The sequence below is a fragment of the Hibiscus syriacus genome, unplaced genomic scaffold (assembly GCF_006381635.1).
Source record: "Hibiscus syriacus cultivar Baekdansim isolate YM2019G1 unplaced genomic scaffold, ASM638163v2 tig00112487_pilon, whole genome shotgun sequence".
Taxonomy (NCBI): Eukaryota; Viridiplantae; Streptophyta; class Magnoliopsida; order Malvales; family Malvaceae; genus Hibiscus; species Hibiscus syriacus.
Window position 1 is genome coordinate 378,525 of NW_024063341.1, and position 72,089 is coordinate 450,613.

At 33.5% G+C, this 72,089-nt stretch overlaps 3 protein-coding genes and 1 pseudogene across 4 annotated transcripts; 2 read left to right on the plus strand and 2 right to left on the minus strand.

The window, feature by feature from the left end:
• Positions 1-8,226: 8,226 nt before the first annotated feature.
• On the minus strand, positions 8,227-9,037 carry LOC120180008 (EG45-like domain containing protein). Its single transcript, XM_039185446.1, has 3 exons — positions 8,871-9,037; positions 8,471-8,771; positions 8,227-8,373 (listed from the first exon to the last, which is right to left on the minus strand). Exons 1-3 carry the CDS (start codon positions 8,989-8,991, stop codon positions 8,367-8,369), a joined length of 429 nt encoding a protein of 142 aa, XP_039041377.1. The 5' UTR covers positions 8,992-9,037; the 3' UTR covers positions 8,227-8,366.
• A 14,592-nt stretch (positions 9,038-23,629) lies between these two features.
• Positions 23,630-25,063, plus strand: LOC120180035 (probable histone H2A variant 3). Of its 2 annotated transcripts, XR_005521662.1 has the most exons (3): positions 23,630-23,900; positions 24,373-24,764; positions 24,974-25,063. XR_005521662.1 is itself a non-coding variant. In XM_039185466.1 (2 exons), exons 1-2 carry the CDS (start codon positions 23,793-23,795, stop codon positions 24,667-24,669), a joined length of 405 nt encoding a protein of 134 aa, XP_039041397.1. In that variant the 5' UTR covers positions 23,630-23,792; the 3' UTR covers positions 24,670-24,868. The 2 variants fall into 2 exon arrangements, 1 of the variants encoding a protein (XP_039041397.1); XM_039185466.1 differs by lacking the exon at positions 24,974-25,063 and having other exon boundaries at positions 24,373-24,868.
• A 199-nt stretch (positions 25,064-25,262) lies between these two features.
• LOC120180034 (3-ketoacyl-CoA synthase 11-like) lies at positions 25,263-27,597 on the minus strand. Its single transcript, XM_039185464.1, has 2 exons — positions 27,533-27,597; positions 25,263-26,861 (listed from the first exon to the last, which is right to left on the minus strand). Exon 2 carries the CDS (start codon positions 26,852-26,854, stop codon positions 25,325-25,327), a length of 1,530 nt encoding a protein of 509 aa, XP_039041395.1. The 5' UTR covers positions 26,855-26,861; positions 27,533-27,597; the 3' UTR covers positions 25,263-25,324.
• An 8,309-nt stretch (positions 27,598-35,906) lies between these two features.
• Positions 35,907-49,001, plus strand: LOC120180026 (annotated as a pseudogene).
• The last annotated feature ends 23,088 nt before the right edge of the window (positions 49,002-72,089 follow it).

The window sequence follows — 72,089 nt, forward strand, 5'->3', positions numbered from 1 at the left end:
AAGTCTAAGAAAGTTTTGGATTAAATTGCAAGTTTTGAATGTTAAAGTATTTATTTGAGTATTTTATTAAGGTATTGGAAATTTTGGTAATTAATATGCAATGATCATAATGATGAAGGATCATTATGAATTTAATGGAAAAGTTAAGGTGAATTTTGAAAAGAAGTCATAATTGGTGGTTTGATTGCGCAATTGGCGAAAGTTGAAGGGTTGATGATGAAAATAAATGTTTATCGGATTGATTGAGTATTTTTGAGAAGCTTGAAACTATGATGGAAGTACGATTTAGTTTTATATCGATTGCGTATCAATTTTATTTTTATAGACTTTATACATTATTTAAAGTTTGGATTATGTTAGTACAATACTAACATATAGTTCGAATATTTTATGTTATTATATGACGTCGTCAGACCACGATAAATATAGTGATCCAAGTCACTCGAAAGGAAAGGAGTGCAGGATTGAGAAGATTATCGTGGTAAGGGTTCGATAGTGAGGCAAAGGTAAGCGCATATTTAATTTGTATTTATGTTATCGAATGAACATTGGCTTGTGATAAGAAAGTGAAAAGGTTACTATGGTAAGAAGTGACTCCTAAATATTATATAATTTGTGATTCATGCATATATGTTCATTTGGTAAGCTAATAGAACTATGGAATAAGCTAAGGATGTTAATTAAGGAAAATTGCCTAGAAATTATGATTTGAACAATAAGTTTAGAAAATCACCACAAATTATACAGAAGTGTTTAGAGGATGATCTCTATACCGTTGGATTCTTACATCAGTCTAGTTTTTGTTTAAAAACAAACATCTACTGATTTCAAGGAGTATACCAAAATATATGGATTTTTAATCAATGATAGGTGAGAAAACAGGACAGCAGATTCTGCTCAGAACAGTTTCTATAAGTCAGCTTCGAAAATTCGCTATAAATTGTATAAGTTGAATTAGAAGAAATGCCTTATATGGTTAGATTTGTATTCAAGTATAGTTTTCATTGGTATAAACTGAATAATTTTTAAGTATGTATATTAATACAAAGTAATAATTCTTTGAAGCTAGTGAAAACTGCTCGAGTATGAAATTTTGATGAATTATGTAGTTGAAGCAATTGGAAGCAATTTAATCTAAAGCATAGTAAGGCTTATATTTTGACTTATAAATAAAGTGTCAAAGTGAGTGCAGTTTATTTATTTAATTATTATGATTGATGACGACTTGCGATAAGTCAACCTCGTATTATTTTAAAATAAGTTTTCTATTTTGAAAATGGATTATTTCCATTATGTATTTCATAAAGTTTTATGGATGGTTTAGGGTATGAACTGACCAAGTATGATTTTATGATTATGAATTTTCAGTGATTCCAAATTATGAAACAATTACTATTAGATGAATAATATATGATCTGAAAGCCAATTGTATGTTGCATTGAGAGTCGCAGGTACAATTGGCATGCCATGAGGTGGAGTAATTATGATTCTAATTATGATCAAGTACATTATGTGTAGCACAATTGGTGCAGATTATATGATTGCACTTGGAGTGCATAGTCTGATTTAATGATAGCACTGAAGCGCTTATTGAGCTCACTCGTCTGACTCATGTACCTTGCATTCTTTTACATATACATTGGGCTATAAAAGTAAATATGAAAGTTAAGACAATTTATATGAAATAAAAGAATATAATATGGAAATAAAATGAAAGTTTGAAAATATGAAAGAATAAAAAGAACATGAAATGTTTTGTTATATTTTATGTTGATTAACATGATTTTTGATAAAATCATGAGATAATGATTTTCAAGTTTCAAGAGGAAAACAATTTGAAATGCTCAGTTTGAAAGTTTTAATGTTTTTTAAACTAGAAATTTATGTTTATAATACTTTATGAAATTTATGTTTTATCTCACTTTATCTATATTACTACCTCATTAAGTTTTTACTTAGCGTGTGATGATTTTCATGCTTAGGTTCAAATAGAGAAAGGAACGTGAAGTGAGGATCCTCTTGAACATCTTTTCAGAAAATGATCCTAATATTAGTATTGGTAAGACATCTTATTTTTGACTTATTAGTGGCATATATATTATCTTTGTACGTTGTTTTATTGGATTTGTTTTAAAAAGGTCTATAATAGTAAACTATGACTATTTTATTTTGGTTAGTCTAGTTATGTTCATATTTATAAATAAATAGTTTATATATAATTATGTTTTAAATAGTTTTCTAATTAAGCAGTATTTAGGTAGTTTTATATAATTTATGAAATAGCATTAGACTGCCTAATTATTGCCTAAAAATTGGAATTGTTTTGAATGTTCAAATATTATTTTATGATTTTACACTAATACTGAAATAGTTTTAAAGTTAATAATGGAATGTTTTAGAATGAAATAAAATTTTAAGCATTTATGTCCAAAGAAGGTTTATAAAGTTGATGTAACATCTTTAACTCGTATTTCGATATATATACTAGTTATGGTGTTAAATCGATACTTGGGTCCCGGTTTTGAGACCCTAGGGGTTGGTATCTAAACCATTTTTCCAATGTTCAATTTTGGTACCGATACTCATGAGAGTATCGATATCAGGGGTAGAGTATCAATACTCCCCACAGAAGTATCGATACTACTCTTTTTTCCTCTAATAAAATATAGCAGTAGAGTATCGATACCCTAGGAGGAGTATCGATACTCAAGGGGTAGTATCAATACGAGAGGATTGGTATCGATACCAATGTCTATATATAGAAACTAAAATGAGATAAAATATAAAAACAACTTAATAAAGTCAAAAGGATAAAATTCATTGTATAAAACTTTTGAAATTCACAAACTGACTTTATTAAGTCCTTTCCCCATATTTAAATCCTATCAAAATCAATATTTCAAATATTCGTAAAAATCATGACAATAAAATGTCAGATCACAATAATAAATAAAACATTCATTTTCATTCAATCACACTTCTTTATAATTCAAATTCATAACTTTTTTCCAGATTTATAACTCATTTCATATTCATAGCCCAATGTATATCTATGAGAATACATGGTGAGTGAATCAGATGAGTGTACGCAATAAGCACTCCAGGTGCTATTATCAGAAACAGAAATATGCACACCAAGTGCCTCATATCATTTGCACCAACGGTGCTATACATAATATACACGAATGTACCAGATCAGAATTAGAATCATTCTACCTCATTGCATGCCAATTGTATCTACAACTCTCAATGCAACATACAATGAGTTTTTCTATAAATTCACTTCATTTATAATTCCAACATTTCTAATCAGTAGCATTTGAGAACATCATTTATCAGAACCAGTGCATTGGACAGTTCATACTCGAAATCATCCATAATTAAGATGCATATATCATATAAAATATTTTGGGCAGTTCATGCACTAAAATCATTTTAGAGAATTCATTCAAATATCTTTTCAGAAAATATCATATAAAAACTCATTGGTTAATTCATATAAAAAAATAAATCATAAATCATTTCGGTAATCATTTTAAAAATATTTCATAATTTGATTCAAACTTTTTTTTAAAAAAAAATAGATCATTGAGGTTGACGTATCACAAGTCTTCCTCAATTAGTATAAGTAAATAAATAAATGCACTCACCTTAATTCCCTCACTATTAAACCTTTTACGACGATGTTCTTTTTAAATCACGTACTTGATTCTTCTCTTTTGATTTGATTTCTATCACAAGATTTATCACAGTCTAGATAAAATCATACATAACACAATTATTCAAAACATATGTTAGTATTGTACTATCATAATCCAAATCCAATAATAAAATCCATAATTAAAATACTCGATATATATTCGATGTAATTTCACTTCACCATTTGATAACAACTTCAACATTTCCAACATGACACTTCAATACTATTGAATATTCATAAACTTTACAATTTAGTCACCATTTATGAATTCTTTTAGAATTCATACTAGTTTTTCCAATAAATTCAAAATGGCCATTCACCATTTAATTCAATCCAAACTTAATACCAAATTTTCCAGTATTAAACTAATATATTCAATCTAATACAATCAAATTTGCAACTTTTCATTTAACCCCCAAAATTTCCAATCCTTTTAAATAAAACACTACACTTAACCAAATTTGTAATTTGGTCCCAAATCATCATTCTAACTTCAAATTTCAGCACCCAAATATAAATTTCCAGCATTTTAATACTACACTTAATCTAATACTTTAACATTTAAAAACTTGCAATTACATCCCCAACTTTCTAGCATAATTCGAATTAGGCACCAACTTTTTAAAATTCTTACAATTTGATCCAAAACAGCATTCTAACTTGAAAATCAGCATTCAATTTAATAATTTCCAGCATTGTACATCCATATTTGAGCATTTATACTTCAAGTCCCATAATTTCCAAAACTTGCAAAATAGTCCCTTTACAATCATAATGTTCCAAATTGATCCAAATCAACTTCCAAAGTAAGTAGAATTCATCTAATATCAATTATATACCATAGGAAATTTTTTAATATTTTTCCCTAATTTAATAGCCTTGGTCGAATCTATCAAGTATACTAGGGCATAGTTTTTTTTATTCAATTTCAAGCATGAATTCAACCTCTTATGATTAAATTCATGCTATTTCAACCATCATAACACCAAATTCAATACAAAATCAATCAATTCTTCACAAACCCTAGCTTGGTTAAATTTAATATATACTTTTCTAGATGATTTTAATCATCACCCATGCTTGAAAATTAATCTACAACACTAATAACATAAAAATCAACCTTTAAATCACCAAAATCCAACATGTTCTTCATGAAACCTAATCATGAATGTCATCATCCAAGCATGTTTTCCATGAAATAATTATACCAAATGATAGAGAATTTCAAGTAGAGTAATTCTCTATATAATAACTTAACCCGAAAATAAACCATGAAAACTTAAAAATGAAACTAAAAAGCTTTCCTTACCTAGAAATGGTGTACAAGGCTTGGAGGATGAAGAAGAAAGTAATTTCTTGATTTTTCCACATTTAATTATCACAACATGTGGCTTTATAAAAAATTAAATGAAATTAAAATTCATTTAAATCCAATTTACCATTTTGACATTAATGAAACTTGATAATTTCAACCATGCCATTGCAAAATATTCCAATTTAATATTCAAAGTAAAATATGAACAAAAAAATTTGAATTTTCACCTTTACCCATGAAATTTTCTAAAATTGCAATTCGGTCACTAAAATTCACAATTTTAGCTTAACATGGAAAATGAACCTTAATTCCATTGATCCATGTTAAATTTCACTGTTATAAATTATGGAAATAATATTTTCAACCTTTTTCCATAATCCTTCAAATTTTCGTGAAATTTTGGTATGATCTGGTTATCTGAATTCTTATGACTTTACTACTTTATAGCTTTTAATACAAGTCCTGAATCAAAATTCCGATTCCCACAAAAAAAACATCAATTTTGTAATAAACTATTTATTTACAGGCCAAAATATAAAATTTTTAAAAATTACATTTTTGGTCTCTAAGCTTTTCTAAATTTATACTTTGATCACTAAACTTTCAAAAGTTATATTTTGGTCACTAACCAAAAATTTGAGGTATTAAAAAACATATAAAAAGGTTAAATTAAAATTTTTCCCTAAATTACTTAAATTTATAAAATGGTTCCTAATTAGTATTTTGTATACAGTTCAATGGGTTAAAATAAAAATTAAACCCATTTATTAACTGTCATGTCATCAAACTAACGGAAGTCAACGTTTCAATGATCACATCTTAAATAAAACAAAACGAAAGTTTTTATAAATTATATTTTTTGAATCGAATGACCATATGTTTATAAAACTGAAACAAAAATGGTGAATTCTGCAGTTTACCCTTTATATTTTGATACGTATTCGGTGGGAAGCTGTTTAAGGAGGCAAAACAAAGGACCCCCATTCAAGTTCCTAGCCCCTTTACTCTATGCCCCTCTTCTCCCTTTAAGTCTAAGACTCATTTTCACATTTTGGGTAATTTTGATCTCTGGGTTTCGTTTTTCAGATGTTATTCTTATATGGGTTTTGTTTTTGTTTTTTTTTTTCCCCAGTTCGAGTTTCTTTGAGGAAGAATCCGGTTTTAAGGGACCGGCTGTTTTTACTATTGTGTTGGCTGGGGCTTTTGTCCATGGTTCTTATCTAGTGTATCCTTATTCAATCAATCTTGTTTTAGTTACTATACCTGATTGTTGATTCTCTGTTCTTTTCTCTCTGAATTATTCATGCTTAAATTATTGAGCAGTGTGCTGCTGCAAATTCTTTTATGTGCTCATTGTCTTTGTATAAATTGGAGATTCTTTTTCCATTTTTCTCTGATCTGAATTTAGTATGATAACACTCTACACTTAATATTCTATCCGGTTTTGATAGTTAACTAGTATTGAGTTCTATGATGGAATTTGTATTGGCTGAATTGGTTATTGATGCAAGTCATATAACACAGTAGCATTTGTGAACGTTAATGTATTGCTAAATGTTGCATCTGCACGTTTGGCCGAATTCTAGGTGCATGTATCATCCAACTTTAAAAGGTAGGCTTCGACATATCTTTCAATGGGTTCCACATGCAACTTATTTTGCAATTAGACGTTCACTTGTTTTCGATCACCCGTGTCTGCACAATGCATGATGCAGGTGTTGCCTTGAGAGCTTGATTCAGTTGATTGTACATGTAAGCAAGATTGTGTTTTATTTGGATTCTTTTCGCATTTGAATAATACGTTTGGTGAGGAAAAAAAAGGGAAAGAATTAAAACCATGTGGTGCGTTGGTTTCTGCATTGCTATAGGCTGAAAAATGGTTTATGTGAACTCTAATTCTCGGCATTGATTCTATTTTTTGATGGACCCAACCTTTTCAATTGATTGCTTTTGGTTATATTAGGGAATCATGTTTGTGGCCGAGTCTATAGGGGTTAGATGTACAGGTAAGAGGTGTTAAAAGATTATATTTTCTCACTAGTACTAATTCAAATAACGAGTAATCTAAATGGTAATATTCATACCTTATGTTTGTGCCGTCAGCTAATATCATACTCTATAATCAAATAAAGTATAAGCTATTTCTAACTTATGAGATCTAATGTGACTTCACTAATGTCTCCTCCTTACAAAGCAATTCAATTTTGTAGCTTGTTTTTAACAGTCATGTTACAACCCACTATTTTGTATCACTTTAAGGTGCAAACTTTATAATACCATTTCCAAAACCATTGCCTTTACAGTAGTGTGGTCAATTGTTCCTACTTATTTATATGATTATATCAGGCATTTTCTGCAACACCTTAGTCCTCCAAGAAAAAGAAAAGGTTTGGTAGTATTACGCTTACTTGATGTAATTTTGTTTCAAGGGAATGTTCCTTTTCCTTTGCACTTGAACAACAAACAAACAGAGTAAAATGCTATTACATTTATGAATATGTGAGGTCTGTATATCACGGAGACATGCATTGAGAAAATTAATAGAATTGGTTAGTTTATCCAAGAAAGTTAAACGACTCTCACAGTTGTTTAGCGTATGTTGTTCGAACTTTTCTGGAGCTATGTTTCTGACATGAGTCGCAGCCTCATTTTGCATATTGCTAGTTGTTTGCTGCACATTTTGTTCATGTACAACCTCTTCACTCTGCCTTCTGTTAAAATTGTATACTCACATCACATGCACCGAAGTTTAGATATCGTCTTTCTGTTATACTCCTAGTCCTCTGCCTCTTTCCCTTTCCTGCTTTATCTTCCTTATCACATTTTCAGGGGGGATCTATATGATGCTGAGAGCAAGTGAAGATGCCGAGAATTTGGCTTGAGGAACTTATTTTTATCCCTTCAATAATTATTCTTCTTTTATATGATGCTGAGAGCAAGTGAAGATGCCGAGAATTTGGCTTGAGGAACTTATTTTGGTCCCTTCAATAATTCTTCTTTTATGTCTTAGAACAAGTTGAATATTGTATTCTTCTCATTGCCTTTACTGAGGAATGATAATTGTATCTTGCATTGGTTCACGTCAACATGAAGCATTTTTGGTAAAAGCGTAGGCCAAAAGTGTCGGGTTGAAACGCACAAGCTTCCAAATGGCAAGAAGCAGACGCGAAAGAGCAAAACAATAACTCCCTTTCTTAAAAATTGAATACAAAACATTGAATATTTACCAATGAAAAAAAATCTCATCATCAATCAATCGTTTTTTTTTATAAACACTCCAAGACCAAAAAAACAGCTTTGACTATGACAGATTAGCAGATAAAACATGCATCTTTAATCTTCCCTTCCGTATCAAACCCTGCATGAAGATTGCAGAAGCAAAAACAAAAGAGCATTCAGTACTGGGATTTAGGAAATACGAATAAATTATTTACCGGTAAAGAAGATGAAATTACTGTTGGAATTCAATGTTGATGGAGTCGACAGCTTTGTTGGTGATTCCACCGAAAGCCGTCCTGGAAAGCACAATGGTGGTGGATTGAGCTGAAGACGGAGAGAGTGCCGTCGGAGCATAATCGACAATTTTGACCTGGATCGTCTGGTCGGGAACACAAGTGCCAGGCTGCGAAGCACTTATGCACCGAACCCGGTATTGTCTCCCGCACGATGCTCCATTGTCCCATATCCCGTCTCCGGCCGCCGCGAACAAATTGGTCGATGGGAACTCCGTTTGATCGTCGCCGAAGCACGTCGTTGCTGCAACCGCAATACATAAACAAACAACAACCCACCCATTAATCAGCAAACGAAATCAAGAAAAACAGAGAGATTTGAAGTTCAGGGTTTGGTACTGACGTAAATATGGAGGGCTGTAGTGGGCAGCGGTGCCGACATCGCCATGGGATAGCTGGAAAAACTGGGAAACGAAGAGAAAACACCATAGAAGATGAAGAAGTGGTAGTTTCTTAATCTGCATATTTGAAAAACTAGAACTTAAAGAGAGGAGAGGGTAATGGAAATAGAAAAAGATCGGATTGGTTTCAACTTAGAGATATAAATTTAATAAAAATTTGGTTGGGAATTTGGAATCTGTTCTGTCAACTGAGATAATAATAATAATAATAATAATAAAAAATGGCAAGTTGTTAGCGGTTGGTGTTGCCTGACCTATACGATGGGCGTGAATGGTCAATCAGTGCCAACTCATGACGCGGAATATGTATTAAATTCAAAAGAAGAATCAAACTCCTACAAATCAACAAATACAATTAAAGCATCATCCCAAAAAAAAAAAAAAAACCCAAAATCGAAACCCCATGCTATACACGTGTGGTGGGAGATTCAATTTGAATTAGGATAAATTACGCGAGTAATTATCCAACTATAGTCCCTTTCATTTTTATCACTACTTTTAAATTTTTATCAATCGGTTAACGAAAGTATTGATTTGGTAATTAATAAAATTAAAATAATTATATATTTGATCCTCTATATTTATATATTCAATCAATTTAGTCATAATATTAATGACACGGGTTACTACCAGATTAAAATATATTTTATTAATTTTAATTATTTTATTTTGTATCCACCACCTTAATTCATCAATAAAAGGCTTCATAATAATACATGCTTTCAAAGGGATCGAACAACTAACTTAATGCTCTCTAAAGCGAGCCTCAACCACTAGGCTAAGCTCCTCAATTTGTAAATGATTACAACATGCTATAAAAGAGTTTAAAATTGAGATTTTAAGGAGTGACAACACTTTGCCATTAAACTAAAACCTGTATTCAATTAAAATTTAAATATTTATATATATATAACTATTAAATTGAGTTTTTTTTAAAAAAGTAAAATTTAGATTTTTATATTTTTAAGCTATATTTATTTTTATATAATTTCTTTACATATAATCATTAAATTGATTTTTCAATACAATTAATAATTTTAATTTTATTTAATGATTATATTTAAAGAAATTATATATAAAAAGATGATCAATTATGTTAAAAAAATTAAATTTATATTTAATTATATAAAAATAAATATAGCTTAAAATATGAATTTGGTGAAATTAATTTTTAAATTTTAAATTTATTTCAAAAATATTAAATTTATTTTTATACATATTCAATTTAATTTTAAAATATTAAATTTATTATTATTTTAAATCTCATATTAACTGTATTTTAAAATATATATGAAATGTATATATTTATAAATTGTAATATGTTGTGAAATATGAACCAAAATTTCGTGTTGGTCCAATGATTTTCAGCTAAACGCGATATATTGAATGTTGAACGAAGTGTGGCACTCAGCCTAGTGGTTCAAACGTTGCTTGGGCATGCAGTGAGTCATTGGTTTGATTCTCCTTCAAAGCATAATATGCTTTAAATTGTTTGGCTTACTAAGGTGGTGGCATATCACCACCTAATTGTATTTAATTAAATAAATAGATAGAATATATAAATATGGAGGATCAAATATGTAATTATACAAATTTTATTAATTGTTACATCAACCTTTTTGTTAAATATTAACGACTAGTGGTCTGATTGAATACATTTAAATAATTGAGTGATCTAATTGCTAAAAATTTAAAAATAATGGTCAAAATAAAAAAAACTTATAATTGAATAGGTTGAAAAGGAGCTATAGTTGGATAGTTAATGATGTAGTTTACCTTTCATTTATTTATCCCAAAAACTTTCACCAGTACAACTTTCCGAATATAACTAAAAATCTCATCCCCATTTCGAAATGAATTCCTAAAGCACCTTCTATTCCGCTATTCTCAAATAAAGTATATATAAGCATTCTACGCAACACTCAAGTCCCAATACCTACATATAAAATTTTCATTTTGTAAGTAAAATAGAGATCTAATTAAAAAAATAAAAAGATAAATATTATTGTAATTATCCTTAATATATAAAGGATAATCATATTATTTTTCTAAATCAAGTCTGATATTTTCACCATAAATTCAAACCCAAACTTATTTTTTTATAATAAAAACGACCTTCCAAATTAGAGTCAGAACTCATTGAATTCATATCTCGTACCTATTCCTACACTCAAAAAATAGTAAACTAAATCTTAAGTTTAGATTGAACCATGGAACAAAATTCAGGACCCAAAAATGAAGATAAAAGAGACACAAAATTTACGTGGAAAACCCCTAAATAATATAGGGTAAAAATCACGGGCAACGGTAGAAGAATTTCACTATGAGAAAATATGAATTACAACTTCTCTCGATCTACCAAGGAGAAAACAATATAATTCTCTGTTGATAAAAATGAGAAAACAACTCTCAAGAAAACTCTCTAAATTATCTAGTATTGGGAGAAAGCTAGAATGACTTGTGATGATTTTGAAGCTAAATGAGCTAGGGTATTTATAGTTGAAGCTTAAGGACTAATCTTATAAATACCCTAAAAATACAATGACTAAATTATGATTTTACCATTGTCCAAATTCAACTAAAAACCAAGCAAACTTTTGGTGCATTAATTTTGTTTGACTATTTATGCCAACATGCTTGGCACTTTCGGTGATGCATGCATTTTCAACAATCTCCCACTTGAAGATTTGATTAGAACAATCATATCTTCACACCATTCTTTCTACCTTGTACCTTCATGTTTCTTACATCTCTGACAGGCCACAAGAGGATCGACACCAAGTAAATTTATCAGCGTTGATCGCATTCGTCATAAAATCTGTTATGTTGTCTTTGGTATGGATTTTCTACATATCTATCGTCTCTTCTTCCACCTTTTCATGAATGAAATGGTACTGAAATCATATGTGCTTTTTCCTTGAATGAAATGTTTGATTCCTTGCTAGATGCAAGGCGCTTTGACTGTCACAAAACAGAGAGACATACTCTTGATTGTGCCTAAGGTCCTCCAATAGCATATTCAACCAAATTGTTTCTTTACTGGCTTGTGTAGCTGCTACATATTCTGCTTCTGTTGTTGAAGTAGCCACAACTGACTACAATTTTGAAACCCAGCTTACAGCTCCATCAGTAATTTTGAACACATATCCTATCATAGATTTGCCTTTATCCAAATCCCATGCATAGTCAGAATCTACATACCCATTGATTAGTAAGTTTGATCCTCCGTAACATAATGCAACATTTGAGGTCCCTTTGATGTATCTCAGGATCCTCTTTACTGCATTCCAATACTCTTTTCCTGGATTCTCCATGTACCGACTAACCACTCCCATTGCTTGTGCAATGTCTGGTATTGTGCATATCATAACTAACATTAAACTTCCCACTGCTGCTGCATACGGTACTCGAGACATCTCCATTCTCTCTTCTTCACTGCTAGGACTCATACTGGAGGATAATTTGAAGTTAATAGGAAGAGGGGTAGAAATTGGCTTACAATCTTGCATGTTGAATTGTGACAAGATCTTCTTCAATAATTCTTTTGTGAAAGCCAAATCTTCCTATTACTTTTGTCTCGGTGAATTTGCATCCCTAGAATCTTGTTTGCTTATCCCAAGTCCTTCATTTAAAATTCCCTAGCCAGTTGTGCCTTTAATTCTTCAATATGATCTTTGTTGGGTCCTACAACCAACATGTCATCCACATACAATAGAAATATAACAAAATCGTTATCACCAGACCTCTTAAAATAAGCACAAGGGTCTGCATTAAGTCTGTTGTATCCAAGGCACATAATAAAGGAATCAAATCTCTTATACCAATACCTCGGTGCCTACTTTAGACCATACAGAGATTTGTTCAACCTGCAAACCAAGTTCTTCTTTTCTTTTTCTTCAAAACCTTCAAGCTGGAGCATGTAAATCTATTCTTCAAGATTTCCATGAAGAAAAGTTGTTTTAACATCTAGCTGCTCTAGATGTAAGTTCAATGTAGCACACATTGCCAAGACTAATCGAATTGTTGTTAGTCGAACCACAGGAGAAAAAATTTCATTGAAATAAATACCTTCTTTTTGAGCATATCCTTTGACCACCAGTCTTGCGCGATACCTCTCCACTTGATCGTCACCATTTCGCTTGATTTTGAAGACGCATTTGTTATCAATTGGCTTCCTTCCTTGTGGTAGTGGCACAAGGTCTCATGTATTATTTTTATGAAGGGCTTCAATTTCCTCTTGCATCGTCATCATCCATAGTGAAGCATCTGAGTTGTTTATTGCCTCCTGGTATGTTGATGGCTCACCGTCCTCTATTAAAAGGCAGTATGCAATATTTCCTTCTATAACATAATCTGAGTGCCAATTGGGACGTCTTCTCACACGATCTGATTGACAAGTTGTTGGAACTTCATAACTCTCTGGTTCTTATTCATCATGTGCTGGTTCTACTTCAGAATAATCTCCTTGTTCAATCTCATTTTCCACATGTATCTGTGTAGTCTCTGACTTTTCAGCGCTATCATCTTCTTTTTTATTTGTAGTTTATCTTCTACACAGATAATATCCCTGCTAATGATCACTTTGCGGACAGTGGGATCCCACAAACGATACCCCTTTACACCATCAGCATACCCCAAGAATTTGCATTTCCTGGATTTTGGATCCAGCTTTGAAATTTCTTGGGAGTTGTACATCACGTACACAATACTTCCAAATACATGGAGGTTTGAATAATCAGCTGGTTTACCAGTCCACATCTCCATTGGTGTCTTCATCTCTATTGCAGTTGATAGAGCTCGATTCACCAAATAACATGCAGTATTAACTGCTTCTGCCCAGAATGATTTTTCTAGGCCTGCATCTCTCAACATTGCTCTTGTTCTTTTTAACAAGGTTTTGTTTATCCGCTCTACCACTCCATTTTGTTGAGGAGTGTTCACCACTGTGAATTGTCTTTTGATGCATTCTTTCTTGCAAAATTCATCAAATTCTTCGCTTGTGTATTCTCCTCCATTATCTGTTCTGAAACACTTGATCTTATTTCCAGAATCAAGTTCCACCCGCCCTTTGAAGTTTTTAAAAGTTGAAAACATATATGACTTCTTCTTAATAGGGTACACCCAACATCTCCTGGAATAGTCATCAATAAATGAGACAAAGTATTTTGCTCCGCATAGGGATGTAATTGGTGCTTGCCATACGCCAGAATGAACCAATTCTAGAACACTTTTGCCTCTAGAATTTGAAATGTTAAATTTCAACCGATGTTGCTTACTTGTTATGCAATGCTCACACAAAGTAAGTGATACCTTTGTTAAGCCTGGAAGTAGCTTTTTCTCTACAAGGACTTTCATTCCTTGTTCTGACATGTTTCCAAGTTTCTGATGCCATAGCATTGCAGAATCTGAACTACATGAGGTAACAGAGGCTTCTGCTTCTAGCAAAGTCTCTCCCTGTAGCATGTACAAGTTTGCAGCTATCTTTTATCCTTTCAGCACCACAAGCGCTCCACGGAACACCTTAATGATTCCTTTTCGTGTTTCAATCTTGCTTGCATTATTATCCAACAATCCATAGGATAAGAAATTTTTCTTCAGGCCTTTCACGTGCCGTACATCTCGAACAACTTTAATTGTTCGATCATACATCTTCAATTTGATGGTTCTCACGCCAACGATCTCTAAGGGATGATCATTGCAACTATACACAGATCCTCCTGAGACAGGTTCATAATGATGGAACCATTCTCTTCTTGAGGTCATGTGATATGTTGCTCCCGAATCAATGAGTCATATATCTGTAAATCTTTTTCTACCTTCCACGGTGGTTGACGCTTCGCAACATAGAACATCTCCATCATCTGAAGTGTTTGTGGTATTACCTTATGGATTGGATTTTTTATTTAGACTCCAACAATCCTTCTTCAAGTGACCCTTTTTTACACAGTTGTAGCACTTTAAATTCTTCTTGCTCCACGACTTTGATCTACCATGTTTGTGATTGCTACTTTGGCCACATTCTGTTGATCTCTCTCTCATCGTTGTCAACGTTTCTGCTTGTTGCAGATTTACTTATCTGTCTTCCTTGTTCTTGCGCCGATTTTCTTCTTGTAGAACAGCAGATGCAACGTCATCGAAGACTAGAATGGTGACATTATTGTTTGTCAAGTTGATGATGAGTTGATCATACGAATCTGATAGACTTTGAAGTAGAAGTTCAGCACGTTCTTGTTCTCCTATTTTACATCTTAAGGATGTAAGCTAAGAAAATAACGTGTTCAGTGTGTTTAAGTGCTCCGTCACTGAAGTAGATTCTAGCATAAGGAGAGTGTACAATTTCCTCTTAAGGAAAATTTTATTGTGCAACGATGTGGCCTCGTACAGTTTGGTGAGATGATCCCATATCTCCTTAGTTGTCTTCTTCTTCTCGATGCTTGACAATACTTCATTTTCTAATGCTAGATGAAAGTTTGTCATAGCATTCTGTTGAGTTAATCGAATGACGAAATTGGCCAAGAGGGGGGTGAATTGGCAATAAAAAATTTGTGGAAGCTTTTGCAGAAAATTGAAAGTAATTGCACAGCGATTTACAGTGGTTCGACTTTCTCAAACAAAGTCTACGTCCACTACCTTAGCTATCCACACTAAGGATTTTCCAACAAATTCACTAATTTGTTCTTTCTTTTGAGGCCAAAGAGATAACCTTACAATTCCCTCAAGAGTATACCCCAACTCTTGAGAACACTCTTTTCTCAAAGAGAAGATTACAAATTTGCAAACTTACAAGAAAACCTCACAAGGTAAGATGTTTGCACAATTCTAGAACAAAGAAAAAGAACACTCAAAGATGAATACAATTGAGCACAAAAAGTGTTCTTGAAAGCAAAATGAATATTGAATGAAAATAGGCTTGAAATGCTCAAACTTGAGGTTTGATGCTTTCTCTTTGATTCTCTCTTGATTCTAGTTGCTTGATGTTTCTTGTTATTGATCAATGGCTTCTAAGCTTGCTTAAATACACCTTGGATCACTTCTGAACGTTGGGGATGATTAGAGAAGATATTATAGCCGTTTTAGTGTGAAAACATTTAATAAAACAGCTTGGAGCGTGGGGGGAATCGGTTCCCCCTTGAAGGGAATCGGTTCCTAAGTGTAAAATTCAAATATTTCGACCGTTGTACAAGGGGGGAATCGGTACCCCCTTGGGGGGGATCGGTTCCCTCCGAGCATACTGGAATTCTCGGAACAAAACTGTTTAGGGGGGAATCGGTTCCTCCTATTGGGGAATCGGTTCCCTCCGAGCATTCTGGAAATCTCGGAGCCAAACCATTCAGGGGGGAATCGGTTCCTCCTATGGGGGGGAATCGGTTCCCTATGAGCAATCTGGAATTTTTGGCTTTGAATTGGTTCGAAATACTTTGTAAAATTATTTTGAAATTGTTTTATGATTAAAACTTAATTTTACACTTGAGTAAGGATTAAAAATGATTTTTGAAATATTTGGAGTAATGTTTTGATATTCGAATAGTTATATCGAATATACTTAGAAAATCATTTGGAAAATCTTAAAATCCATTTAACTTAATTTGTTATATCGAAATATCAAAATGTTTCAACAATCTCCCCCTTTTTGATATAACAAAACATTTTAGTAATTTTAAGATTTTTTGAAATCAAGTTTTGAAATTACTCCCCCTTACTTTAACACTTCTTCAATTTATTATGTAAAACATTTAACACTTAACTTACTCTTCTCCCTCTTTTTGTTAAATCAAAAAGACATTGTAAAACAAGGTTTTGAAATCATTTAGCCAATTGATTTATTAATTATAAGCTTAAGCTCCTTCATCTAAGTCAAGCTTTGTTGAAGAGCTCATTGGAGTGTTATGAGGTTTCCCATTTTCCAGTCCAAATTTCTTGAGCATATCTTTGACGTACTTAGCTTGATTAATGAAGATGTCATCTTTTCTTTGCTTGATTTGGAGTCCCAAGAAAAATGAGAGCTCCCCCATCATGCTCATCTCAAACTCACTTTGCATTAGCTTAGAAAATTCTTGGCAAAGAACATCATTAGTAGAACCAAATATTATATCATCAACATAAATTTGAACTACTAATAAATCTTTACCTTTTCTCTTTAAAAACAATGTAGTGTCAACCTTTCCTTTTAAAAAATCTTTTTCATTTAAAAAATTTGACAATCTTTCATACCAAGCTCTAGGAGCTTGTTTTAAACCATAAAGAGCTTTTGTCAATTTTAAAACATGATCCGGAAAATTTGAATCTTCAAAACCTGGAGGTTGTTCCACGTACACTTCTTCTTTTATAAAACCATTTAAAAATGCACTTTTAACATCCATTTGATATAATTTAAATTCATTGAAACATGCAAATGCCAATAACATTCTAATTGCTTCCATCCTAGCTACGGGAGCGTATGTTTCATCGTAGTCTATGCCCTATTCTTGAGTATACCCTTGAGCAACAAGTCTAGCCTTGTTTCTCACTATATTACCACTTTCATCAAGTTTATTTCTAAAAACCCATCTAGTACCTACAGTAGATTTATTACTAGGCCTTTCAACTAATGTCCATACTTTACTTCTCTCAAATTGATTTAATTCTTCTTGCATAGCCATAATCCAATGTTCATCTTTTAATGCTTCTTTGATGTTCTTAGGCTCTATGCATGAAATAAATGCAACATAATTACAGATATTTCTAAGAGAAGATCGAGTAGTTACCCCTTTTGATGGATCACCTATAATTTCACCATCCTTGACATAGTTGTACTCTCTTGGAAAAGATACTTCCCTTTCTTCAATGGTTGGATTCTCGAGGGGATCATGAGTTTCCTCATCTTTTGTTTCTTCCTTTGATGATGATTCTCCAACGTCATTTCTAACGTCATTTGCTTGTACAATACCTACATCATCATTAACAGAAGAATCCTTCCTCGGAAGGGGATTATCATCGAAAACAACATGTATAGACTCTTCTACAACTAAAGTTCTTTTATAAATACACGATAAGCTTTAGAATTTAAGGAATAACCCAGAAAAATTCCTTCATCACTTTTAGCATCAAATTTACCAAGATTTTCTTTACCGTTGTTTAAAACAAAACATTTACATCCAAAAGGATGAAAATAGCTAATGTTAGGCTTTTTATTTTTGAGAATTTCATATGGAGTTTTCTTTAAAATTGGCCTAATCATTACTCGATTCACAACATAACAAGCGGTATTTGTGGCTTCCGCCCAAAAATATTTTGGCAAATTATTTTCACAAAGCATGGTTCTAGCCATTTCTTCTAAAGTTCGATTTTTCCTCTCAACAACTCCATTTTGTTGAGGGGTTCTAGGTGCTGAAAAATTGTGGCTAATACCATTAGAATTACAAAACTCAATAAATCCAAGATTTTCAAATTCAGTTCCATGATCACTTCTAACACTAGTGATAGAGTAACCTTTTTCATTTTGGATTATTTTTGAAAATGTGATGAAATTTTCTAATGCTTCATCTTAGTACTTAAGAATAGAACCCAAGTGTATCTAGAATAGTCATCTACCAAGACAAATGCATATTGTTTTCCACCCAAGCTAGTAGTTCTAGTTGGCCCAAAAAGATCTAAATGGATCAATTGTAATACTCTACTAGTCGATACATCATTAATAGATTTAAAAGAAACTCGTTTTTGTTTTCCTTTAGCACAAGCATCACAGATTTTATCATTATCAAATTTAAGCTTAGGCAATCCTCTTACTAAGTCTCCTTGAATTAATCGTTGCAAAACACTCATACTAGCATGACCTAGTCTCCTATGCCATAACCAACTATCATGCTCATCCTTAGCAACTAGGCATAAATTAGTCATATCAATAGAATCTAAATGCACCATGTAAATGTTTCTTATTCTATGACCAACAAGCATAATCCGATTAGATGCAATGTCAATGACTTTACAACCATTAATTTCAAATAAGACATTGAATCCTTTATCGCATAATTGACTAATACTCAATAGATTATGCTTTAATCCATTCACATATAAAACATTCTTAATTTGTATGGAAGAGGTATTACCTATTGTACCAATACCTTCAATGTGACCTTTGAATTGTCTCCAAAAGTCACTTCTCCTCCATTTTTGGCGTTAAGCTCAATGAACCGGCTTTTGTCTCCGGTCATATGTCTTGAGCATCCACTATCAAGGTACCATGAATTTGAATTTGTTTCACGTGCCTTGTAGCAATGCTCCTTTCCCTACAAACATAGATTAATTTTTGATTTTTGGTACCCAAATTCTTTTGGGTCCATATTCATTAGTTTCCAAAATCCTAGTCCCCTTAGGTATCCATTTGTGTAGGATATTTTTATCTTTAGTAGTAATGAGTTCTTTAGGAACCCACATACTTCTAATGATTTTTCCATTAGAGGTTCTTTGGGGACCTCTATGATTGTAGTTTCTAAAACTTTTTCTAACAAAGTTGGATTTTGAATTTCCACCTTTTTCAAAATGTTTTGTTCCAACTTTATCAAAGAAGTTTTAAGATCATCAATTTTCTTTTGATGATCATCATTGATCTTTGAAAGTAAATTTTGCAAATCTAAATTTTTCTTTTCAAACTCTTCTAGTTTGATTTGCAAATCTTTGATTTTACTTTCAAGATCGTTGTTGGTTTTGGATATGAGTTTGTTTTCATTTTTCAATTTTGAAACATCATTTTATATTTTAAAAACAATTTCTCATAATCCGAAGCCAACCCATTGTATTCCTCAAATAACTCATCATAAGATAAATCATCAAAATCGGATGAGTTAGAGGTTACCTTAGAATCTTCCCCAAATGCCATCAAGCACAAGTTTGCTACTTCTTGTTCCTCTTCATCGGAACCTTCTTCATCGCTCCATGTAGCCACATGAGCCTTGTGCTTATTCTTTGATTGACCCTTCTTCTTCAATTGTGGGCAATCATATTTGACATGCCCTGGCTTTTTGCATTCATAGCAAATGATCGGGTCCTTCTCTTTTGGTTCATCTTTGAGGCCTTCATTTCGTTTGAATTTCTTCCTCGGTAAGGTCTCATCATTTTTCTGAACCGTTTGGCAAACAATGCCATTTCCTCGTCATCATCATCATCATTAGAATCACTCTCATCTTTTGTGGATTTGAGAGCAACTCCAATGTTTTTATTCTTCTCCTTCTCCTTTGGTGTCTCTTCAACTTTATCAAGGTCCACCTCATCTTCAAGCATCATCTCATGAGTGAGGAGTGAACCGATAAGTTCTTCAAGAGTTAAGGACGATAGGTCCTTAGACTCGATGATTGTCGTCTTCTTTGATTGCCATGATTTTGGGAGGGAGTAGACTAACTTTCTCACAAGCTTTTCATTTGAGATGATTTCTCCATATGATTTGAGACCATTGACAATCGTTGAAAATCTATCCGTCATAGCTTTGATGTCTTCATTTGGTTTCATCCTGAAATTTTCATAGCTATGCGTTAGAATACTAATTTTTGATTTCTTTACCTCATCGGTACCTTCATGTGTGACTTGAAGCTTGTCCCATATTTCTTTGGCGGTTGTACACGATGAAACTCTTCCGTATTCATCTGGTCCAAGAGCACAAAAGATAATATGGATGGCTTTGGAGTTGAGCTGGAACATTTTTGTATCTCCTTCACTCCACAACCTTGGATGAGTGATAGGCTTAATGTATCCTTCTTCTACGGCATTCCATGCTCCCATGTCACTTGCTTGAATGAAGTACATCATTCTATTCTTCCAATAGGCGTAGTTAGCTCCATTGAAGAAAGGAGGCTTGTTGACGGGCATCGAATCGAGACCGGAGTCGAAGTTTGAAGCGGAGGCCATTGATGACTTTAATAATCGATATAACTCTTCCCAAATCTACTCAAGAGGTGATAAAACCTTCAAATGAGTTAGGCTCTGATGCCAATTGTTGAGTTAATCGAATGACGAAATTGGCCAAGAGGGGGGTGAATTGGCAATAAAAAATTTGTGGAAGTTTTTGCAGAAAATTGAAAGTAATTGCACAGCGATTTACAGTGGTTCGACTTTCTCAAACAAAGTCTACGTCCACTACCTTAGCTATCCACACTAAGGATTTTCCAACAAATTCACTAATTTGTTCTTTCTTTTGAGGCCAAAGAGATAACCTTACAATTCCCTCAAGAGTATACCCCAACTCTTGAGAACACTCTTTTCTCAAAGAGAAGATTACAAATTTGCAAACTTACAAGAAAACCTCACAAGGTAAGATGTTTGCACAATTCTAGAACAAAGAAAAGAACACTCAAAGATGAATACAATTGAGCACAAAAAGTGTTCTTGAAAGCAAAATGAATATTGAATGAAATAGGCTTGAAATGCTCAAACTTGAGGTTTGATGCTTTCTCTTTGATTCTCTCTTGATTCTAGTTGCTTGATGTTTCTTGTTATTGATCAATGGCTTCTAAGCTTGCTTAAATACACCTTGGATCACTTCTGAACGTTGGGGATGATTAGAGAAGATATTATAGCCGTTTTAGTGTGAAAACATTTAATAAAACAGCTTGGAGCGTGGGGGGAAACGGTTCCCCCTTGAAGGGAATCGGTTCCTAAGTGTAAAATTCAAATATTTCGACCGTTGTACAAGGGGGGAATCGGTACCCCCTTGGGGGGGATCGGTTCCCTCCGAGCATACTGGAATTCTCGGAACAAAACTGTTTAGGGGGGAATCAGTTCCTCCTATGGGGGAATCGGTTCCCTCCGAGCATTCTGGAAATCTCGGAGCCAAACCATTCAGGGGGGAATCGGTTCCTCCTATGGGGGGAATTGGTTCCCTATGAGCAATCTGGAATTTTTGGCTTTGAATTGGTTCGAAATACTTTGTAAAATTATTTTGAAATTGTTTTATGATTAAAACTTAATTTTACACTTAAGTAAGGATTAAAAATGATTTTTGAAATATTTGGAGTAATGTTTTGATATTCGAATAGTTATATCGAATATACTTAGAAAATCATTTGGAAAATCTTAAAATCCATTTAACTTAATTTGTTATATCGAAATATCAAAATGTTTCAACACATTCCCATCCATTTCGATCCATTTGGTGTCATCTGTAAAATCTACCGGCCTTTCACTGATAGCTGCTACACATCTGTTCCTCATGATGACCTTCATCTTCAATTTCTACAATGAGAAATTTCTCCGATTGAATTTTTCAATATCAAATTTCGCTGCCATAGCTTCTTTTACAGATAACTCCCACTATTTCACTATCGTGAATAGTTCTCTGGAATCTTCAAAGAATGGGTAATAACTTCTTACTTTCTTATGTTGGAGGATCCACCTTTTGATGGCAACCACAAAGATAATATGCAAATATTACACACTCAAATCTGGCTCCGATACCAATTGTTGCGGAAGACGACTATCGTATAGAGCAAAATCACAACTGATAATTTGAGAAAATAAAAATGAAGATAAAAGAGACACAATATTTACGTGGAAAACCCCTAAATAATATAGGGTAAAAACCACGGACAACGGTAGAAGAATTTCACTATGAGAAAATATGAATTACAACTTCTCTCGATCTACCAAGGAGAAAACAATATAATTCGCTCTTGATAAAAATGAGAAAACAACTCTCAAGAAAACTTTCTAAATTCTCTAGTATTGGGAGAAAGCTAGAATGATTTGGGATGATTTTGAAGCTAAATGAGCTAGGGTATTTATAGTTGAAGCTTAAGGACTAATCTTATAAATACCCTAAAAATACAATGACTAAATTATGATTTTACCATTGTCCAAATTCAACTAAAAACCAAGCAAACTTTCGGTGCATTAATTTTGTTTGACTATTTATGCCAACTTGCTTGACACTTTTGGTGATGCATGCATTTCAACAATTTTCACCATAAATTCAAACCCAAACTTATTTTTTTATAATAAAAACGACCTTCTAAATTAGAGTCAGAACTCATTGAATTCATATCTCGTACCTATTCCTACACTCAAAAAGTAGTAAACTAAATCTTAAGTTTAGCTTGAACCATGGAACAAAATTCAGGCCCCAAAATGCATATGTAGTATTTACCCTTGTATGTTTTTATAACCTTTCTACACTTTTAAGAGACGTGATGAGTTGCACTTTTAAGAGACACGATGAGTTATCTTCTTGGTAGTTGCCTTCGCTTGATACTTGGATAATCTATTGACCATTGACCTTACCATTTTTGTAGCAGATCTGGTCTCTTCTTTACCGGAAACTGATAAAATTAAGGAAATTGTAAGCAGTAGAGTTTTGTATTCCAGTGCATCCATATGGTTGAATATGAAAACTCAGACGCAGTGGAGCTGTATAACTTTTTTTTTATCACATAAATTCATTAGAGAGCAGTATTTTCAGTTCAAGTTACATCAAGGTACCAATGAGGGAGTGGCCCTTCTACTTGATCTGAATTGAGCGAGGAATAAATCAGATATCACTAATTTATATAAATAAAAAAATTAAATTTCAACCCCAAACATTACTTTATCCCTATAAAATTAGTTAAGTAAAAAAGAAACCATTAAATTCAACCCTAAACATTGCTTTATCCCAATGAAAACTGGATGGATCAATATTGTAATTTTACGGAAACAACAGGATTACTTAAGTAAAGGTGCGTGCCTTCCTTGAGAGGTCATCTTTATTGGAATATATAAATTGCTTTATGTTATCCCGTCCTCGAGCCTGTGACCGCAAACATTAACCTTTAGCTTTCCATTGTTTTCGTCTCCCAGCGAACAAATTCTATCCTCCGCTTGGCTCTAATTATATTGGGTTACTTCTGTTTTCGGTGGGAAAGATGTCTGGTAAAGGCGCCAAAGGTTTGACCACCGGAAAAACCCTAGCTTCCAACAAGGACAAAGACAAGAAAAAACCCATCTCTCGTTCTTCTCGAGCTGGTCTCCAGGTATCTCTCTTTGCACCGTTTGTTTTCCTTTTTCCATAACCTTATTCTTGTTTGGGGTCTTTTTTTTTTTTGGGGGAATACAATTTTAGCACCTAAAGCTTGTGTGGGTGGGGGTAGATTAGTGCCGGGATTTGAGTTGATTATTGGGTCTTTAATTACTCTTCTTTCTGATATTCAACATGCCTGGAGTTAATTAATGTGTCTTTAGCAGGTTTGGCAAGAACAATTTACAGTTGTTTAAAATGGAACAGGCTCTAAAAGGCTATATAGTAACAGGTGTTTATGTTGTCGGGATGCAGACAGTATCGGTATCGCGATGTTTCGATCCGACTGCTTTACGTGTTCTGACTGATTAGTATCAGTTGTGTTGGTTGTTGTTTGTAAATCACTAGATGTAACTAGAGGTTGGAGTTTCATATGATATATTGTTCCTCCATTTGTTGAGCTTTTTGTATAATTTATAAACCTGCAGTTCCCAGTGGGTCGCATCCATCGTCTACTAAAGCAGAGGACCACAGCACATGGGAGAGTAGGAGCCACGGCTGCGGTTTATTCTGCTGCTATCCTGGAATATTTGACTGCAGAGGTGTTGGAGTTGGCCGGAAACGCAAGCAAGGATCTTAAGGTGAAACGTATTACCCCTAGACATTTGCAGCTTGCTATCCGTGGTGATGAGGAACTCGATACCCTGATTAAGGGAACCATTGCCGGGGGTGGTGTGATCCCTCATATCCATAAGTCACTGATCAACAAGTCGTCCAAGGAATAGAATATAGTGTTTTATCGCTTGCAGAGATTTGTCAAGCCAATATCTGAGCTGCATTTCCTTGATGTGAGCTTGAAACTGAATAGGTTGAAGCTTAGGTAACGTGTTTATGCGTTTAGCTAATGTTGAAGCTTAGGTCTAAAACGGTTTGTTTTTGGTATTTTCGTTTTCGGACTCGATACATTGGCTTTGATTTACAGATTGACTGAACATGTTGCTTTTGTGTAGTTAACATATTGGACTGGTTTTAAGGTCATTATTGTAGATGTTATTTCATGATTTTTAGATTGAATCTTTTGTTCTGCAGTCTATGCTCACAGTTGCTTGCTGCTCTTATGATCTGAGGATCGATTTCTAGACCCCGATTATCATTCCAAGGCACATGAGAGCTGAGTAAGGGAACATATTTGCCAATTCAGAACTAACTAAATCTGCGACATTCGCCGCATAGAACCCGAAGATAACAAAGATAACGAGAATGTCCTCTCTTAATTTGTGATTACAATCGAATTAAAGTTCAAACAAATTTGCTTTATTTCTCATTCCAATTCCAATTCAATCTCTAGATCAATGATGAAGTTTTGAAAGATATCTTAAGCTTTTTCTAATTTTGTTACACCATGAATAATCCCACAACAGCATCAAGACAATCTGGAAATTAGATGGTAGACACCCTTGGGACATCAACTGGGAAATTACGGATCTCATCCATCCATGGGTTTTTCTCCTTTTCTGGATTTACAGTCCTCAAAACTTTCCACACTGCACTGTTACATTTGAATCCGGAACCGAATGCTATTTGCCATGTTCTGTCCCCTTTCTTAATCCTACCCTTAGCTTCTGTATACGCCAATTCATACCAAAGAGAACTGCTTGAGGTGTTGCCAAAACGGTAAAGAGTCATTCTCGATGGTTCCATGTGCCACTCGGATAGCTGCAAATTCTTCTCAAGTTCATCCAAAACAGCTCTTCCTCCAGCATGAATGCAGAAATGCTCGAAAGCTAGCTTGAAATCCGGAATGTATGGCTTGATCTTCATTTTGAAAAGCTTCTTCCCGACCAACGTGGCAAAGAAAAGCAGCTGCTCAGACATTGGAAGAACCAGGGGACCCAATGTGGTGATGTTGGTCTTTAGAGCATCACCAGCAACTGCCATGAGATCTTTTGACAAAGTAACACCAATCTTTCCTACAGAATCTTCTTCTTGGGTAACACAGCCAAAGCATTTATCATCTGCGGCCTTGTGGGTACGAACAGTGTGAACCAACTGGTATTTGGATTTCCTCCTGTCAGAGTGTTTGTTAGAGAGCAGTATTGCTGCCCCTCCCATCCTGAATAAGCAGTTGGACACAAGCTTCGAGCGATCATTTCCAAAGTACCAGTTTAAGGTGATGTTCTCCATGCTGATAACCAGCGCATAGGAGTTCGGATGTACTTGAAGAAGATTCTTCGCAAGATCTATTGAGATCAAACCTGCACTACAGCCCATGCCTCCCAAATTGTAGCTTTGAATATTCCCTCGAAGCTTGTAATGGTTGATAACAATGGCCGACAAAGATGGTGTCGGATTAAACAAGCTGCAGTTCACAATCAAAATCCCGATATCTTTGGGTTTTATACAGGTCTTAGCCAAAAGCTCATCAATAGCACCAAACATAACAGTCTCTGCTTCCTTTCTAGCTTCTTTCATTGACGGGTTAGGTGGAATGTTGAGGACAGCCTCTGGAAGATACGTCAACTCCCCAAGCCCGGATCTTTCAAGGATCTTATGCTGAAACTGAAGGTTTTCCTCCGTGAATGTCCCAGCTGATTGAGATCGATCCATGAAGATCTTTTTGGGGCATTTCCGAGATTCATCCGGTTTGAAACAAGCAAAGTTGACAAGGTAAACAGGACGAGGTCGAGTTAGAAAGTAAAGGGTTGAAAAGAAAACAAGTAGAGCCGAGCAGATGATAGAAATGAGATTGTATTGAAGATGCTTCCAAAGATCATAAAGATCCCCGATAGAAAATGTCGATAGCTGCACGGCAATTATAACTACAAGAGGAGAAAGGAAGAGATACATTCCATGCGTAATCAAGTAATGGTATCCAAGCTTCACATATTTTAGCTTAACCGATTTCTTAAAATCAGGTAGCTTCCGAGATGATGGTGGAATCAAAGGCTGCTCTGGCTTTGAATCAGTCATGTTTTAACTGCTAAAGGCAGAACCCATTGCATAATCAAATGCGAAAAATGAATCAAAATAAAAGACAATTCAAAACCAACAAGGACAAGAGCATGCAAAACAAATGGAATATCAAGTTGAACCAGAAATTTCTACACGGCCTTTAATTGATTTTATCACTTGTTCTGGCCAACGATTTTTGACCCATTAAAGAGATGAAATGGGTTTTTTTATCATCATTCACATATATAAGACTTGCTCAATTAAGATGAAAAACATACTAACCAATAGCGATTAAAACTGTACCTATAAGTAATCAAAAAATAATAGCCAATCTTAACCCAGCAATTACACACTAAATAGCTTAAAATCCTAAATTCAAAATGGTGAAGTGAATGCATTGGCATATCAAAATGAGGTTACTCCTTTTACCCATTTCTGTCTCCAAATTCATTTTCCTAGGGACAAAGATCCACGTTCAAATCTAACTACGAGTTCCGCAAACCCAGATCAGAATTTCATATCAAATTCATAAATTTGCAATTAGTTTGTGGAACTGACAATGTAGGAAACATAGGGAAGAAAATAAGAAAGCAGCAACAAATCACATCAAAAACCCAGATCAGAATTCACACCGAAGCAACATGAAACAACTATTAAAGGAAGACAATTAGAAGAACCCAAATGAAGAGCACTAACCTTAACCCCCAGAAACCGACGGATAGCGGGCTCGAAGAGATAGGGAATGAGAGATGCTGCGAGAAAAAGTACCATGAATTACGGATACCGCTTTCATTATTGGGATTTTATATCTTGTAATAAGATTATATCGTTCATAAAGAAGATCAACAAATTATTATTGGATTTAGAGGTAAAGTATGCTATAAATCCTTAATATTGCATTGAAATATAATTATAGTTAGTTAATATAAAATCCAGCAATTTTTTTATTAATTATAAATTGAACAAATTTTAATTTATACACTTTTAAATATTTTTATCAAATTTTAAATTAAATATTTTTATCAATTTTTAAATTAAATATTTTCAAAAAAATAATTTTAATTTATATATATATTTTTAAAAATGAATATATATATATATATATATATTTAAAAACGAATATATATATATATATATATATATATATATATATATATATATATATATATATATATATATATATATATATATATATATATATATATATATATATTTAAAAACGAATATATATATATATGAATGACCTAGGACTAGAAATGAATAAGGATTGGGTAAAATTTAATTTTTTAAACGTCTAGAGTATAATCTAAGAAAAACTAAGTCAAAATGTATGTGAAATCTCTATATTACTTTTAAAGAAAAATCAATGTAGTTTTCATACTATTTTTTTTCTTTTAATATGGTTCTTTAACTAAGGAAAAATTAGTGTGATCATTTGACCAATATTTTTTATCATTGACCAACGATTCCGTTAATTCATGTTGACGTGAATGGTTTCTCAAATATGTTATGAAGTGAATACTGCTTGTGGTCATCAATAGAGATGGAAATAATCAATTTTAAGTTGCATGAGAAGTTATTGAAGGGGAAGGAAAAAAAATGAAGATGGTTTTTCATAAACATATGGTTGACTTAGAGCATCCTAATGGTAAAGGACTTACATTATTGTTGGTCTAAGAGTCACATTAATTTTTCTTTTTTGAATTGAAGGACCACATTAAAAGAAAAATAATATGAAGACACATTAATTTTTTTTAAAAGTATAGAGGTTTCACATACCATTTTACAAAAAATAATCTTTCTCGGTGTTTATCCAAACTCGATATTATTAAATTTGTATTATTGAAGAGAATTGTGTTCTCTTAGGAACATGAATTGGCTTGGACGTGTACTATTTAAGAGGTAAGACTTTAGTCTTTTTTTTTTTGCATAGATTAGCTTAAAATGTATCCATCTATCTCATTTTAGAGAAGCGAAATAAGAGATAATTCGATCAAATGATTCATTGTGAAGCATAAATTTTGAATTTTATTAAAAAGATAGTCCGGTGCAAATTGTATGATAAATATATAGATAAATTTGATTAGATTACATATCAGCTTTGTATAGTATAAAGATGGTTGATTCAATATCAATTTTTTTTGCATGATATTTGTACTTTTTATAGTAATGTGAGAAAGCAGCTATGGTGGCCGGATATGAAGAACGGCCAGTGATAGAAGTATGTGAATAAACATTGAACATTTGAGTGTACTCTGAATTGAAGTAAATTGCAATACATGGATGTTGAACCCATTACATCAGTGGGCTTTTATATCCAAACTAATAACCAACAAACTAACTAGTTAATCTCTTCGACAAACTATGGCAAATTTATTATAGCTAACTAATCATTTGTTTAACATTCACCTTGCTTTTTCAACCTTCTTTTTTCTTCATACTTCAACATTCTTTAATAAACTGGCAATACATGTTGAAGCTGAATGAATAAGCAGTGACATACCCAAAGTAAATGTAAACAACTTCTTTCCTTTGTTCTTTCATATTCACCCATTCATTGTTCTTCTCCAACCTTATCTTTTTCAATGTCTTTCTTCTTCAACACTTATTCAGACTTTCTTTTTTGTGGAAGCAAGGCGGTCAAGCTGAAAACTCCTGGGTGCAATCTAAAGTCTCTCTTGGATAAGAAAACACCATATTTTCTCTGGTTAAGGAATGAAAGGTTGTTAAAAGTCTTAAATGTTGAAGAATCGGGTAAAGAAAATAGAAAGAACACAAGAATTTTAACGAGGTTCAGTAATGTGCTTATGTCCTCAGTGCCTTAAGTGGCGCTAGAATTTTTATTCAATTAAATGTCTCATAGGTTTAGGTTACATCTCCATTTATAATAAATAAACCCTATTACATATTTACAAAAATAACATTATACCATACCGTGGGGCCGTACCCCCAACCCACATACTCGTAACCCCCACTACGAGACTTTCTCGGTATATTTATGAGCCATACCTAACAAATCTCCACCTTGGCGAATATTCTGCCCCTTAGAAAACATTCAATGTGGGTTGGGTTACCTTACTTCTTTAACAACTCGAAACACTCAACAAGTCTAAGCAATGCATGAACTTGTCTGTCGTAACTGGCTTGGTGAACATATTAGCGACATTCTCATTAGTATGTACCTTCTAAAACAAAATCTCTCCAGATGTAACCAACTCTCTGATCTTGTGAAACCTTACATCAATATGCTTAGTTCTATCACGATATACCTGATTTTTAGCCAAGTGAATAGTACTTTGATTGTCACAAAGCAACTGAACTCCACCTTACTGAACACCCAACTCCTTCACTAAACCAGTAAGCCATAAAGCTTCTTTTGCAGCTTCAGCCGTTACCATGTATTCAGCTTCAGTTTTAGATAATACCACAACAGATTGAATAGTAGACTTCTAACAAATAAGCCCTCCACCAAGAGTAAAGACATACCCTGTCGTAGATCTTCTATTATCCAAATCACTCGCATAGACTAAATCCACATATCCTACAACCAAAGGATTATCCCGCTGACTACCAAAAACAATTCCATGTCCCACAGTACCCTTTAAGTACCTAAAGATCCACTTGACTGCTTCCCAATGTTTCTTACCAGGTTTAGACATGTACTTACAAACTTGACTAACAACATGAACTAAATCAAGACGAGTACATACCATTGCATACATCAAGCAGCCAACAACATTAGAATACGGAACCTTTGCCATATCTTTAGCTTCTTTATCTGTCTTAGGGCACTATTCTGATGAAAGCTTAAAGTGATTCGCCAATGGAGTGCTCACTGGTTTTGCACTGCTCATCGCAAACCTTTCTAGCATTTTTCAACATAACCCCGTTGAGATAGCCATAGTTTCCTTAATTCTCTGCCCCTGCAAATTTTCATTCCAAGATTTTTCTTTACAACACCTAAATCTTTCATATCAAATTCCCGACTCAATAGAGTTTTCAAACCTATAACATCATCCATGTTCTTCGCAGCAATTAACATATCATCAACATAGAGTAACAGAAAAATAAAAGAACCATAATCAAGGCTCTTAACATAGACACAACAATCATACTCACGTCGCTTGTAGCCAATCTTGATCATATAGGAGTCAAACCGTTTGTACCATTATCTCAGAGACTGTTTCAACCCGTACAAAGATTTCTTCAATCTGCAAACTAAATGCTCATTTCCAGGTTGAGTGAAACCTTCAGGCTGCTGCATGTAGATCTGCTCCTCTAAATCACCATGCAAAAAAAGAGTTTTAACATCCATCTGCTCTAAATGAAAATCCCAACTAGCCACCAAAGCAAGTACTGCTCGGATTGAAGTGTGCCTGACCATAGGAGAAAAAAATTCATCATAATCAACTCCTTTCTGCTGTGAAAAACCCTTTGCTACCAAACGAGCCTTGAACTTCTCCCCCTATTTTTCAGTTACTGCTGGTTTCTTCTTATACACCCATTTCCAACCAATAGGCTTCTTACCCTCAGGAAGGTGAACTAACTCCCATGTGTGATTGTAATTCAAAGACTCCATCTCCTCAACCATGGCAGTCATCCGCTTATCATTTTCCTGACTAGTAACAACATCATGAAAAGTAACTGGATCATCACTGCTAACAGTAAGTGCAAAAGAGACCAAGTCTTCAAAACCCAATATGTTCGGAGGCTTTATATTCATCTGTCTCACATTGTCTCTGGCGAGACTATAATCCTGTAAATCAACCATATCGGAACCACCATAAGTCGGTTGAGAAGTTTATGTTTTCTCAACTGGAAACTACTGAAATCCACCACTGTCGTTTTTTTCTTATGCTGCAACATGGACTGTTCATAAAAAATAGCATCTCTACTGATCACAATTTTCTTCGCAGCTGGATCCAAGAACTTGAATCATTTGACACCTTTCTTGTAACCCAGAAAAATGCACTCATTCGATTTTACATCAAGTTTGGATCTCTCATCAGTAGGTACATACGCATAAGTAGGACAACAAAAAATCTGTAAGTGATCAAAAGTAACATCATGACCAGTCCATACTTCTTCTGCAACTTTCCTAGCCAATGATGCCCTTGGCGATCTATTGGTAAGATAACAAGTCATGTTAACAACCTCAGCCTAGAAGTTTTTGGGAAGCCCCACATTCAACCGCAAACATCTGGCTCTTTCATTCAACGACCTGTTCATCCGTTCCGTAACACCATTACTTTGTGGTGTCTTGTGCACTGTAAAATGCCTCTTAATCCCATGCTCCTTACAGAAGTTTAGAAACTATAAATCTGTGTACTCCACACCATTGTCAGACCGCAAACACTTGATTTTTCGTCATGTTTGGTTTTCTACCTCAACTTTCCACAGCTTGAACTTCTCAAAAACTTCATACTTCTATTTCAAAAAACACACCCAAACTTTCCGTGAAAAATCATCAATAAAAGTAACATAATACCTAGATCCACCCAAAGACGATGTCGTGGAAGGCCCCCATACATCAGAATGCACATAATCAAGAATTCCTTCAGTTGTGTGCTTCCCAGTCTTAAAACGAACTTTAATTTGTTTATCAAGAACATAATACTTGCAAAAATTGAGCTTACATCTTTTAACACCATGCAACATATTTCTTTTATGTAATTCAACCATGCCACGTTCACTAAGATGAGCAAGACGCATATGCCACAGTTTGGTAGTATCATCACATAACTCAACAGAATGAACTTCACCTACAACAGTACTCCTTAACAATCTGTAAATATTCCCTGCAGTCATCTTTCCTTTCATCACAGTCAAAGCCTTTAACAATTCGAATGGTTTCCCTATCCTCATCATCCTTAGGGATAAAACAATTCTTGTACCAATTGCCCAGAGAAATCAAATTCTGGGATATGTCGAACACCACACAATGTCCGAACAGAACTATCATACATCTTAATTCTTACATCACCAATACCAACAATATTGCAACATCAATCATCACCCAAATAAGCAGAACAAGAAACCATTCCCTATTTGGCGTGATGTGATAAGAACATCCAGAATCAAGAATCCAAGCATCTGTCAATTGATTCGTTGAAATAGAGAGCATATCACCCTCACTGCAATTAGGATTGTCATCCTCGACCACATTCACAGACTTGGATGAGTCATCACGCTTCTCATCAGTCTACTTTTTCAACTTTGGACAGTCTCGCTTCATATGTCCCGCCTCCTTGCACTTGTAACTGTGAATTGTCTTCTTATCCCTAGATTTGGATATGAAATTCTGCTTCTCAAGCCTTGTCTTCTCTGGCTTCCGTCCACGGTCTCGATTACCCTTAACATATAAACTATCAGCTTGAGAGCTTTCCCCTATATTCTGCTTCCGCTGGTTGTGAGCCAACAAGGCTGCAATAATCTCCTCAACTTTGATAGTCTCTTTCACATATGTAAGAGTAGTCACCATGTGTTTGTAAGAGGGAGGCAACGAACACAACAAAATCATCTCTTTGTCTTCATCCTCAATTTTCACATCAAGCCGAGCCAAATCAGAAACGATTTGATTGAAGATATTCACGTGTTGCGCCAAATCATGATCACCCTGTATATTCAACCCATATAGCCGCTGCTTTAGATACATTTTAGTCGTTAAGGATTTGGACATAAACTAACTTTCCAACTTCTCCCAAATTTCATATGGAGACGACAGATGCATGACGTGATACATGACCTCGTCCACCAAACATAATCGTATGGTTCCTGCCGCTCGCTGCTGCAATTCTTCCCAATCTTCCTCCTCCATCGACGCCGGCTTTGTAGGTCGCAAAGCCTTCATTATCCCTTGCTACGCCAACAAATCCTTCACCCTTATTTTCTATAATCCGAAGTTACCCTGACAATCGAATTTCACAACTTCGAATTTGGCTTCTGACATCTGATACCAATTGTTGAAGAATCGGTAAAGAAAACATAAAGAACACAATAATTTTAATGAGGTTCAGTAATGTGCTTACGTCATCAGTGCCTTAGGCGACGCTAGAATTTTTATTCAATTCAATGTCTCATAGGTTACAAAAATAACCCTGTACCATACCACGAGGTCGCAACGCCGCACTCCCAACCCACATAATCGTAAACCCCACTACGAGACTTTCTCGGTATATTTATGAGCCATACCTAACATTAAACCTTCCCCAAAAACTTTCAATCATGGTGACTTGGCTGTTAAGCACAAGTACCATTTTACCTTGTGGAAGAAAGGATCAGACAATAAAGAAGAGAAAACTAGAACATACCAATAGGAACCAACATCATCTCATAACACCAATTTAAACTCAAGCCTTCTACTTCAGCAACAATCAATACAAGATGAACCATAGAAATCAGTAGAACCAAGCATCAATTTCAAAGTAAGTTCTCACCAAATCAACGTCAGCAAAGTGAATGAAGAACAACCTACCAACACTACCATTTATTAATTGTCGACAAAACAACAACTCAAATCCAAAACTAACTCTAGAAACTCCAAATGCAGAAAATGGATCATCAAAGCAGATTATTAATCCCCAATCTTGTTTACCAAGTTCCAAACCAAGGCCAGAATACTCTACCAACGCCTGACTAACCGTTGAATGTCTCACTGTGAGTCATTGCAGATCTGCAAACAGACGGTGAAACATTGACAACATACCATAATCTGATGAGACAAAGAAGCTCAAAATTGTAGATAGAGAACTAGTGGATGTAGACGACATTCATCGAGGCAATGGCTATAGTGGCTTCAACGATGGGAGCAGCAACTAAAGTCGGTGAGGAAAGGCAGTGACAAAAGAAAAATGAAGACGGTGGCTTACGCGAGACTTGTGATAAAGAAAACACGGATTGTCGACTGAGAAGGAACTCGATAAAAAAAAATAGAATGACAACAACGGAAGAAAGAAGAAATCAGGATCTTTGGTGAATGATACCATGTGAGAAAGCAACCATGGTGACCGGATATGAATAACGGCTAGTGACAGGAATGTGTGAATAAACGTTGAACAACTGAGTGTTTGTTAGTGATTTGTTTAGATGAATATTAAGAGAGAGAAATACTAAACACGTACTCTAAATTGAAGTAAATTGCAATACATAGATGTTGAACCATTACATCAGTGGGCTTTTATATCCAAATTAATAACCAACAAACTAACTAATTATTGTCTTCAACAAACTATAACAAATATTTAACAGCTAACTAATCATTTGTCTAACAAGTAACATTTTTGCTTTATTTTGGAATATAATACACATAAAATTATATAAAAAAACAAAATTAGGAACATGAAGAATATTTAAACACCCAAGAACCCACCTATCCTAGGTTTAACTAGACAAGAAACATAGACCAAGTTTGCTGTTAACATCAACAAGCGACAGTTTCTACAAATTAACCCACCAAAAACATAAACTTCACTATCAAAACCAGATTAAAAAAAAGGCTAACCTTTCATTGGTGGCGTCACTCAACCCTCTCAAATAACTAGCCCATTAAGTGGGAATCCTTGTTCTCACCTAAAAGAAACTCGGTTTCCATTATTTTATACACTCAATACGTTGATTTTCAATCTATATTATTTCAATATTTTTCAACCGTCCCCCACCGTCCTTTTGTCCGACCATGACGCTATACGCATGGGATTCCTAGCTGTACAATTTGTCATTTTTTTCCATTAATATATGGTAAAGAACAAAAATGGTGACTAAATTATTGTAAAATTGTCTTGATATATTATTAAATGATGATAAAATTTGATAAATTTAAGCTTTATTTTATAATTTTTCTATAAGTTTTAGTGATTATTTTGTAATAATTCAATAAGTTTAATGGTCATTTTGTAATTTTTTAAATTTTAGTTACCAAAAATAAAATTTTAGCATAATTTAGTGTCCATTTATATACTTTACACTCAATATATATACATATATAATCATCCTTGTGTCTAGAGCAAAACTAGTCTTGGTCCATATAGATTCTCAACCCTTTGAAGACTAAATTATTGGAACCGAAAGAAACATGGATGGATGTCAAAATTTAGACTCCAACAGCAAAACCCTCGATTTTTGTCTCCTCCCTTCTGAACTCATACAAAGCATTCTCTTCTCCTTCGCTTTGCCTGAAATCATTTGGATGAAGTTGGTCAACAAGTTTCTTGCTTATCTTATATCCGACCGAGATTTTATCCGGCAATGCAACATGCGATGGAGGCCGGTCACTTGGTAGTTTGTTTACAAGAAGCGTTGGCGTCGCGACACCACAGTTCATGGTTTTTCCGATCAATCCAACCGTTGGTTCAAGTTTTGTATTAATGATTTGATGAAACAGGTTCTGTTTTACCCAGGAAAAGATGTTTATCTTTTGACAACCAGTGGTTAGTAAGGCAGTTAAGAAGATCCCTCAATTTTAATACCTAAAATTTTGGTTAGTGACCAAAATATAATTTTTGAAAGTTTGGTGGCCAAAGTAAAAAGTTAAAAAGTTAGGGACTAAAAGGATAATTTTTAAAAGTTAGGTATTTTGACCCCATAAATGAATAGTTCAACCCCAAGAATGACATTTTCATGGGAATCAAAATTTTTATCCGGAATTTGTGTTAAAAGTTATAAAATAGCAAAGTCCGAAAGAAAATAGGATAATCGGATCGAACAGAAATTTTACGAAAATTTGAAGGATGATAGATAAAGGTTGGAAATATTATTTCCAAATTTTAGAATAATGATATTTAATGTGTATTAGTGGAATTAAAGTCGATTTTAAATATTTAGCTAAAATTGGAAAATTTAGTGACTAAATTATATTTTTGAAAATTTGCAAGGGCAAAGGTGGAAAGTGGATTTTTATTTGTTCATATTTAACTTTGTAATATTAAAAGGGATGATAGTGCAATGGAAAGTTGAAATTATCATGGTTCACTAAGGGTAAAATGATAATTTCACATTAAATGAATTTTAAATTCATTTATATTAGATTAAGCCAAATGTATCATGTTTTAATTGAAGAAAAATCAGAAATTTTTAGTTTCTTCCAACCCCAAAACGTACACCACAATAGCTACTTTTGTCACACCCCAATTTAGGGGCTAAATTTTAGTAAATATAAGTATCGAAATAAAGTTGTATCCCGAAAGGAATTTAGGATTAAATTGTAAAATCGCAAAGTTGACAGACCATTTTAGGAAGTGCAGGAAAATTTAGGGACTTAAACCCGAATTTAACCATTTTCTAGACTCAATGAAAAATAAATTACCCGATCAATTTAACCCCAAAATATTTCCCCAAATTTTTGGATTCATAACCCCAAATAAGTTTCCCAACGGTCACATTCTTGCTTCAAATTCACCACCGTCTGGCCGCCTTCGGAGCCCGCCATCGCTCCCATCGAGCTCCCCATCGACCGACGACCCCATCCCAAACCCCAATTCACCGTGAAACGATAGCTAACATCGCGAAGCAGCGTTACAAAGTTTTAAATTTTCCCGGCACGCCTCGATTTTTCGACGATTCCAGCCGAATTGACGAGCGTCGTGCCTCACTGCTTCCGCCACCTTACTCATCGGCATCGTGCGACCAAAAACCAGTCGACATGCCACTATGTTACTTTCGTTTTCACAAATCATCGAAGGGGTAAGTTTTCGATTTATTTTCGGTGAACTTTGGGAGTATATTTGTTGTGTTTTTGGGTTGCAAATGATTAAATCGAGTATGTGGATAATCAGGGAAGAATCGACCTACCATAATGACCCTTGTCGCCGCCGCACACACTGTCGGGTGCGCGTGGGCTTGTTTTGGGTCCAAGGAAACCTCCATAATCAGGTTGACCCGACCCACCTGCCTGACCCGATCCACCTGGTTCAGTCCAGTCTCGGTCCGAGTCAACACGTTGACTTTAACTTATTGACTTTGACCATTTGACTTTGGCCAGAAAGTTATCTTTTTCGAAAGGGTCCCATTTTATTTTTTTTGACGTCCTGAGTTTAAATTCAAAGTTCGTTTTGCCAAATTTGCACCCGGTAAGTCATTTTTTGATGTTTTACCTTTGAAATTCAATGTGGTTTCTCAATTGAGTTCAGTTTCTGACATAAATTTGATTGCTTTGTATTTGAGGAATTATTAGGCATTGAATTTAAGTTAGAGGGTGATCGATTGGAGTTTAAATGGTTGATCGGTATGGCACAAAAATCGAGGTAATACTCTACTACCATTTGTATGCTTCTCGGACTTATTGATGGATGGTAATTGCATGAATAGAATTGATTGATACATTAGATGTATTTAATTATCATTAGACTCAGGCATAAAATTGGAATAAGGACATAAAACAATATAAGAATCAGACGACCCGATAAAGAGAAATTGGAAGATCAATCGAAAATAATTATAAGTTCAGTGATCCAATAAAAAATGAATCGGTTCAAGATCCATGAAGTTTGATAAATTCTCTTAAAAGGTTAAATACAGGGATTAACTTGATATTAAGTTACCGAAAAGAGCAAATCAGCATAAAATTATGAAAATACCATTGTAATGAAAAAAGAACAAGACTTCTCCGGATGGCGAAGAATAACTCTGAAAGGATAAACTTGACTAATTATCAGTAAAATTTCATATTATCGAATTAAAAATAATTACTGAAATGTCCTTGAGCTTCGTAATAACTATAATAACCTATAATGATCAAAGGAGTAAAATACCCTGAACGCTAAAGGAAGTATATTGCATTCAAGCTTAGTTTATCGAAAATTATGTCAGTGACAAATTTGAATGAAATGAGGACGATACGCTTAAGTGATAAGCATAATGGATGGCTATGATATTGGAGACGATCTAATAATGCATATCTTGATTCACTTGAACTTTGGAAATATTGAAATAAATTCTGGATCTATTGGAATGACTCTAAAATGTAAAATGACTCAAAGAACGTCTAAACCCTATAATAAATAATACTTTCAGCTTTGAAAAGAATAAATCAACATCAAATACTAAATGACCTAAGTAACCCCACTGACTTAGGACTAAGTTAGTTACTTGGATAAGTTTGGAAACCTAATAAGCTTACATGATGTACTGTCCCCATGGGTTGTGAACTATGAATCAAGTATGTTGGCATTTTCTTGATAGTGTTACAAAGTGGGAATGAATTAAAGACCATTGGAATATCTACTCATCTCATTAAGATATATTCAACAATAATTTTGAAGGTAATAAATGGACAAGAATTATTGGTATAAAATAGTGAATACCCTAAAAGTGCAACGAATTAATCGATCGACATGCATTAGTTCTGGGAGTTGTTCGACTCGAGTTATTTCGATAATCCGATAGATTGAAGTAGATTGTAAATGTCTTGAACCTTTATTTCTCTTTTATCAGCTCAAATCACTCTGATCACATAGTAACTCAAGTGTAAAGGATCTTGAATAACCCATTGGTTCAATTGGACTCAAAATCCTGATAATTCAAATCATAATCCTGAATACCCCTAATGGTTAGAGTATAAGAATCACTCTCCGTAAATCTGATTCTAGAATTATTTAGTATAAAGGTTCTTGAACACCTTCTTGAGGCACCTGAATCATAATAGTAGGATTCTAAAGTGTCAACTTTAAACTTCTGATTATATCCATTAGTAATCGATCCCTTTTCAATAGGACATTGTTCCTGGAATCCGATCAAATTACATAAGTTTCATGATTTCCATTCATGATAAACTACCAAATGCCTCTGATAAATACTTGGATCCTCTAGTGTGTTTTACATGTACTACATGACATTTTTATATGTTTTAAAATGAGTTCTATTGAAATTATTGATTTACTGGTTTATCAACCATGGCAACATGGCATGTGTTCTCTAATTACGATTTTCACCAAAACATATAAATCGTTCATGATTTATGAAATCATGGAAATTACTATTTAAGAACTATGGTTTTATGTTTTCACTGGTTATACATGAACTATTTTATTGGGATTTTATATGGGTAGGTTGAAAGTTCAACTCTGATCAAGTTGGTAAATCCTTACGGACCTAAGGTGACCCTTGGGTAGGCTTTGAGGCCCCAACAAACTTTCTTGGGTAGGCTCTCAGGCCCCAAGGCACTTACCCAAGGCACTCCCTTGGGATAATCATGGGACTATATATAGTGTACAAGTGGAGGGCAATTATATGGTTTATTCCAATGTCACGTTTATGAGATTTTACTGGATCACGATCCAGATATTATGGTTTACTGTTAAAACTGAGTTCTATTGGATTTTATATAGGTAGGATTCTGGAGTATGGAGGTTCAACTCTGATCAAACTGGTAAATCCTTATGGACCTAAGATAAACTTTCTTGGGTAGGCTCTCAGTCCCCAAGACACTCCCTTGGGTTAATCATGGGACTATATACGGTGTACAGGTGGAGGGCAATTAAATGGTTTACTATTAAAACTGAGATATACAGGTGGAGTATAGAGGATCATCCCTGATCCAGCTGGTAAATCCTTATGGCCCTAAGGTGATCCTTGGGTAGGCTCTGAGGCCCCGAGATCATTCTTGGGTAGGCCCCGTGGCCCCGAGTAATTTTCTTGTGTAGGCTTTTGGGCCCCAAGGCATTCCCTTAGGGTGACTCCCTCTGCTGTGTACTTAGGGTAAGACCTTATGGATGCAGTTCTGGGGAACTGCATAACGGTGTTCGATTAGAGGGTTCTGCTATGGTTTTGAAAATATGTTTTAAAAAAATATTATTTTAAAAGATTTATATATTTTCACTGGTTTTGGTTGGAACACACTATTCTGATTCCCTGAACCTGGATCTTTGAATGTTTCCTCTGAACTGTAATCTGCATGCATGTTACTCGAATAAATATCAATGGTATCGCAGTTCATCCCGAAAACCTGTATAAGTCTGAGTCAATAAGGAAATTTTATGGCTTTCCATTTATCTACATGTTCTGTAGCATCAATAGGTAGTTCTGTATTACTGAACTTCCCAAAGATCACTCTGTTACTCACCATTTCAAGTTAAAAGAATCGTACCAATTAAACTATCGACATCAGTAGGGAGTTCTTCCAGCGTTGCTTGCGGAGTATGGTGCATGTGATTAGAGAGTATGTAGGTTGTATTTTATTTTATATACAAGTCTGAAATTAATTTATTTTTGAATACTGGTAAAGTTTACTTTTGTATTTATAAATGATTTTATGATTTTACATGTTTTAAATAAAATTTTAAAATTTTTCGAGATTTTTACGGTGGGTCGCTCTGGTAGCCCTAATGTGACACCTCAGATCAGATCGGGTCACCCGCATCGGTCTGAGGGGGGTTACATTTAGTGGTATCAAAGCCTAGGTTGAGTCAAATTTTTCTAGATAGACCGGTCGATCGAATGTTAAATGATGTCTGGTAAGTACATGCCCCTAGACTGTAACCGTACTTCTCTAAGCCGGAACTCCCAGGGTCGAGTCCCTCTCTATAACGAGCTAACCTAAGTTTTCTATCCGTTAGGGATCGACCTATGAATAAAGAGATACAATAATGTTTTTCCAAATTATGTAAAGTGCATCTCGAGTAATTTGAGAATTACTCATTCGAGAAATTTTGACCCGACTCCAGAAATGAAATTGAATATGTTATCATTCTATGAACCTAACCTCGTGACCAAGATTGAATTGATTCCACAAGGATAATTTCATTCTGATTCTTTTATTGGGAATAAGGGAGAATTTGATGAGAATGTACATTCAGCTGGTTAAGGATTAGTAGATGGCCCGTACTTCTACAAACGCTACTGAAGATATGGAAGAAATAATGAAAGCCTCATTTCTGCATTTTTGTGATTTTAATGAATTTTGAGGACGAAATTCTTTTAAAGATGGGAGAATTGTCCTATCCTAATTTAGGGGCTAAGTTTTAGTAAATATAAGTATTAAATTAAAGTTGTATTCCGGAATGAATTGAGGATTAAAGTGTAAAATTGCAAAGCTGGAAGACCATTATAGGAAGTCCAGGAAAATTCAAGGACTTGAACCTGAATTTGTCCATTTTCTAGACTCAGTGAAAAATAAATTACCCGATCAATTTAACCCCAAATTATTTCCCCAAATTTTTGATCCCTAACCTCCAAATTAAGTTTCCCGATGGTCACATTTTTGCTTCAAATTTGTTACTGTCCGGCCGCCGTCAGAGCCCGCCATTGCGCCCATCGAGCTCCCATTGACCGACGACCCTAGGCCAAACCGCAATTCATCATGAAACAATAGCTAAAGTCGTGAAACGACATCGTAAAGTTTCTCATTTTCCTCCGATGTGAATCGATATTTTAGCGATATCGATTCCGGCTGAACCAATAAGAGTCGTGCCTCACCGCTTCCACCACCTTACTCATCGGCGTCGTGCGACCAAAACCCAGTCGACAGGCCACCGTGTTACTGTCATTTTCACATATCATAAAAGGGGTGAGTTTTCGATTTATTTTCGGTAAACTTTGAGAGTGTATTTGTTGTGTTTTTGGGTTGAAAATGATTAAATCGAGTATGTGGATATCAAGGAAGAATCGGCCTACCGGAATGGCCCTTGTAGCCGCCGCACGCGCCACCGGGTGTGTGTGGACTTATTTTGGGTCAGAGAAAACTTCAGGAATCGGGTTGACCCGACCCGCCTGCCCGACCAGACCCAATCCTCCTGGTCCAGTCCGATCACAGAGTCAACTCGATCTGAGTCAACCCATCCAAGTTAACTCGGTCTGGGTCAACTCGTTAATTTTGACCAAAAAGTTAACTTTTTCGAAAGGGTCCCATTTTATATTTTTCGATGTCCTGAGTCCGAATCTGAAGTCCGTTTTGCCAAATCCGCACCCGGTTAGTTATTTTTGATGTTCTACTTTTGGAATTCAATGTGGTTTCTCAATTAAGTTCAATTTTGACGTAAATTCTATTGTTTTGTATCTGAGGAATTATTGGGTGTTGAATTCAAGTTTGAGGGTGATCGATTGAAGTTTAAATGGTCAATCAAAATGGCATGAAAATCGAGGTAATACTCCACTACCTTTTATATACTTCTCGGACTCATTGATGGATGTAATTGTATAAATATAATTGATTGATACATTAGATGTATTTAATTATCATTGGACTCAGACGTAAAATTGGAATAATAACAGAAAATAATATAAGAATTAGACAGCCCAATAAAGAGAAATTGGAAGATCAATCGAAAATAATTATAAGTTCAGTGATCCAATAATAAATGAATCGGTGTCAAGATCCATGAAATTTGATAAATTCTCTTAAAAGGTTAAATACTGGGATTAACTGAATATGAAGTTACCGAAAAGAGAAAATCAGGATAAAATTACGAAATGCCATTATAATGGAAAAAGAACATGACTTCTTCGGAAGGCGAAGAATAATTCTGGAAGGATAAACTTGACTAATTATCTGTAAAATTTCATATGATCGAATTGAAAGTAATTACTGAAATTTCCTTGAGCTTCGTAATAACCATAATAATCTATAATGATCAAAGGAGTAAAATACCCTGAACACTAAAGGAAGTATATTGCATTCAAGCTTAGTTTATCAGAAATTATGTCAGTGACAAATTTGAATGAAATGAGGATGATACGCTTAAGTGTTAAGAATAATGGATGGCTGTGATATTGGAGATGACCTAATAACACATATCTTGATTCACTTGAACTTTGGAAATATTGAAATAAATTATGGATCTATTGGAATGCCTCTAAAATGTAAAATGACTCAAGGAATGTCTAAGCCATATAATAAATAATACTTTAAGCTCTGAAAAGAATAAATCAACTTCAAATACTAAATGACCTAAGTAACCTCAATGACTTAGGACTAAGTGAGTGACTTGGATAAGTCTAGAAACACTAATAAGCTAACATGATGTAATGTCCCCATGGGTTGTGAACTACGAATCAAGTATGTTGACATTTTCTTGATAGTGTTACAAAGTGGAAATGAATTAAAGACCATTGGAATATCTACTCGTCTTATTAAGATATATTCAAAGATGATTCTAAAGGTGATACATGGACAAGAATTGTTGGTATAAAAGAGTGAATACCCTGGAAGAGCAACAAATTAATCGATCGACATGCATTAGTTCTGAGAATTGTTCGACTCGAGTTATTTCAATAATTCGATAGATCGAAGTAGATTGTAAATGTTCTGAACCTTCATTTCTCCCTTATCAGCTCAAATCACTCTGATCATATTTGATCACATAGTAACTCAGGTGTAAAGGATCTTTAATACCCCATTTGGTTCAATTGGACTCAAGATCCTGATAATTCAATTCATAATCCTAAATACCCCTAATGGTTAGAGTATTGGAATCACTCTTCGTAAATCTAAATCTAGAATTATTCTGTATAAAGGTTCTTGAACTCCTTCTTGAATCATCTGGATCATAGCAGGATTCTAAAGTATCAACTTTAAGTGTCTGATTAGATCCATTAGTAATCGATCCCTTTCCAATTGGACATTGTTCTTGGAATCCGATCAAATTACATAAATTTCATGTTTTCTATTCCTAATAAACTACCAAGTGCCTCTGATAAATACTTGGATCCTCTAGTGTGTTCCACATGTAGTACATGATATTTTTATATGTTTTAAAATGAGTTTTATAGAAATTATTGATTTACTAGTTTATGAACCATGGCAACATGGCATGTGTTCTCCGATTACGGTTTTAACCGAAACATATGAATCGTTCATGATTTATGGAGTCATGGAAATTACTGGTTTCTGAACTATGGTTTTCTGCTTTCACTAGTTATACATGAACTGTTTTATTGGGATTTTATCTAGGTAGGCTCTAAGGTGACACTTGGGTAGGCTCTGTGGCCTTGAGAAACTTTCTTGGGTAGGCTCTCAGGCCTGAGGCACTCCCTTGGGTTAATCCTGGGACTATATACGGCGTACAGGTGGAGGGCAATTATATGGTTTATTCCAATGTCACGTTTACGAGATTTTACTGGATCACGATCCAGATATAATGTTTACTATTAAAACTGAGTTCTACTGGATTTTATATGGGTAGGATTCTGGAGTATGGAGGTTCAGCCCTGATCCAGTTGGTAAATCCTCACGGCCCTAAGGTGATCCTTGGGTAGGCTCTGAGGCCCCCGAGATCTTTCTTGGGTAGGTTCTCGGGCCCCAATGCATTCCCTTAAGGTGGCTCCCTTTTCTGTGTGCTTAGGGTAAGCCCTTATGGATTCAATTCTGGGGAATTGCATAATGGTGTTCGGTTTGAGGGTTCCATTATGGTTTTGAAAATATGTTTTAAACAATTATTGTTTTAAAAGATTTATATATTTTCACTGGTTTTGATTGGAACACACTATTCTGATTCCCTAAACTTGGATCTTTGAATGTTTCCTCTGAACTGTAATATTCATGCTTGTTACTCAGATAAATATCAATGGTACCACAGTTCATCCCGAAAACCTGTATAAGTCTGAGTCAATAAGGAAATTTTATGGCTTTCCATTTATCTGCATGTCATGTAGCATCAATAGGTAGTTCTGTATTACTGAGCTTCCCAAAGCTCACTCTGTTACTCACCATTTCAGGTTAAAATAATCATACCAGTGAAACTATTGACATCAGTAGGGAGTTCCTCCGGCATTGCTTACAAAGTATGGTGCATGTGATTAGAGGGGATGTAGGCTGTACTTTATTTATATATAAGTCTAATTTTTTTTGAACACTAGTAAAGTTTACTTTTGTATTTATAAATGATTTTATGATTTTACATGTTTTAAATAAAATTTTAAATTTTTTCAAGATTTTTATGGGGGGTCACTCCGGTGGCCCTAATGTCACACCCTGGATCAGATGGAGTTACCCGTATCGGTCTGATGGGGTTATAACTTTTAAGCTTATTCGATTGAGTTTTGGATTAAGCTATTAGATAGAGAATTAATCCCCTTAAAATTATCTATCATTTGGTATAAATATTACATGGAGATCATGCTTATATGATGTGTTTGAAAATTAGGGTTTATGTAGGATTTGTTAATTTTGAGGGTTTGATGAAAGATTTTTATGTTTTTTTATGTTGGATATTAATTCTAAAGCTTCTTTGATTATTAAAACTACTTGAAATTGGGTGAAATTCCATTTGGCCATGACCTAGGGTTTTGAGAAAATTTTGGTTAAATTATGTTAGGGCTTTGATTGTAGAAGTCTTGAAATGTTGTTTATAGGTGGAATACATGCTTGATTCTACTGAAAACTAAGAACCCTAACCACTATGATATTCGCCCCTAAGGAATTAATTGGGGGAAAATTGTGAAAAAAATTCCCTAGGCTTAGAAATGATGTTTGAAAGGTTCTCCGAGCTTTAGAAAGTTATTTGGGCCATTTTGTAATTTTATTAAAGTTAGAGGACCTAATCAAAAATTATGGAAAATTATGGGGTTTATGTGAAAATGTTAGAAAGATGATGTGATATGTTGTAATTGAAAGTTAAAATATTGAATTTGATTTTAGAATGTGAAATTTGACTATTTTGGAAAGTTGGCAAATTTTGAGTACTAAATGGTAAATATTGAGAAAGTTAGTTACTTAAGTGGTAATAGTGGAGTTGTTGAGGTATTGGGATGAAAATTAGATGTTGGAAATTTAATTAAGTGCAAATCATTTCAACATAAATTCAAGTGCATTCAAAATTTGAGTACTAAATGGTAAATATTGAGAAAGTTAGTTAGTGAAATCTGCTCAGATTTATGTTCTAAACAGTAAGTTTAGAAAATCATCATAAATTATACAGAAATGATTAGAGGATGATTTTTACACCGTGGATTCACATGTCAACATAGTTTTGTTTAAAACAAACGGATACTGATTTTGATAGGTATACAAAAATATATGAATTTTTAATTAAAGATAGGTTAGAAAGCATGGCAACATATTTTGCTCAAAACAACTTATGTAGGTCAACTTCGAAAAATCACTATAAGTTGTATGAGATGAACTAGGTCAATTCTCAATACAGTGCCTTATTACATGATGAATATGATGTTTATATGTTAAATAAAGATAATTGACGATGATTATGATATATAAATGTTATATGGAAATGAAATGTTTAAGGTTTGAACTGTCCATTATGTTATTATATGAAGAGTTGGATATGTTGATATATTGATATATTGATATCTTAGATAATTGAATAATATATAATAATTAATGGAAAAGCCCATTGTATATTGCATTGAGAGTCATAGGTACACTTGGCATGTCAGAAAGTTTAGTAAAGTTTAAGTTAAGTTATGGTACATTCGTGTACATTACGTATTACACCATTGGTGCATATGATATGATTTGCACTTGCAGTGCATCTTATGTTGATGATTTGGCACTGAAGTGCCTATTGCACACATTATGTATGACTCATGTACCTTGCATTCTCATAAATATGCATTGGGCTATGAATTTGAAAATAAGCTATGAATTTGAAAATAAGTTATGAATATGACAGTAAGCTATGAGTCTGAAAATAAGTTATGAATATGGAAATAAGTTCTGATTCAAAAAATAAATTCTTAAATGTGAAAGTATTTATTATGAACACGGAATATAAAAATGGTTATGTGAATGGTTATGAAAGTGGAAAATGAGAATAAAATAAGAAAGTTATGAAAAGTATTTAAATAAAATAGAGATGACATGATTGTTTTGTTTATTATTGATTATCATAGTTTTGAAAAAAATCATAAAATGATGATTTTTATGTCTCTGATGAGGAAAGATGGCTTGAATACATTAGTTTGGATATTTATTAATTTTATTTGAATTTAAGTTTCACGTTTGAATTGTTATGCTATTTTAAGTTTTATATAAAGAAATATAATGTTATGATGTTGTTAAGTTGTTTAATATTTTATGTCACCTTAGTTTGTTTATAATGTCTCACTAAGTGAATACTTAGCGTGTGATGATTTTCACGCGTAGGTAAAGAAGGGCAAGTGAAGTAAGAAGTTGAGTTGTCACCAATCAACAAAGAACAACTACAAGTATCAGTAATGTCACCCTACTATTTTAAATTTTCTAAATGTCATGTATACAAATAAGAAACGTCTAAGATATATTATTGGAATTATAAATATGAATCTATGTTTTATATTTTAGATAAAAAAATATATTTTATGAGAACAAAGAAATATTTTAAAATTAGGTAATTTTTAAGCAGTATTATTTACTATCGAACTTCTAAACCTCTGCCTAAAATTAAGCTTGATTTATATGATAATTATTATTTTATGATTTTACATGATTAATGGAATAATTGTAAAGTTAATAATGAAATGTTTTATAATGGAACAAAATTTTAAGCATTTATGATCAGTAAATATTTGTAAAATTGATATGACACCTTTAGCTCGTATTTTGAGATGTATACAAACAATGGGTATTACATCCATACCCATTAGGTCCACGTGGAACTTCTTTGTGGAGGAGATCCGGGATGAAGCTAGTGCCCGAACCATCGGGCTCAGATCATTTTCGGTTTTTGTTCGTCGAGTTAGTTGGAGACCACTACGGTTGTGTTTGAATACAATTCCGAGACCAAAAAATGGCACTTCAAAGAAGCAAAGGAAGCAAATAGGAACACCCTGAGGGATGATTGTACGTTCCTCAATGCACTTAATAGTCCTAGCGAGACTTCGGTGGTAGTGGTCGGATCCGAACACACACCACCATTTATCCTACGGTCAAGACTCGAAAACAATGAGCACCAATCGGCTACAATGTCCATTTGGGAGAACATCAACGACCAGAAGTACGTGTATGGCGATTGACACGTGGTGATAATGAAATCAATCGGCATTGATGGTTTGGACAATGAAAGGACGCCGAAGGTGTTGAGCAGCATAGAAATGTGAGAGATATGCCTAAAAAGTGGGAATTGGGAGCATGTCCCGGATGTTCCAAGTGAGATAATGGAGCAAATAGGAAAATCCTATGGGGGTAATGATTGGGTGCTTAGAGGCAAGAAATGGGACAATTCGAGGGGTTTTGATGTCTAATTACCAAGGCATATGGGACATTATTTGGATGACCTAAGAGAAACATACGAACATATGTTAGTGGATGTCATTTCTTGATTGTAAGATGAAACGGGCTAATTTGGATTTTAATACCCCAAAATTTTGGTTAGTGACCAAAATATAAATTTTGAAAGTTTAATGGCTAAAGTATAAAATTAGAAAAAGTTTAGGGACCTAATTGATAATTTTCTCAAAAAAAAAGAATTTTTATTCCATAAACGGATAGTTTACTTTTGTGAGTGGGGTTTTATTGAAATCAGATTCTTGATCCGGAATTGGTGCAAAAACTAGAAAGTATTAAAGTTAGGTAAAATTCGATAAATCGGATCGAATAGAAATTTTAAGAAAAATTTAAATGATGATAAATTAATCTTAGAAATATTATTTAAACATTTTAAAATAATGAAAAATAATATGGAGTATTTGATTTGAGAAATAATTTACATGTTCAATTTGGATCATTGTATGAAAAATGTCAAGATTGAAATTTTGGAAAAGTTTCTTGGACAAAGTTGTAAAGGGTAAATTAATTTGTTTATATTTTACTTTATAAAGATGATAAGGGTTATATGTCTTGGTATGGATGTAATTATCAAGTTTCATTAATGGTAAAATTGTCATTTCTCATTAAATGAATTTCATATTCATTTAAGCTTAAATACATGATAAATTAACATGAAATTAACTAAAATTTCATGAAAACTTGGTCATCTTTCTCTTCCATTTCGTGGCCTTCATACCCTAGGTAAGAGAATTCTTATTTTTCATTTTTAACCCAATTTATTAGGTTTTTGGATCATGTTGTGAAATAGAAAATTGTTATATTCGAAAAATGCTATCATTTGGTACCATTATTGCCTGTTAATTTGCATTGTGTTCAAATATTCCAAATTCTAAGGTTTATGTTCACATTAGGTTTTATGGAATTGATGAAAGATTTTGATTTTTTAAGGTTGTAGAATCGATTCCAAGCATGATTTAGGATTACAATCAACTATACATGCCAATATAAGCTATGGGTAATTTTGGCCTAAACCAAATCTTAAAGGAAGATTATGTTATGATGAAATTTGATTAGGATTTTTATGGTAGAGTTTGTATAAGGTTGAATCAATGTAAATTTCATGCTTGAATCAAATCAAAATCAAATAAAATCATGAAAACCTAGTCTTGAGTATATAAACCATTTGACCTTGGCCTTAAAGGATGAGGAAAAGTTTGCACAAATTATGTAAGGGCTAGAAATGATGTAGGAAGTATTCTATAAGCCTTAGAAAAATTTGGAGAGCATTATGTAATTTATGAAAAGTTAGGGGGACCAAATCAATAATTTGAAAAAGTTTTAATTGATGTACTATGCTGGAAATTAATGTTTGAGTGTTGAAATTGAAGTTCCAAATTGAAGTTAGAATGCTGGAAATCAACAAGTTGGAAGCTTAGGTGAAAATGTTATGTGAAATTTGGATTAAATGAAATTTGAATAGTCAATTGGTAGTGTTAAGGTCAACATTTATGTTGAGACATGGAATTAGTATTGAATAAGCATTGGAAGAATTTTAGGAATTTATTTTCTAATGTGTTCCTATGTTAGTAAGATTTTAACCTGTGGTTTGTAACACCCATTCCCCATATACCCTTCCGTACATGAGATATGGATGTCACCTTAAAGATTTTTTTAAAAAAATCATAATATATTAATATAATACAAAATATTGCTTTCAACATGTCATACATTCCAATTGTTTGAATTTAAAAACATTTAAGTATTATGATTACATGCCAATAAAACTTCCAAAATATATTAGATTGTCTGGTGTTACGGATTTGTCCACCTTAGTTGATGATCACCACAGCTACAAAAGCACTCCTTACTAACCTAATCTTGTCTTTGTCCTACGCGTGAGAAACCAAACATGATAAGCATTTACTTAGTGAGATAATATAGCAAATAACATTAAAGAATACATAAGTATCTCATAGTTATTTTACTTCAGAATAATTTATACCATCCATAGGAATGTATTAAATCATTCCTATTATATACAAATATTGGTTGTATTATCTTTAATATAATCTTTAGTATGTCCAACATACTCATCTTTAGCTCATTTAAGTCACTTATGTCTATTATCACATATTTACACATTCATTTATGCTTTTTAATATAAAAGACATCCTTTAATATCCTAATAAACCCTTTTCAAGCATTTCCAATTATGGCATCCGTTCATGCCTTAATGCATCCTTTCATGTATTTTAAATTATGGCATCCGTTCATGCCTTTATGCATCCTTTTATTCATTTTCAATTATGGCATCTGTTCATGCCTTTATGCATCCTTTCATTCATTTTCGATTATGACATCTGTTCATGCCTTTATGGATCCTTTCATGCATTTTCAATTATGACATCAGTTCATGCCTTTATGCATCCTTTCATGCATTGTCAATTATGACATCCGTTCATGCCTTTATGCATCATTTCATGCATTTTCAATTATGAAATTGATTTAGAGCAGTTCATACTCTAAACGTTATTCATAATATTCTTTTTATACTTATAAGATATCATAATCAATATTATAACACATATATATAATTTAAACAAGCTAAATTGAATATTCATCATCTCTCATACTTATAATAAAGTACTCACCTCGATTGCCTTGCGTTAATATCCCAAATTCACAATTTGCTACTCCAGAAATTTGTCTTTGCCTTTAGCTTTATTTGGTTCAGGAGCTTGATTTCGATCTACACCATTTCCCATTAAGTACACAAACATACATATGTTAGTACACTCATTAACCTTATACTTTAACATATTCAAAACATCATTATCTCAATTTCTATAATAATTTCAACTTAGTTAACTGTTTCAGTCACCCTAGTATCAATACTACTAACCTAGTACCGATACTTCTATATTAGGGTACTGATACCCCTTCGGGTATCGATACCAAAAATAGGTTCGATATTACCTGGTATCGATACAACCTATATGGTATCGATACCCCCTACGGTATTGATACCAAAAATAGATTCGATGTTTCTAGGTATCAATACCCCTCTTTATGGTATCGATACCACCTCTTCATTGTATCGATACACAATAAATCAATATCGATACCACTTGTCTAATTCATTTCATTTTTGCCTATGGTATCAGTATTACATCAATAGGTACCGATACCCCTGTCCAGATTTTCCAGTTTTTAACTAGAAATTTACCCAACTTCAGCCAATTTTCCTCTCATTTACACCTAATCATACTATATAACACTTCTTTACTTAGTCCTACCAAGTTTCCTTCATTTAAACACTTAAAACATCTAATATTCCTTAAGAGCATTTGATTCCAAGAATCATACCACAATCTCTAACTTGTTATTTCACTCGACCAATACTTCTAATCTCTTATTTATCACCTTAACAAGTCAAAACTACTAATAATCATCAATAAACACTAATATACTAACATAGCATTTAAAAACCCATTTTCTAAAATCTCCATTATTTTCATTGTTCCTTATCTTCATCTCATTTTAATCCTCCTTAAGCTTCTATCATACTCCAATCTTTCATAACCAACATTAAAATATAAAGATACACCATAAATTTGAAATCTCAGCTTAGCTAGGGTGTAGGCTTCATATGTGAAAGAGGAAAGAATAAGAAAAGAATGTGTTGACTTTCTTATCACCTTTCTCTTTATTTCTATATATATATATATATATATATGAGTTTTAAATTCATTCTATTTCAAAATCCCACAATTGCCCTTTTTTATCCTTCATCCTTACAATTTAGTTAAACTACTATTTCTAACTCATTTCCCTTCTTTATCAATTAATCAATTTAGTCCTCCCTATTTTTAATTCCTTTGAATTTAATCACTGTCCCACTATTTGGGGTATTACAAATCTTTCCCTTAAGAAAATTCGTCCTCGAATTTAAAAGAAATACTTGAGACAAAGAGATGTGGAAACTATTTTCTCATATCCTCCTCTCGTTCCCAAGTAGCTTCCCCATCCTTATAATTTTGCCAAAGCACTTTAACCAACAGAACCCTTTTATTACGTAATTCTTTAGTTTTTTAGCCAAGATCTGCACCGGCTCCTCCTCATAAGTTAAATCTGGTCGAATCTCTATTTCTTTTGGCCGGATAACATGAGATGGATCCGATCTGTACCTTCTAAGCATCGATACATGGAAACATTGTGAATCTTGTCCATATCCGGAGGCAAAGCTAATCGATAAGCTACAGGTCCAACCCTTTCCAATATCTCATACAGTCGAATGAATCTTGAACTTAATTTTCCTTTTCGCCCAAATCGTAATACCTTTTTCCATGGTGATACTTTCAAAAATACTTTGTCTCTCACCTGATACCCTATTTCCTTTCTTTTCAAATCGGCAAAAGATTTCTGGTGATCTAAGGCTATCTTTAAATTGTTCTGGATAAAATTCACTTTATCCTCCATATCTTTCATCAAATCCGGGCCAACCAATTCTCGATCTTCCAGTTCAAACCAATTTAATGGTGTTCTACATCTCCTCCTATACAAAGCTTCATACGGGGCCATCTTGATACTTGATTAATAGCTATTATTATAGGCGAATTCAGCTAAAGGCAAATATCTGGTTAGTTCTCTCTGATTGCCCATCTGTCTGTAGATGAAAAGCTGTGTTGAAATTTAATCGACTACCCAAAGACTCATGCAAAGACTTCCATAATCTTTATGTAAATCTTGGGTCTCGATCGGACACTATTGATACTTGCACTCCATGTAATCTTACTATCTCCTTTACATACAACTCCACAAACTTATTTATCACATAATCCACTCGAACCGGGATAAAATGAGCCGTCTTGGTCAATCTATCTATTATTACCCATATTAAATCCTTTTTGCCCGGTGACAATGATAACCCCAAAATAAAATCCATCATGACCCTCTCCCACTTTCACTCAGGAATGGTTAGTGGATGCAGTAACACAGATGTCACTTGATGTTCAACTTTCACTTGATGACAAGTTATACATTTAGCAACAAATTCTGTTACAGCTCTTTTCATGCCAGACCACCAGTAACGATTCTTCAAATCTTGATACATTTTATTTCCACCTGGGTGTATAGTCAGAGGGCTATAATGTTCCTCATATAGGATATCCCTCCTCAAATCATCATCGTCGGGAATACAAAGTCTTCCCTTATAGTATAGACATCCATCCACTCTTTTCCCGAAATCTTTAATCTCATTCTTTTCGACCCGTGCCATTATCACAAAATATTTCTCATCTCACTTTTGCAACTCTTTAATCCGATAAAAAATGTCAGCTTTAATTTAAGCTCTGCAATTAAAACACCATCCTCCTTTAATGACATACATGCATCCAAGGCCTATTAGGAAGCAAAAATCTTTCAGCTTAATGCATCTGTTACCACATTCGCCTTTCCCGGATAATATTCGATGATTATATCGTAATCCTTTAGAAGATCAATCCATCTTCTTTGTCTCAAGTTCAATTCTTTCTCCGTCAATAAATACTTCAGACTCTTATGATCTGTATAAATATGGCATCGTTCCCCATACAGATAACGATGCCAGATTTTCAGTGCAAATACAACTTCTGCCAATTCTAAATCATGCGTCGGATAATTTTTCTCATGATTTTTCATTTGTCTGGAAGCATAAGCTATAACTTTTCCATCTTGCATCAGAATACACCCCAATCCATTATGGGATGCGTCACTAAACACTACATATTTTTTCCTGACTTTGGTTGTACAAGTACCAGGGCCTCCGTCAATATTCTCTTGAGCCCGTTAAAACTTGCTTGGAACATTTTCGTCCATACAAAAGGTACATCCTTCTGCAATAGCTAAGTTAACGACAAGGTTAAAATTGAGAAATTCTTCACAAATCGTCTATAATAACTAGCAAGTCCTAAGAAACTCCGGACCTCAAAAATGTTCCTTGGAGATTGCCAATCCACTATAGCTTGTATCTTTCGTGGATATACTCAAATACCTTCCATGGAAACTATGTGACCAACGAAAGCAACCTCGACTAACCAAAATTCACACTTTGACAATTTGGCATACAACCTCTTCTCACTGAGTATCTGAAGAACTACTCGAAGATGAATATCATGTTATTCTCTTGACTTGGAATACACCGATATATCATCTATAAATATCACCACAAATTGGTCCAAATATGGTTGAAATACTAGGTTCATCAGATCCATGAATGATGTTGGTGCATTGGTCAAACCAAATGAAATTACTATAAATTCATAGTGCCCATACCGAGTCCGAAAAGTAGTCTTTGAAATATCATCGTATTTGATTTTCAATTGATAGTACCTTGACCTTAAGTCTATCTTAGGAAACACCGCTGCTCCTTTCATTTGGTCAAACAAATCGTCAATCCTCGGAAGAGGATATTTGTTCTTTATTGTGACTTTATTTAATTGACGGTATCGATCGCATAGTGCCGTCCTTCTTTCTCAAAAATAACACTGGTACTCCCCACGGAGAAACACTGGGTCTTATAAACCCCTTATCCAATAGCTCTTGTAGTTAGACTTTTAATTCTCTCAATTTTTTCGGAGCCATTCTATATAGAGCCATCGATACAGGTTATGTACCATGATAAACCTCAATCCCAAAATCTTCATAATTTGGGGGCAATCCTGGTAACTCATTTGGAAAAACATCTGGAAATTCTCTAACGGTAGGAATATGATACACTTTAGCTTCCAAAACTCGAGTATCTATCACATTGGCAAGAAAAGCTACACATCCCTTCGATATCATCTTCCTGGCCATTAGAGCTGAGATCACATTCGATGGTAATTTCATTTTATCACCAATTACTATTTTTTCTGAACCTTCTGTATCCTTTAGAAATAAGCGTTTCTTCTGACAATCAACCCACCCATAATGTGAAGACAACCAATCCATACCCATAATAATTTCAAATTCATCGAAGGGTAACTCTATCAAGTTTACCAGAAATAACATCTCTTTGATTTATATAGGGCATTTTCTACATATTCTAGTGATTCTTGAACTTTGTCCCATGGGATTTATCTCTATTATCTCACTCACTATTGGTTCTAAAGGAATTCCTCTACTTCTAATCAGTTTGTTACTAATATATGAATGAGAAAAACCTGGGTAAACGAGAACAAAAACAGGCTCATCAAAAAGGTGAAATGTACCTATTATAATTTCAGGGTCATCACGATCCTCATTAGTCTTGATATTATAAATTCTAGTGACTCCTCGAGTTTCTTGTTTCTGCCCTGAATCTGTTTGTCCCCTAGATGTACCCCTTCCTCTACTTCTATTTGAGGTTGTTACTGATCTTTTAGATTACGTCGAGTTGTCCCCATATTTCTTAGGACATTCTCGAGCGAAGTGAAACATCTCTCTGCATTGAAAACAAGCCCTACTGAGTAGTCTGCATGTTCCACTATGAAACTTGCCACATGTCTGACATTGAATTCTTTCTCTTGTTGCTCTACCCGAGCTCACGGTAAAATACTGACATTGTCTATTTTACTTGAAGCTGATGTAAAACTATCTCTATCTGAAAATTTGGAACTTGAACCCTTGCCTCTTTTAACATGATGGGGAGTGGAAGACATTCCCACTCTTTTTCCCATCTGTACACTCTGCTCAGCAGATAACGCCTCCTCCTGAGCTCTTTCAATAGCTTTAGCTCTGTTTATGACTTCTTATAGGCTCTGCAAGTTCAAGGCCAACATCATCTCTTTCAGCTTAGGCCTCAAACCCTCATGAACCAGTCACATCTTACCTTATTATTTGGAACGACTTCCGTGGCAAAACGACTTAACTTGCTTTACTCGGCCTCGAATTCATGCACAATTCGATCACCTTGCTTCAAATTAAGGAATTTTAGCAACATGGCCCTTTTTAATTGTTCCCCCAAGTACTTTTTTTGAATTCATCCTGGAAAAATTGCCACGTCACTTGCTCTGGGGTGCATACATTGTGGTTTTACCCACCATACACGAGCGAATCCTCTAAGTAAAGAGACTGCTCCTCCCAACTTTTCTGAATCAGTACATTGAAGACTCTCAAGCATTATTAGAACATCATTCAACCATAAATCAGCCTCCATAGGACCCTTCATTTCTTCTCCATGAAACTTTGGAGCTTCCAAGCCCTTTAATTCTTTAGGATTCACATTCTCGGTGCCTGGGGAGCAGTAGATTATTGAAACCGAGTCAAGATGGCGTCCAAAGCTTGCATGAAAGTTCTAAACTCAGGAACTGAAATCCCTTGAGGTACAGGCGCACTGGTATTTTCAGAAGGGATAGGTTGTTCACTATTGGCCTCATAGCTCTCACTATCAGTTCCTTCTTACATTTCCTGTCCCCCAGCTCTTCGTGAATTCGAAGATTCTGAAATTTATTATAACATACATAATAGTAACATTTCCATTAGTAAGGAGTGTCATTTACTTTATTAAAATGACTATACAAGTAACATTGACAATCTTTATTAACATGTAATCCTCTTTTCTGCTTTAAAGTTTAAACAGTTTTGGCCGAGAATCGGCTAAACCTGTAGCTCTGATATCAATAATTGTAACACCCATTCCCCATATACCCTTCCGTACATGAGATATGGATGTCACCTTAAAGTTAAAAAAAACATAATATATTAATATAATACAAAACATTGCTTTCAATATGTCATGCATTCCAATTGTTTGAATTTAAAAACATTTAAGTATTGTGATTACATGCCAATAAAACTTCCAAAATATATTAGATTGTCTGGTGTTATGAATTTGTCCACCTTAGTTGATGATCACCAAAGCTACAAAAGCACTCCTTACTCACCTAATCTTGTCTTTGTCCTACGCGTGAGAAACCACACACGATAAGCATTTACTTAGTGAGATAATATAGTAAATAACATTAAAGAATACATATGTATCTCATAGTTATTTTACTTCAGAAGAATTTATACCATCCATTGGAATGTATTAAATCATTCCTATTATATACAAACATTGGTTGTATTATCTTTAATATAATCTTTAGTATGTCCAACATACTTATCTTTAGCTCATTTAAGTCGCTTATGTCTATTATCACATATTTACACATTCATTTATGCTTTTTAATATAAAAGACATCCTTTAATATCCTAATAAACCCTTTTCAAGCATTTCCAATTATGACATCCGTTCATGCCTTAATGCATCCTTTCATGTATTTTAAATTAAGGGATCCGTTCATGCCTTTATGCATCCTTTCATTCATTTTCAATTATGGCATCCGTTCATGCCTCTATGCAACCTTTCATTCATTTTTGATTATGACATCCGTTCATGCCTTTATGGATCCTTTCATGCATTTTCAATTATGACATTCGTTCGTGCCTTTATGCATCCTTTAATGCATTTTCAATTATGACATCCGTTCATGCCTTTATGCATCCTTTCATGCATTTTCTATTATGAAATTGATTTAGAGTAGTTCATACTCTAAACGTTATTCATAATATTCTTTTTATACTTATAAGATATCATAATCAATATTATAACACATATATATAATTTAAACAAGCTAAATTGAATATTCATCATCTCTCATACTTATAATAAAGTACTCACCTAGATTGCCTTGCGTTGATATCCCAAATTCACAATTTGCTACTCCGAAAATTTGTCTTTGCCTTTGGCTTTACTTGGTTCAGGAGCTTTATTTCAATCTACACCATTTCCCATTAAGTACACATAACATACAAATGTTAGTACACTCCTTAACTTTATACTTTAACATATTCAAAACATCATTATCTCAATTTCTATAATAATTTCAACTTAATTAACTGTTTCAGACACCCTAGCATCGATACTACTAACCTAGTACCAATACTTCTATACTAGGGTATCGATACGCCCTTCAGTATCGATACCAAAAATAGGTTCAATATTGCCTGGTATCAATACCTTTACCAAGGTATCAATACTACCCTTATATGGTATTGATACCCCTATCGGTATCGATACCGAAAATAGATTCGATGTTTCTAGGTATCGATATACCTCTCTTCATGATATCGATACCACCTCTTCATGGTATCGATACACATTGAATCATTATCAATACCACTTGTCTAATTCATCTCATTTTTGCATATGGTATCGATACTACATCAATAGGTACAGATACCCCTGTCTAGATTTTCCAGTTTTTAACTCAAAATTTACCCAACTTTAGCCAATTTTCCTCTCAGTTACACCTAATCATACTATATAACACTTCTTTACTTAGCATTACCAACTTTCCTTCATTTAAACACTTAAAACATCTAATATTCCTTAAGAGCATTTGATTCCAAGAATCATACCACAATCTCTAACTTGTTATTTCACTCAACCAATGCTTCAAATCTCTTATTTATCACCTTAACAAGTCAAAACTACTACTAATCATCAATAAACACTAATATACTAACATATCATTTAAAAACACATTTCCTAAAATCTCCATTATTTCCACCATTCCTTATCTTCATCTCATTTTAATCCTCCTTAAGCTTCTATCATACTCCAATCTTCCATAACTAACATAAAAATAGAAAGATACACCATAAATTTGAAATCTCACCTTAGCTAGGGTTGAGGCTTCATATGTGAAAGAGGAAAGAAGAAGAAAAGAAGGTGTTGACTTTCTTATCAGCTTTATCCTTATATATATATATATATATATATATATATATATATATATATATATCTATTTCAAAATCCCACAATTGCCCTTTTTCATCCTTTATCCTTACAATTTAATTAAACTACTATTTCTAACTCATTTCCCTTCTTTATCAATTAATCAATTTAGTCCTCCCTCTTTTTAATTCCTTTGAATTTAATCATTGTCCCACTAATTGGGGTATTACATGGTTTGAATTTGTATATGTTTTGTAATGGTGCTCATTTAGATTGTGTGCTTGAAATCAAAATCAAACATTATTAAAATGAAAGATAAGCTTAATGATGAAATGTGAATCTCTAAGGAAGGTTTGCAAGCTAAGGACACCAGGTGAGTGCAAATTTAATTTTTACTTATGTTATCGAACAAATATTGGCTTGCAATGAGTTAGTGAAGGATTTACTATGGTAAGAAGTGACTCTTAATTGTTACGTGTTTTTTTATTAATGCATATTTTTTCCATTTGGTGAGCTTATAGAATTAGTGAATAAGCTGAAAATGCAAATTGGTGAAATATGCCTAGAAATTATGTTATGAACAGTAAGTTTAGAAAATCACCATATATTATAAAAAATGATTAGATGATGAATATTATACCTTTGGATTATTATATCAGTATAGTTTTTTTAAAACAAACGTAAATTGATTTCGAGGAGTATACAGAAAGATATGAATTTTTAATTGAGAATAGGTCAGAAAACAGGGCAGCAGATTCTGCTCAAAACGAATTTTGTGAGTCAACTTTGAAAATTCACTATAAACTGTAAAAATTGAAATAGAAGAATTGCATTATATGGTTTGATTCATATTCGAGTCTAGTTTCCAATGGTATAAACAGAATAATTTTTGAGTGAGTATACTAATACATAATATTATTTCTTTAAAGGTAGTGCAAACTGCCATAATACAAAATTGTGATGAACTTATTAATAGAAGCGAATTTAAAGCAGATAATCAAGTTTAAAACTTAGTGAGGTTTATATTTTGACTTGTATAAATATTGTTAAAGTGTGTGTATTTACTATATACTTATATGATATGAGGATGACTTGCGATGAGTCAACCTCGGGTTTTTTTACTAAGCATGTTTTTAATTCATTTTTGAAATATTTACATAAAGTTTATGAAAATAATTTTATTGAAGGATTTTAGGGTATGAACTGCCCTAAAACAATTGGATGCATTTTACTCTATTTAACATCTATTGGTATTTTAGAATAAATGTTTAATATGTGTTTAGGATATAACAAACTATTGTATGTACATTGAGAGTCATAGGTGTATTTCGACATAATTTGAGTTGATGGTTATCAATCAATTTTTTCTAATGCATTATTGCATTTTCATACCAGTACGTTTTGTACTTGGAGTAATACTTTGTGTACTATGGTACTATATGTGCAATGATGGTGTTCATAATGAGCACTTGTTAATACCTTGAATAAGGTGGTTATCGATCGATTTTGTTTAATGCATTTGTTGTATTTTCGTATTAGTATCTTTGCGTAATTTTGGCACTATGTGTGCATTGATGGTGTTCATAATGAGTTTGTGAATTATCATTTCAATATATTAGTATAGTGTTGTTGTTACTACGGTATCTATACTTTCGTTTAGCACTTATGTGCAATTTATGCACCTTGCATTCTCATCTGTCATACATTAGGATGTGAATGGATGTTTTTTAATAGACGGATTGATAAGTATGCTATGCATATTAAATAATGTTTTGCAAGTTATGTAACAAAAATTTGGTTTATCAAGTCAGTTTTATGCATTTATATATATTTTATACGATTTGATTCATATTTTGATCTTTTATGGCTTACTTATGCTTTAAAATATTTTACTTACTCTTCTTATGTCTCACTAAGTGTATACTTAGCATGTGATGATTTTCACATGTATGTAAAAAGAGCGAGTGGAGTAAGGAGATAAGCTTGGCATCAATCATCGAAGATTACTTACCGGTATCAATAATGACATACTACTGTTGTTTTAAATTTCTAGTTCACATGTATACATGTAAAAAGAGTTTGTATTGTTTTAATATGGGTTTTGACACATGTTATAGTAGAAATATATTTATTTATTAAACCGTTTTATTTAAAGAAACCAAATTTTATTGGTTTTCCAGTATATAAACATTTTAAAAGATGTGATATCTACGACTCGTGTACGGGGACGTATACGAGAAATGGGTGTTATATGGTTGCCGTCACATTCTCCTCGAGCCTTTCCTTGACATGATACTGAATCATTACATGTTTGACTTACGACTTTGTAAGACCATTTAATTTTTTATTAATCAATTAATACTTTCCTCGTCTCATCATTTGTGTCTTATATTGACTTTGCACATATTTTCGGGATACATATTTAACTAAGGAAAATGACAAACTATCCCTAAAAGGTGATTGATAGATTTGACATATTTATTTTGATATGTGTAAAAGAGTGAGACATATAAAGACAAAAAAGGAAATAAAGTGTTATTGTTTGTTGATTTTTCTAATAGGACATTTTGAACAAGACAATTTTAAAATCCAAAAAGATATATTTAATGGAACAGAGGGAGTATATAAATGATAACTAAATTATTCTAAAATAGTGTTTTAGTTGTTAAGTACTTAGAAATTACAAAATAATCATTAAATTCATAAAATTAATAAATAAATAGTCACTAAATAATTATAAACTAATGTTTAATTGTTAAATCTTTAAAACTCATAAAATGATTGTTAAATTTATAAATTAAATAATATACGTTTTAAAATAATAATAAATTTTGATAAATCTTAATTAATCATTTTATAATAATTTAATAAAATTAAATAATTATTTTTACTATTAACATTAAATGGTTTTTAAAAATCTATATTTTTTATAAAATGTTTTTCTTTTATCCACAATATAAACATGATAAAAACAAATCATTTTAAAATCACAATAAATTTAAAGTCTTAATTTATTTACTGTCGTGAAATGGAGGGCCACATGAAATGGAATAACTCTAAATTATTTAGTTTAATTTAGGGGTAAACTACATAAATGGTTACTAATGTTTGAGTAAATTTTTCTTTTTCTATTAATATTTTAAAACTGACGATTTAATCACTAACGCTATTTTTTAATGTAAAAAGAGAAACAATCTGTCTAAGGATTAGTGTCACACCACAATTTAGGGACTAGATTTTATTAATTTAAAGTATCAAATTAAAGTCATAATAAGGGTAATGTTGAGGATCAAATTGTGAATTTTTAAAAGCTACAGCTCGATTTCGGAACCTGTGGGAAGTTTAGGGACTTAACCCTAAATTTCCCAATTTATCCTGGTAAGTTATTACCCATTTCCCCGATCAGATGCAAACCCCCAAATTCCCATTCCCAAATTCCTAGTCACCAGGCTTTTCGCCTCGATTCAGTGTCGTCCGGCCACCTCTGACCGCTGCCAGTGCCCCATTTGACGCATCATCGATCAGTGACCATAACCCGAGCAATATCGTGTCATTACATATTATCGTTCATCGCGAAGATGTGAAAACCCGTCTGTCGCCCTTCTCCGATTTGAGGTCACCCAACCATTGGTGGTAATCATTGGCCTCGTGCTACAAAAACCCTTCAGTCAATTTGTCAAGCGGAGCTGTCGTTTGCCGTGGAGAAACCGAAGATGCTTTGTCGAAACCCCTACCGCCACTGCACGATTTTTCACGAATTTCAGTCACCTCAGACTTTGGTTCTCTTCACCGCCACTTCAGTTAAACTCCCCGCATTTTCCCAGTCAAGACCCAACCGAAGGGTCCAGTTATTGCCGCCAATTTCCCTCCATCGCCGGCATAGGAAAGCTTTGGATGTTTCGATTGGTGTGTAACTATTCGTGAAGTAATCGGCCGATCACCTTGAGCCCGTCGTGGTCGCCACGTACCTCCGCATGCATGTGGGGTTCTTCCCTTGCCCTGGAAACCTTCTAGAATTTGTCCAATCGGTCTGTACCGGCCTGAACCATTAACCCAGTCGGTACCGGGTCTATTTGACCGAACTGAGTCAACTCGACTCTTTTCGTTAACTTTGACCTGACCCATTGATCATTGACCGTTGACTTTGACAAAAAGTCAATTTTTTTGAAAAGTCTTATTATATATTTTTCAACATCCTGAGTCTGAATCGGAAGTCAGTTTTTCCAAATTCGCACTCGGTAAGTCGTTTTTCAGTTATTTATCTTCATAATTACATTTGGTTTTCCAATTAAGTTTAGTTTCTGACATAAATTCGTTTGCTATGTATCCGAGAAATTATTGGACGTTGAATTCAAGTTCGAGGGCGATCAAATGTAGTTTAAATGTTTGATCGATGAAGCATGGAAATCGAGGTAATACATTACTACCTTCTTGCATGCTTTAAGAAACACGTTGGTATGGGTTGCATGAATAAATATTATTGATCATTTAAGTATAATTAATTATACTGGACTCGAATCAGATATGGTGTAAAGTTAGTAAACTGAATATGACTCAGATGACTCCTATAAGAAATTGGAAGACCGAAAGGAATTAATTTACAAGTTCTGTGACTAAGTGGAAAAGTAAATAACCTCGGAATCTCTAAATTTTATTTATCCTTGTTAAAAACTTTAATACCGAAATTACCTGATTATGAAATCACATAATTGCCCCCGAAGTGTAAAATGACCAAAATACCCTTGAAATGAAAAATAACTATATTATATGACCAAGTTGAACTAAAGGGGAGTATTGTAAGTTTCTGAATTATGGAAACGACTATATTACTCTGGAAACGACTAAGTGATTTGAATAACTTGACTACTAAATGACCTAAGTACCCTTAAAGACCTAGAATTAAGCGAATAACTTGGATAAGTCTAGGAACAATGATGATCTTATATGTTATACCGCCCATAAAGGTTTTTAACCAAGAATCAAGCACGTTGATATTTCTTGATATCATTGTAATACAGAAATAAAATAAATACCATTAGAATACATGTTTGTCTCCCTAAGATTCATTCAATGATAATTCTAAAGATGATCAATTCGATAAGAGTTGTCAGTATTAAAGTGTGAATACCCTTGAAGTGCATCAATTTGATCAATTGACAGATATCACAGTGTTGGGATTTGTTCAGTTCGAAGTAATTCGAAATCCTGATAATTCAAAATATATAATCTTGAATACAATAAATCATTGCTCTATCCTTATTGAGGTAAATTACTGAGAATTCTCTAAGAACCAAGATGTCTGAAATGCTCCTGATTTCCTAAATAATGGAATCACTCCTGTCATATCTGAAATCACAAGAAATAATGATGCAAAGGATTTTAAATACCTTTCTGATTACATAGTGCCTCCGAAAAATATATGAATAATATATGATCTTGATAAATCATGTCCCGAATAACTGATGAATCCGTCAGCTATCAAACCCTTTTTTAGGGACATCATTTATAAATTTCATCAGTTTATAGAAGTTTCATGGCTCCTTACCTTATAAGTACCAATACCTTCAGAAAATAATTAGATTTTCTAGTGTGTTTCCTATGTGTTATATGATTGTTTTATCTGTTCTGAAACGTGTTTTAGCGAGATTTCTGAGTTATTGAAGTTTTAAGTCTGCTTGTCTAATTCATGATCTTTGGATACCGTTTCTACTGAATTGATATGTTTGAACTCTGATTTCTTGCTACCACTGGTTACTATCTGAAAAATGTTTTTCTTCAGGGTACTTTGGGATCTGGTATGAAGTCTCTGCAGGTTCAACTCAATCAAACTGGTAATTCATTATATAGGTTTAGACCAATCGAATTGGTAATTCTTTACGGATCTAAGGTGACCTTGGGTGGGCTCCTAGCCTAATGGGCCTAGTGGTAAGACCTTATGGACCATAAGGAACTCCCTTAGGGTGACACCTCTGCTATGTGCTTTGGGTAAGTCCTTATGCACCTGAGGGCACTCTCCTCATGTGGGCACATACGCTTTGGCTAGGGTAAGACCTTATGGACCGAAGGAGTTTCTTAGATTGGCACCTATGCCCAATGGGCCTAGGGTAAGTCCTTATGGATGTAGTTTTGGGAAACTACATATTGACGTTTGGTTGGAGGGTTTTAGTATTATTTTAAAAATATGTTTTAAAATGTCAATGTTTTAAAGAATCTGTATTTTTCACTAGTTTTGTAGGAACACATTAGCCACCCTATTCTGATCTCCTGAACCTAGTCCTATGAACTGAAATATAAACTTCATGTCTTTTACTACCTGGAATATCAGTGGGACCTCAGCTCATCAAAAAAATCTGTAGACATCTGAATCAACAAGGAAAAATTAAGTTTGCTTATTATTTGCATGTCCTTCAGCATCAATTGGTAGTTCTGTATTACTGAGCTTCCCAAAGATCACTCTGTTACTCACTATTTCATGTTAAAATAATTGATCCAGTACAACTTACGACATCAGTATTGGAGTTCCACCGATGTTACTTGCGAAGTATGGTGCATGTGATTTAGGGGCATGTAGGTTGTATTTTGTTTTTATATCCGAGTCTGAAACATGTATGATTTTAATTCTGTTCGTAGCATATGAATGATTTTCTGAACTTGTATTTTAATTATAATTTGTTTTATAATTTTATACATTTTATTAGAAGTTTTAAATTTTACTAGGATTTTTATCGTAGGTCTGTTCGGTGGCCTTAATGTGACACCTCAGATCGGATCGAGTCATCTGTATCGGTCTGTGGGTGTTACAATTATGCTTAAAGTATGGTGACCAAGAACATTTCTTTCCAACAAGTGGTTAAATCAGGAGGAGTAGTGTGAAGAACAAAGATGTTTGTTCCTGAGTGGTCGGTGAGCCTGGCCAACATATCCGCCAGTTTGTTAGATTCACGTTGCACCCATACAAAGTTGATACATCGGGATTTCTTCTGCAAAGCATCTATAGAACAAACCAGGGATAATGAGAAAGATGACTCCAACGAATTTCCGATAAGCTTGAGAGCTTTCATACTATCATATTGAACTTAGAGACTTGTGTAACCATTCTACATTGCAATTTGTAAGCCTGTGTAGAGTGCCCAAAATTGGGCTTGAATAGGTTGAGCAAATTCGACAAACTTGTTGAATTTTAAAATCCAATTTTGTTAGAATTCACACTCTCATCCATATTCAAACAAGCATCATGTGAGGTTGAAGGTAGCCATTAAATTGGTTTAGCAGTTGTTTGAATGATAGAGGTTGAGACTCCGGGACTATCATTATAGTAGCAAGCCCATGCGATACTTCGATGAATGATAGAATCCAGATGATCATGAAAGACCAAACTGTTCCCTTTTTTTCCAAATTTTCACACAATAAAGATGAAGATACATTGCCAAGGAAGATTGAAACCAAGGGAAGCTATCTTACGAAGCATATTATTTGAAAGCCATTGTTGAAAAGATTGATTGTAGAATGACTGAGTTCTTGCTGGATGAATTAGTCGAGCCAAAACTTCCTTTGCAAATCTATCACTCACTGTTAATAGTCGTTACTGGAGATGACAGAATATTGATACACCTATTGAGCTAACACGTTAACTGACCATTTGATTCACCTCTAACCTCATATCCCTCAATTTCCTTCTTATCGTTTCATCTTCTTTCATTTCTCTTTTCATTGTTAATCAATATAATTTAGTAAATGATTGTTTTCTTTATTTATGTTGTAGAAAAAGAATGGAAACAAAAAAGTACAATCAACCTTATCTTTATTTTATTTAACAGTCATAATTAATTAAGTTTTTTCCAAATATTTTACAATATTAATATATTATAAATTAATTAGAATGAGTTAAATTTGGTTATATATAAAACTAGTACTTTAAAAAAATTATTCATTAAGTTGCAATTGCATATGTACTATCTCAAAAAAATATTTTTTCACTATCTCGATTGATGTGGACTGATAATTTATTTATGTTATTTACTTAAAAGTCAAGTTATGTAAATAATCATTGTATTACTTACTTTAATTTTCTTGTATTATTTTTTATTTTTGTTACAATTAAAATTTGATTTTATTACTTATATTGGCAAAGCATGGATGGTTATTGAATGATAAGAAAGAACAACATGTGGCAAATCAAATTGAAGTGGTGTGTTGGCAATCTCTTCAAATTCCATGGTAGCACCTAGAATGTTCAAGAGAACCTTAAAAGTTAAGAATGGAAACTAAATATATGTAGAATTTGAAATTGAAGATAGAGGCAGCACTTGACATCAACAAATTAGATACTTAATGGAGAAGAATTGACGTGGCAAAAGAGATAACATTTTAGCATAGAATTTTTCTAGGATAAACAAATTTGAAGAGGTTAAGAATTGTCTATAAAAGGCTTAGATGGTTGAAACTAGAGGTTGTAATGTGAGTGGAAAAAAACAAGAAATAGTGAGTGAAAGAAATATAGCTTAGCAAAGCTTTGAGAGTAATGTTTGTAAACTAGCAGCAGCTAGTGTTGTGTTCGTGTTATACTCGTATTTTAATTCGCAATAATATAGTGAGAGTTACAAAATTTATCGAGTGCCCACCTACTCTTTCAACAAGTGGTATCAAAGTTTGGTTTGAGTTTACGCAACGATGAAGATGGTCAATATGATTCAAATACAAATCCCAAAATTGACAAAGTCAAATTATGGAAATTAGAGTATACAAATGAAGGCATTACTCGGGTCATAAGAATGTTGGGATGTTATCGAGGAAGATTATGGTGAGCCTGAAATGCAGCAGAAGCGACATATCTAATGAAGAAAAAATGGAACTGAAATAATCTCGTAAAAAAATAGGGCATTATTTTTTTTATTTTTCAATGAGTAGAAGAATCCACATATGAGAAAAATATCACATGCGAAGATAGTAAAACATGAGTGAGAGATTTAACAAAAATCACTTCAAGATGTAGAAAAAGTGAAAAATATGTGTTTACAATCACTTAGATATAAGTTTGAAATACTAAAAATGAAAAATACAGAAAGTGTCGAATATTATATTAGCCGTGTAAAAATGATTGTAAACAAAATAAAGAGAAATGGTGAATCATTCGACAAAGTGAGAGTGATGAAAAAGATTTTACGATTGTTAACACAAAAATATGACTGTGTAGTTTTAGCAATTGAAGAAGCAAAAGATTTATATGAGATATCTATTGACGAGCTTGTGGGTTCACTCCAAGCCCATGAGAAAAAGATGAAGCAAAATGAAGTTTCTGAAAATTTAGAGTAAACTTTACAAATAAAAATGAACGTCAATGAAGGTGAAGCCAACAATAGCTATACACGAGTTAGAGGAAATCGTGGTGGTTATCATGGAAATTAAAGAGATGGACGAGGAACACAAGGACGTGGTGGTCGATCATATGACACCGCTCAAACAAGTGAAAATTTCCAGACATCAAGTTGTTGATGAGGATTCGGAGGACAAGGTAGCGGTAGATATCAACAAGGAAATAAATCTTAAGTACAATTTTATAATTGTAACAAGTACGGTCACTATAGTTAAAAGTATAAATTAGCTCCAAAACAAGAAGAAAGAAATCATCCAGCAGTAGCCGAAGAAGAAAATATTGAAAAATCTGATGTATTCCTAACTTAAAACGGAAATAAAGAATTTAAGAAAAATATTTGGTACATTGACAATTGTGCCAACAATCATATGTATGGATAAAAAGAGCTAATGAAACAATTTTTGGTCAAGTAACTTTTGGTGACGACTTGCTCGCGAAATTCAAAGGCAAAGGCGAAGTTAAGATTACTCAAAAGAATAGTGAAAATAAATACATCTCAGATGTTTATTATGTGATGGATTTGAAAAGAAACATCATCAGACTTGGTCAACTTTTAGAAAAAGGATACGAAGTGCAGATGAAAAATCACTCAGTTATCATAAAAAATAAAGATGGAGAATTAATTACCCAAGTTGATATGACTTGAAATCGCCTCTTTACCATCAACATCAAGTTAGGAGAAGTAAGGTGTATGAAGACTACAATAAATGATGATTCATGGTTGTGGCATTTAAGATACAAACATCTTTGTTTCTTGGGCTTGCAGCTGCTATTGAAGGCAAGTATAATAAAAAGATTACCTAATATGAATCCTCCAAATCAATTATGTGAGGCATGCATTAAAAGAAAGCAACATAGACAAAGCTTCGAAGTTGGCAAATCCTGGCATGCCCAAAGGCCGTTAGAGTTAGTACACACCGACATAGTTGGTCCTTTTAACATACCATCACTTGGAGGAATAAGTACTACCTAACTTTTATTGATGATTTTAGTCAAAAAAGTTGGGTTTATATTTTTGAAAGAAAATCAGAAGCATTAGAGAAATTGAAAGAATTCAAAGAAATGACGGAAAACCAAAGCGACTATAATTTAAAAATACTCATACAGATACAGAAGATAAGTACACCTCAAAATTATTTGAAGACTTCTATAAAGAGCATGTCATCATCCATCAACTAACAGTCAGATACACTCCTCAACAAAATGGAGTTGTAGAAAGAAATAATCGTGCAATCCTTGACATGACAATGAGCATGATAAAAGGTAAACATTTACCAAAAAATTTTGGGCTGAAGCAATTTGTTGTGAAATTTACCTGTTAAATAGATGTCCAACCAAAGTGTAAAAGCACATGACTCCAAATGAAGCATGGAGCGGTTAGAAACAGGGTGTGATGAAAAAATCCTTGATGATAAATAAGAGAAACGTATTTTCATCGGGTGTGATGAAAGAAGCAAAGCCTACAGTCTCTATAATCCTTTTACCAATAAGGTAATAATTTCAAGAGATGTTGAGTTCAATGAAGAAAAATACTGAAGATGGAGAAAAGGAGAAAAGAAGGTTGAAGGACTATTTTTATGAATATAAAGATGAAGATGATCTTATCAATTAAGATGAACAATATGATGATCAAGGTCCTCAACAAAGTGCTCCATCGTCATTAAACAGTAACAACGGTAAAGGCAATGGACTAGAAAATTTTAAAACACCTCTCACTGAAGTTCGAAGATCTACGAGGGATAGAAAAATACCTTAAATGTACAATGATTATGAATTACAAAATATTTCTCTTTCCAGGTTACTTGCAAATAGTGATCTCATAACAAATGAATAATCGATTGGAGATGATAAGTGGAGAAAAGCTCAGAATGAAAAATAAAATTTGAGGGGGAGTGTTAGGATTCAAATAGCGTTCGTGGATAGCTTTTCACGTCGTTCGAGTTTGATTTGTAGTTTGTCAGTGGTCTTTCAATAGCGTGATCCCCTTTTATGGTTTGTTTGCCGATGCAATCAGATCTATTTGTATATATATTTGTTCGAGATTCTTGGCTAGATTTAATCTTTCCTTGTATAGTTCTTATGTGATCTTAAGTTGTTAGTTTTGTTCCAATGATTATAGGATTTGTTTTCTAATTATTTGTTTAATTTACGATTGTGATTATAAATCTTTATTATAATTTGTGATATTTCTTATTTCGATAAAATTAGTTACTTCTATAAAAAAATAAAAAGAGTATGCGTGAAAGAATATTAGGGAAACAAATAAAAGGACAGATACTCTAAGCACATAATAGCAATTGTTAAGAGTTCGATTGATTTTTTAATTAATAATAATTTGTACTTTTTAAAAAAGAATTAAAAGATCTTTCAACAACAAAAGATACGTGCATATAAGAATGACTTGTAATCTTAATAACATAAGTTGAAATCTTATCAAACATAAACTCTTAGATAATAATATAATTTTTTATATATTTAAAGATAATTAATATAATACTTTTATTTATAAAATATATTTTTTAATAATGTTCTTATTTTATCAAATAAAAAATTATCTATATTTCTGCCAGATCAAATATAAATTTTAGCCTTAATAATTGAGTTGATCTTTTGAATATATAATCTTGTTAAACTTGAGTCGTATCAAATTTAAATAAAACTATATATTTCATATATTAAATAAAGTTAGATAAAAATTTAATCTGACATATTATAAGCCCTACGCTTAAATTCCTCTAAGCAGGGTCATTTATGTGAGAAATGATTTCATGAATTCTTTTCACCGCCTCACCAATGTTCTTTAATTAATTAAATGAGTATACATCACATTTATTTTTCATCATATTTTTTTATAAATTAAAATTTTCAAATCACCATCTTTTTCTTTATCCCATCCTCTCTTCTCTCAATTTTAAAGCATCAAATATCCGTGTTTTACTTTACCCTTTTTTAATTCACCATTATAATCTTGATTAAAATCATCTTCTTGTTCTTTATTCCATCCTTTTCTTGATTAAAACCATCTGGTTCG

What these genes read in the sequence shown, in the direction of transcription:
- LOC120180008 (XM_039185446.1), bottom strand. Translation starts at nt 8,991, where the DNA reads ATGCAGATTAAGAAACTACCACTTCTTCATCTTCTATGGTGTTTTCTC. An exon ending in CTACAGCCCTCCATATTTAC is followed by an intron (nt 8,772 to 8,870) that starts GTCAGTACCAAA and finishes TTGCGGTTGCAG; the next exon opens with CAACGACGTGCTTCGGCGAC.
- LOC120180035 (XM_039185466.1), top strand. Translation starts at nt 23,793, where the DNA reads ATGTCTGGTAAAGGCGCCAAAGGTTTGACCACCGGAAAAACCCTAGCT. An exon ending in CTTCTCGAGCTGGTCTCCAG is followed by an intron (nt 23,901 to 24,372) that starts GTATCTCTCTTT and finishes ATAAACCTGCAG; the next exon opens with TTCCCAGTGGGTCGCATCCA.
- LOC120180034 (XM_039185464.1), bottom strand. Translation starts at nt 26,854, where the DNA reads ATGACTGATTCAAAGCCAGAGCAGCCTTTGATTCCACCATCATCTCGG.